The sequence below is a fragment of the Primulina tabacum genome, chromosome 7 (assembly GCF_025594145.1).
Source record: "Primulina tabacum isolate GXHZ01 chromosome 7, ASM2559414v2, whole genome shotgun sequence".
NCBI classification, from domain to species: domain Eukaryota; kingdom Viridiplantae; phylum Streptophyta; class Magnoliopsida; order Lamiales; family Gesneriaceae; genus Primulina; species Primulina tabacum.
This window is the reverse complement of record NC_134556.1, coordinates 3,460,889-3,532,977: the sequence shown is the minus strand read 5'-3', so window position 1 is coordinate 3,532,977 and position 72,089 is coordinate 3,460,889. Positions and strand designations below refer to the sequence as shown.

Below are 72,089 nucleotides of genomic sequence, written 5' to 3'. Positions count from 1 at the left end.
TTCTTTATCCCTACCGACGATTGGTGTCTCGAATTTGATTGAATATTGTTGTCTTTCTGGATTAGTATTTGAAACAGATTGTAAACCTCTGAGACTATGTACCATTCAAGTTGAACCAGAGCTGATTTTAAGAATCAAAGAAACACAAAAAGTCGACCAGAATATTCAGAATTCGATTGCGATTGTAAGATCCGGGCATCAATCAGAATATCAGGTTCGTCTTGTTGTGCCAGATGTTTCAGACTTGAAACAACAGATTTTGACAAAAGCACACTGTAGTCGTTTTAGTATTCATCCTAGTAGCAGAAAGATGTACAATGATCTGAAGCAACAGTTTTGGTGGAAACAGATGAAATCAGATATTGCAGATTTTGTGTCCAGATGTTTGAATTGCCAACAGGTTAAAGCAGAAAGGAAAAAACCAGGAGGTCTATTACATATCTTATCTATTTCAGAATGGAAATGAGATCACATTTCCATGGATTTTGTTACAAAACTACCACGAATCTCTCGAGGTTGTGATGCAATTTGGGTCATTATTGATAGATTGACCAAATCAGCGTGTTTCATTCTTTACCGAATGACATACAGACACGATCAGATAGGAGAAATTTATGTCAGAGAAGTGGTTAGATTGCATGGAGTGCCAAAGTCCATTGTATCAGATCGTGATCCTCGATTTACTTCGCACTTTTGGCGCAGTTTACAACAAGCTCTAGGTACGAAATTACATTTGAGTACTGCATATTATCCTCAGATAGACGGACATATCATGCCTAGAGCTGTAGTGCTAGACTTTGGCACTAGTAGGCAAGATTCCTTACCACTTTGTGAATTCTCATACAACAACATCTATCAGACGAGTATAGAGATAGCACCGTTTGAAGCTTTGTACGGCAAGAAGTGCAGATCCCCTCTCTACTGGGATGATATCTCTAAAGTACCTGAAATTGGGCCTGACATGATTCGAGATATGACTTAAAAAGTAAAGCTGATTCAGCGGAGAATGAAGACAGCTCAAAATAGATAGGCCAAATATGCAGCTATTCGACGTTGACCTTTAGAATTTGAGCAAGGAGACACGGTATTTATGAAGATTTTTCCTTTCAGAGGCGTTGTCAGATTTGGCAAACGAGGGAAGTTATCTCCACGTTATATTGGTCCATATGAGATTCTTGAGAAGATAGGTAATCGTGCCTATCGACTCGCTCTTCCTCCATCTCTATCTGGAATACATGACATCTTTCATGTATCTATGCTACGGAAATATCTTCCTAATGCTTCTCATGTTCTTCAGCCTGATGAGACAGAACTCGATGAAACTCTGAGTTATTTTGAAAAACCACTTCAGATTGTAGATCGTAAAGAAAAGCAGTTCAGAACGAAGATTATTCCGCTTGTAAAAGTTCAGTAGAGTCTTCATGGCATTGAAGAAGCTACCTAGGAGACTGACTCATACATGAGACAGAAATTTCCAGAGTTGCTCCACTGATGTGAGTTTCTTATTTAAATTCAGTTATATCTTCTTATCTTTTATGATTGGATTGCTTGCGATTTCGAGGAAGAAATCATTTCTTAGAGGGGGAGAATTGTAAGGCCCGAGATTATAATATTGTAATCCAAGATTATTTAATTGACGAATTGATGTGGTTATGGAAGGACAAGCTCCAAGGAAGGTGTGGGAAAGCTTAGGAGTGTGGAGGCAGAAGACCTCGCGCATATGCGCGAGACGAGGCGCGCATATGCGCGAGCAGGTGATAGTTGGTCCAGAAGACCTCGCGCACATGGGCGGAGATGAGGCACGCATATGCGCGAGCAGCAAATGCCGAGATAGTAAGTCTCGCGCATATGCGCGAGACGAGGTGCGCATATGCGCGAGCTGGTGAATTTCAAAGTGCCGAGACAGAGAGTCTCGCGCATATGCGCGAGCACCGGGCACATATATGCGCGAGAAGTGTTGTATGAAAAGTTTACACTTGTCTTGTCATGCATTTGGACATGTAAACAAACTTCAATCTTCATTTTCAATTCAAACTTTCAGCCAAGAACGAGATCCTCCATGGCATAGAATCCTCAAGTTTTTTCATCCTTTAGAAATTGTGATTGTGTAAGATCCGGCCGTTCGATTTTCAATCCGAGTTTAGTTCCGTGCTTCTCTCGTCAAGAGCTTCAAAAGGATGTAAATTTTATTACTTTCCTGCATGGTTCAAAAATTTGGTGTTGGAGAAATCATAATTTGATTGATATTATGTGTTTTTGAGATTATGGTAAGCTTATAATCGAAACCGGATCGAAGAAAGGACAAAGTATGCAATTGTTATCATTTTTCAGCCTATGTTTGAATGAGATTGTACAGATTTTGGAATTGTGGTTTGCAATTGCTATTGGTTATGAGTTGTGGTTTGTATCTATTGTTGTTGAGTTGCCGGGTATCTCGAGATTGCGCCGTTATGCCGTCGAAATGTAACTAGATTGACTATTGATCAAATCAAGTATTGCTTTGAGTTGTATATTGATATTATGCCTCTCGAATATGTCATTCCAGATTTGGTATTAAAGGCTTCGAACTCGAGAATTTAACTTCGAAACCGGTAGAAGAACGAACAAACAAGATTGAGATTGGTTGCGTTAAACCGAAGAAAGAAAGGTATAAATCAATGTGAAACCGGGATGTGTAACTCGAGTAAGATATAACTTGAGTTTCTCAAAACCACATACTTAATTGTTATTGTTTTGATATATTTGAACTCCTTGATTTTATGTGCTTGTTCTGTTGAGTTATAGAAAAGCATGGAATAGAAGATTGATATTGTGAAAGAGTCTTTGGTAGAAGTGCCAAGTCACTGGACGTTTGGTTTATATCGATGTGCTTAGGAGAAGATCGACTCCTATTGTAGATACTCGATATAGTGTATCGAAGTCCGGGAATAAGGACGTACCACCATCTCGAATGGGAGAGTAGATCGGAGACTTGTTACGTTCTTATTCAAACCGGGATCCCTAGATAAGAGTCAAGTCAAAGATTAAGAGTTAAAGAGTTTGATTCAAAGCTTTATATTCATTTATGTTTTCTTAGATTATGATACATGTTGTTGACAAATGTTTTATACTTTTGTATATGCTTATATGACATGCATGTATACGTTGTTTATACTAGGAAATATGTTTCTCACCGGAGTTATCCGGCTGTTGTTGTGTTTGTATGTGTGCATGACAACAGGTGGGACAGGATCGGGGTCGAGAAGAGCATGAAAGATCGAGGGCTTAGATGTAAACTAGTTTTTATACACTTGACATGTGGTTGATAAACACTAGTTTGTTATGACTTTATTTTGTACAAGTTTTGTACCTTGGATCATGTTGTAGATATTGAACTTGATTTTGTAATTAAATAACATGGAGCATAACTTGTTGCAGAAATTTGTACACTTATTTATGAGGTGCTCGACTTTTAAAAAAAAAATTCGACCTAGCATATTAAATTGATCCATTTAATCCCCAATGATGATTGAAGAAAATAAGTTAGCGTCCGGATCCCCACAACCATGGATCTTTTTGTGGCGGAGGGCTGGATTCGATCCGTGGAGCTACACTTTTAGTGCTTGGATATAAGGAATGGAGACCGAGTCAGGTGCACCACATATATGCTGAGGGATGACGCATCCTTATGGTGGGAGGGAGCCGCGCACGGGTTGGATTTGACTACCCTCACTTGGTGCCAGTTCACGGACATCTTCTTCAACAAGTATTTCCCAGTATATGTCAGGGATCGCCTGACGAGGGAGTTTATGAGTCTCCGATAGGGGGACTCGTCGGTGGCAGAATTAATCCGGAAGTTCAAAAGAGGCTATTACTTTGTGCCCCTTATTGCGAGAGACAATGCACAGAAGCTGAGGCTGTAGAGCCAAAAAACCAGTACACGTAAACTCATGCATTTATTAAGTTGTTAAATTATTTATTTAATTTTAAAATGATCTTTAACGATGCATGATTTTGCATTATTTTAAATTATTACATGTTATTTGATACATGTTAAAACGTTTTCTTGAGTTTTATGTTTCAGGCGAATATTCGATACCGGATCCGGATAGGAGATCGGAGACTATTTAAGCGATGTATGAAATATGTGGAATTTTATTTTAAGTGAAGAAAATTTTTATTTTAAATGATTTATGAAATTTTAGAATTTTAAAACCTAACTTAATTTATTATGTGATGTTAATATTTTAAGCTTTTAAAAAAAATACTAATTTGAATTTGGAAATTTTAATCTTGAAAATTTAGTATTTAATTTTTATTAATAATTAGATTAATATTATTTTATATCTAATTATTTAACTAAGGATGTCTTTAGCCCCTAATTAGTTAATTAAGCAATTTTTTTACGTAACCTATTACACACTCACGCACACACACAACACACACACGTTGAAGTTGAAGGGGCAAGACTAGGGTTCTTGAGCCTTCTTTTCGCAGCCACCATTCCTTGCAATTCCTGAAGATTCACGTCCTGTTTTGAGAAAGAAAACTTGCTGCAAGCGTCTCCCGGTCATCCCCCGTAATCCACCGCATCGGTATTCGTTATCTTCGTGCGTTTCAACGCAAAGTCATGTATATTCATTTATTTTCTACATAGATCCTGTCATAGTAAATATTGAATGCATATTGTGTGTAAAAATCCGTTTATGATATGCTAAGTTCGAGCTATGATGTTTGAAACGATTTTGGAACAACTTATAGATCTCAAAAACAAAATCTGCTGTCATTTCGAATCCTGCAAATATTCAGTCGGTTTTCTGGAAAAACGTTCAAAATATAAAACGTAGTACTTTTTGATATCTTCGATTTGACAGTAAATTCGTAATTTTAGGACAAGAGAGGAGTGAGTTATGATTTTTATCATGTGACTGCTGAAACTATTATAAAATGTATTCTTTTGTTTCTTGAAGATTTCGAGTTGCAGGCTTCGTTGGAACTGGGCCGCGCCCGAACGGCAAGATTTTACCGCCCGAGCGCCAGGCCTTCTAGACAGACGCGCTCGAACGGTAAATTGTTACGGCCCGAGCGCTAGATTTTCTAGAAAAAAATTTGTTAGTTTGTGTTACAGTCACCTAAGCGGGATCCAACGAAGCCTTCAACGCTATATAAGTATGTTCGACGTGCAAAAAGAAAATGTTTTATATTTTTTTTAGGTATGAAATTGTCTTATGACCAATTATGAACGGGTTTGGGAGCCGGAGAACGTGTCTGGAGACCTTTCCACCCCGGTAAAGCATGACCGAGTTTTGATCAGGATTCGGAAGCGGTAACGCATGACCAGGGACTAATCCACCTGGTAAAGCATGACCGAGGATCTTATGTATGTGTGAGTGGAAATTCGGTCGAAAGGCAGTGATGATCCCTGCCAGTGCAGTACTGTGGTTTAGTCTGATCAGGGGCATTATGTTATTGATCAATTGCTTTGAAACATATCTCTACGCAAAATGATTATCATTATGCATGTTTAAGTATGTACGATGCAGCACGTTTATAAAAAAGTTTATGAATTGATGGCACGTCTATGTCTGTATAGGTATGTTCAGAGTTTAAGTATATAGGTGCTACATTAAAATGCACGTGGCTTTATTATGTATTACTTGTTAATCTCAGTTTGTACATGCTGGGTTTTTATACTCACTAGACTTGATCGATGCAGATGAAGGCGAGTATGAAGAGGCGAGAGGAGAGGACCAATGAGTTGGCTCGGACGGTGCAGAGGCCTAACCCGAGGACCACTTAAGTTTTGAAGAATTTTTTTTATGCACGTTAAATTAATTTACTCTGACTTTCATGAAATTACTTCACATTGTTTAAACAAGTACTCGTTGCAAGCTCTTTTACATTTCAAAGATTTAGACAAGCATTTTATTTGTATTTCATTTTGAGAGATTATTACTTATTTTAGAAATATTTTATTTTCCGCAAATTTTAAGTAGTTTTTAAGTACGGTACGTCACAGAGGCATTTAATGGGTGGCCTCCGACCCATTTTACGCCAGAATGTGATGCTGTTGAGGACGGCGAGCTATGATGAGGCCACCGCTTGTGCATTTCAGGCGGAGCAGGCTCTGAGAGACATCGATTTGGAGATGCAGAGAAAGAGGCATCAGAATCAGGCTAGCACAGAGCCGCAGAAGAACCACTATTTAGGGCCACCGAGGCAGCAGGGGTAGCAGAAGCCCCAGGTTCAGTTCAAGAGGCCGGGGCAGCAGCGGCCACCTCAAGCACCAAGGGCTCCTAAGCCGGAGAGAGGACCGCCGTGCAAGCAATGCAACAAACTTCACTATGGCAAGTGTATGTGGGGGAATTTCAGGTGCTTCATATGCAAAGAAGAGGGCCATAAAACAGCTGACCGCCCGAGGAATCAGGGCCCCACTACTGGCAGGGCCTATGTGATGTATGCCGAGAAGGCAGAGGCAGAGCCAGACTCTACGTTGATCATCGGTAACCTTTACGTTTAAAAGTTCATTTATTTACTGCCTCGAATGCATGGATTATTATGTTGGTTGTTGAGTTAATTTTGAATTGAGAACCTAAAATAAATTAGATTGCATGCTCTAACCAGTTAGATTTAAGAATTGAATTAAATGAGTTAGGAATTTTAAGCACTTAATTGCGAAAATCGAAATTTTAAGGGTTGTTTCGAATTTTTCGAATTTTTGTGGGATCAAATTGTTAAATTTCGAAAATTTTAAGGAATTATTTCGTGCTAAATTTGAAAATTTCATGGGGTCAAAAATCCGAATTTCGGAAAATTGTAGGACCAAAATGTAATTTTCGAAAACTTTAAGGGCCAAATTGTAATTTCCAAAAATTTTGGCAATGTAATTTGAAAATTTAGTGGAACACTTGGTTTAAATTAGTAATTTGAGGATTTTTGGCTAATTTTTCTGGTAGGAAATTTCTTAAGTTTCAACGCGAACAGATTTGATGGTATGTTTTGTCGCATAAATGATATATATTTCAGGTGTAGCCACATATGCATTACTAGATTCCGTAGCTACACATTTGTTTATATCTTGATCTTTTGTCGAGTGACTAGAAATCATACCAAAGGCGATGGATTTGGGTTTAAGAGTATCGATTCCATCCGGGGATCAAATTTTTACCTCCCAGATAGTGAAGAAATTAGAGCTTCGGCTATAGAAAAATGCGGTGCAGGCAGACTTTATTGTGTTACCATTGCCAGAGTTTGATATCATTTTGGGTAAGGAGTGGCTTTCTTCAAACAGAGTTGTCATAGATTTTCGATGGAGGTCGGTATCTGTCCGACCACCCAGCGGTAAGCCATTTGTATTTAAGGCAACCAGACACCAGCAGATACCTCATATCATTTCTTGCATCTGTGCAAGAAAGCTCATGAGGAGAGGCTTCTAGGCATTCTTGGATAATATAGTGACAGTGACCGAGCCAGTCAGTCAGAGGCTAGAGGAGGTTGAAGTGGTCTGAGATTTCCCCATTGTTCTCCTTGACTATGCTTCGGGCATTCCACCAAACAGAGAGATAGACTTTTCTATCGAGCTCATGCCAGATATAGTGCTGATTTCTAAGGCACCCTACTTTCTAGCACCTGCAGAGATGAAGGAACTGAAATATCAGATACAAGATTTGCTAGATAAGGGTTTCATTCACCCCAACTTTTCTCCTTGGGGCGCACCGGTACTATTTGTTATGAAGAAGGATGGCAGCATGTGGATTTGCATTGACTACAGGGAGTTGAACCGTGTCAAGGTCAAGAACAAGTATCCATTGCCCAGGATCGAGGATTTATTTGATCAACTTTAGGGAGCATTGGTATTTTCTAAGATAGATCTCTGATCTGGATATCATCAGCTCAAAGCAAGAGAGTCTGACGTTCATAAGACGGCCTTCAGGACAGACGGTTGTATGCCAAGTTCAGTAAGTGCGAGTTCTGGCTAGACAGGGTAGCTTTCTTGGGCTACATTGAATCCCGAGACATAGTAAGGTCGATCTCAATAAAGTTAAGGCAGTCAAATATTGTCCAGTACCTGAGAGCATGACAAAAATTCGTAGCTTCTTGGGATTGATTGGATATTACAGGAAGTTTATTCAGGGCTTCTCTTTTATTGTGGTACCTATGACCGCCTTGACGAAGAGTAATGCCAAGTTTATTTTGGGACCAGAGTGCCAGAGGAGACAACGACACCAGTTCTAGCTATGCCATCATGGCAAGGAAAGTTTGTGGTATATACAGATGCTTCGAAGCTCGGTTTGGGCGCATTGTTAATGCATCATGACAAAGTTATAGCTTATGCATCCCGACAGTTGAAGGTCCATGAGCAGAGTTATCCGACTCACGACCTCGAGCTAGCGGCAGTGGTATTCTCCTTGAAGATTTGGAGACATTATATGTATGGGGAGAAATGCAGGATTTTCACTGATCACAAGAGCCTGAAGTACTTCTTCACACAGAAAGAGCTGAACATGAGACAGCGGAGGTGGCTTGAGTTAGTGAAAGATTATGACTGCGACATTAGCTACCATCCGGGTAATGCTAATGTAGTTGCAGATGCCCTGAGCAGGAAGACATGAGTGATCAATCAGTTGTCAGTACAAAGATAGATGCATGCAGAGATTCAGCGGTTTGAGCCTGCAGTATATTCCAGGGACAGTGCCTCTAGTCTTTCTACCCTGATAAAATAGTCGACACTTACGGACAACATTCGAGTAGAGCAGACCACTGACGAGCAGCTGCAGAAGTGGAGACAGAGGGATGAGGCTAAGGGCTGGAGGTTGTATACAGTGGTTGATGGCATAGTAAAATATAGGGACCAACTATGGGTTCCTAGCAGTGATTTTCTAAGAGCAGATATCTTGAGCGAGGCCCACAGCACCCCATACTCCATCCATCCAGGGAGTACGTAGATATATAAGGATCTTCAGTCTCTTTATTGGTAGCTGAGCATGAAGAGATATATTTTGCGTTTCATCTCCGAGTGTTTGACGTGTCAGCAGGTCAAGGCAGGGCATCAGAGACCTGCACGGAAGGTGAGATTACTGACTATTCCCGAGTAAAAATGGGAGAATATACCATGGACTTTGTGACAGGACTTCCTATGACGATTGGAGGATATAATGTCATTTGGCTGATTGTCGATCGACTCAATAAATCAGCACACATTTTACCGATCAAGTAGACTTTCACCATGACTCAGTACGCAGAGGTATAAATCAGATAGATAGTCAGACTGCATGAGATTCCAGTGTCCATCGTGTCCGACATGGATCCGAGATTCACATATGCTTTATATAGGAGTCTGTATCGGGAATTGGGTACCAAGCTGCTATTTAGTACTGTCTTCCATCCTTAGAGTGACGGACAGTCAGAGATGGTGATTCAGATTTTGGAGGACCTACGCAGAGCTTGCCTAATCGACTTCCAGGGAAGTTGGGAGCCAAAATTACCACTTGTGGAGTTAACGTACAACAATAGCTATCAGACATCTACCGGTATGGATCGATATGAGTCATTGGACGGGAGGAAGTGTAGGTCACTAGTGTATTTGGACGAGGTGGGATAGAGGACAGAGATAGGGCCGGATATTGTCAGTCAGACGGTAGAATTAGTGGTCAAGATTCGAGACAGAATGAATACCGCACAGAATCTGCAAAGAGTTACGCAGATCAGCGGCGCAGAGATCTTGAGTTTGTCGTAGGGGATCATGTGTTCGTGAAGGTCGCACCGATGAAGGTGTTATGAAATTTGAGAAGAAGGGCAAGCTCAGTCCTAGATACATAGAAGCGTTTGAGATCTTAGAGAGAGTCAGGACACTCGCTTACAGAGTTGCATTACCGTCGAATCTGACGGGAGTTCATAATGTGTTCCATGTCTCCATGTTGCGGAAGTACATGTCGAATACTTCGCATGTGTGGAACTATGAGCCACTTCCGCTGACACCGAACCTGTCCTACAAGGAGAGAACCACTCACACAATGGATAGGGAGGAGAGGAGGCTCCGGAACAAGGTGATCTACATGGTCAAAGTCAAGTGGATGAATCATTCCGAGGAGGAGGCTACCTGGGAGACGGAGACCGAGATGAAAAGTCGCTACCCAGAGTTATTCGATACGTTTTAAATTTCGAGGACAAATTTCAATTTAATGGTGGAGAATTGTAGGGTCTAGAAAATTCGAACTACGTAACCTGACTACATGCAATCTAGGGTTTTATTTAAAATATGTGTTTAATGATTTTTATGCATTTAATGCATGAATATTGCATGGTTAGGTGTTGTTGCATGGGTATTTTAAAGTTTCATGCATTAGGGTTTTATATTGCATTTTGCACTCGAACGGTAACAACCAAGAAAAATATTTTTATTGAATAATTAATTTGAGGTGTTTTAAATATGATTTATGAAAATGGGCCTTGGCTGTGTATTTTTACTCGTCGGGCTTTATTTTTAACTGGTACGCAAATTTTAGCGAATCGGGAGACTTTTTGAGGGTTCAGGAAATATTTTAAAAAACGTACGAAAAAAATATTTTTTGGGAGTGTTATTAGGCTTGTTGGGTTTTTTTTAATGCTTAATATGCTCAAAACCTTTTTAACCCTTTTAAAATTCAATTTAAGACCCATTAGCGATTATCGCTATGTATTTTATTTTAACACTACCCTAAACTAACCCTAAACCTAATAATACCCTAGTAGCCGTCCCTCCCCCTCCATCAGCAGCTTCCCTTTGAGTTTTCAGCAGTTAAACCGCAGCAAACCCTCGGCCCCTTCAGTTTTCAAAGAAAGCTTCCTCCTTGCCTCTCCGATTTACGTATCGCGCGTAGTTCTTCGAGCTTTCAAGCATATAATCAATAAGTGATGCCATGTATCTTTATTTTTGCATCATTCATACTATATTTAGGCTGATATATGTGCTTTATACGTATAATGCTGGACCCTTGCATGGTTTTATGTTTATGCTTTCAATTTTTTCATGAAATCCACATGTTTATGCATTCAACTCTCGTTTTATGATTATGGTGAAAGGGCTGCAAGTATTAGGACCTAAAGGAGCAGCTCATGTCGAGGATCAAGATATGTTAGGTGTTGGAGTCTCGAGTTGTCGATCTTACGAGGGAATCATCCGGATCGAGAGCTTTGTTCAAGGTGTCGGGTAGATCGCATGATCGGGAGGAAGCTGAAGGTATGAGGGTGACTCCGGGCCTTGGACCAGACCCTGGTGAGTCTGATTCATGGCCTGGAAGAGCTCTAACATCACTGGTCTTGACCTGAGGGCCGCATGAGGGAGACGAGAGAAGAGGGTGTCACGGTTATGTGTGTTTGAGAGCTAGCAAGTGGTTGCAACCTGCAGCAATGTATGGGGCCATGAGATGAGGTTAGGTCGGTCTAGCTAAGGTGGGCTAGGAAGGGCTGGTTCAAGGCTGGTCCTCGAGGGTTAGCTCTAGGGTTGATAAAACATGAGCGTAGAGCGACTAGGGTTTGAGGTGTAGCCAGGACCGAAATTCCATAAACTTTTGGTTACTGTTTGAAGGTCATAATGGGCCTGAAATAAGTGGTTTTTAGGCTGTATATGTAGGTTTAAGTCATATTTCAAGTTGGGAAATGTTTGGTTGTAATTCGGGTTGATTCGGATTAAACCGAGACCCCATCCAAATTTTAAAACGAATCGTGAAAGTTTTGAAACAGGCTCAATTTTACGTATAAGAAATGCTTATTATTGTGCTTTTAGGTGTTTTTAGGAGTTTGGTTGGATTCGGATCGAAATTTTGAGGTTCAGGGGTAAAGTGATAAATTAGGGTTTCTAGGGGCAAATTGGTCATATTGCACCCGAGTCGAGTTTTTAGTCCTGGCAGCACCCTACAAACGTTTTGACATTTTTTAAATGTTTATGTTATCTTAAATAAGAATTTTTATGTAAATATGAAAAATATGCTGCATGCTTGGTTTTAAGAAACTTTACATATATGCATGGTTTTATTAAGTGATGAATTTGATGTCATGTTTTGAAATATTGGAGTTGGTTGTGACTAATACGATGCCACGATGACATTTAAGGCCACGGCTTAGTTGACGGGTAATACTGTCGCCCTGGGTACCACGGTTACACGTAGATGGATCCATCGATTGACACGATGATACGAAAGTCTCAACTAATGAACGGAATTCAAATTAGGAAAATGGACATGTATATGCTATTATGAAGTGATATGTTATGAAAATATTTATGCTTTCATAGGTTATGATTATGCATATGATTTTTTACGATCATGAAATGTATTTTCATTACAATATTTTTCACTGTTGCTTGTTATGTAAATGTACTTGCTATAACATTACAGGTGTGTTGAGTCTTTAGACTCACTAGGTGTGAATGATGCAGGTGAGCATATCGATGAGGATATTGGAGGCACCAAAGACTGAGTTGGTGGGGCTTTATGTGCGCACGCTAACCCCAGGACCTTATTTCTTCCGCACATCATGGTTATAAGATAGGAGTGTTTTGGACATTTCCATACTTTCTTTTATATGTTGATTGTCCGACAGGAGTTTTGGAAATATTCTAACTGCAGTAATTTTTCAGTATGGAATTCCTCTTATTTTAAAATGTATGAATTTCTACAGTTATTGCATGCATGCTTGTAAATGTTCATTTTCGAAAATTAATTTAAAAAAAATTCTAATAGTATTTTAACTGTAGACGTTCCACAACTGCTCTGGACTCAGCAACAATTGAGAGATTATGGTGTCATTACAGAGGATTCACCAATCTTTTGTGACAACACTAGCACAATTGCGATTACATATAATCTAGTCCTTCATTCCAAGACGGAGCATATTGATGTCAGACATCACTTCATCAGAGATCATGATATCGAGAAGGAGATCAGACTGGAATACATTTCAATTGAACAATAAGCAGCGGATATCTACACAAATCCACTACTCAAGACTTAGTTTTCTCACTTTAGAAACATTAGGGCTTATTGATTTATCTTAATGCTTAAGATAGGGGGAACGTCCAATTTTAATTAGTTAACTAATAAGACAATTATCAGTTAGTCTAGAACAGAACTGAATTTTGTTTCCAACTGATCATTTAGTTCTCGACCCAACTGATCTTATATTATATGTTAACAGATTATCAATTCACTAGAGATTCCACAATAATTTTTTTGACTTTCAAGATTACTTCATTAATTATATTATTCATTGAATATCATTGTAAATTCGGTTACAAGTAGTTCAATCGACTTACTTTCCATATTTACATATGAAGTAAATGCTATTTACTCAAATTAAGCTCGGATTGCCATGTGTCCGAATTTGAACAGTCACAGACATATATATTCGTGCCACCTATATTAAGTTCACTACATTCTGTTTTAAACTCTCAAGCGTTCAAACACTCGGAGAATTTTTTTGTTGCAGAAAATCTGAGGAAATGGCAAGCCAATCCCAGCATTCATTCTCAATGCAATCGCCATCAACTTCAACTCTGTTCTATCTGTTTTAGATGAAGCTGTTAGGAGCGTATTTCTTAAGCTCGACTCTGCTTGTCTGAAGAAATTTTTTGGATTGGCAACCCAAGTTATCTACCCAACGGAGATTCAAGCAGCCTACACTAACAGCACTGTTTCTGATTATCACAAAATCGTCATGACCGTCAACAACCAGATGCTGACTATGGATGAAAAATCATTCAGCACTCTTTTCCAACTTCCAATTGAAGGTTTGTCTCATTTCATAAGGTCACAAAGCTTACACTGAAGAGATGCAGAATCTGCTATCTGCTGATGGGAAAAAGATTAAAGTGTCTGACCCCAAGAAATAACTGAAGCTAGAATACCAGCTACTGACTGTCAATGTTGCAAAGGTCATTCTCATCAAAGCAGGTTCTTTCGATGCCGACAAATTGGAGAAGTTTCAAATCTGTACTGCCATATTGAAGGGCACAAGATTGAACAGGTCAACAATCATTTTTAATATCCTGAAAAACATGGTTCAATCATCCAAGCAGTCGAATGGTTTTGCACTGCAGCTCAGTTATTTGCTGAAAAGCTCTAGTCTTATTAGCAACTCAGCAGAGAAGATGTCAAAGCTCAAGGTGTTCAACGCCAAAAATGTTCAGCCACCCAGAACCAAGCTTGACGTCTCCCCAGCGAAATTTGTGAAAATCAAGCATGAGATTGGGACGATGGCTGCTCCAAAATCTGTTAAGGTAGCCAAAGCCGAGGAGATGGATAAGAAAGTGACAATCAAGAGGAAACTGATTGTCAGTTAAATTGATTCGGAGAAAACGCCCTCTCCGAAGATTTTGAAGAAACCAAGGTACCAGAAAACTATACCAGTTCTTTCTGGAGCCATACCAGCTGATCGACTAATGACAACTGGAGCTGAAATACCCATAGCTACCAAACCAATTCAGTCAGTTCCAGGTGTACCATCAGCTGAAGAGACTCAACTGAAGAAGCCAGTTGATCACCCATTGAAGATTGTGGCCGAATCTGTTGAAAAATTGAAGCTTGTTGGTCTGCGTGCACGACAAATCACGGTGATCCGACCTACTGTTCTTCCGATCGCACGACCCAAGGCCATGGTTATTCGTGAAAGAGTTGATTTAACTGAGTCATGGTTGGACCTTTCTCATGCTCTGACTGACCCAAAAGTCAAGGGCAAGATGATTGAAGAGGTCAGGCCAACCAATTCTTTTCAAACTCACATCGATCTTCTCTGGACTGACATCAATGTGTTTGCTAAATCAGAATTGGAGAACTTTGATGAATGGGTCAAATTCAAAACTGTAGACTTTACGAGACGGTTGAAGAAAAAGTTAGTGTTGCAGGAATATATTGCTCTGGAAACTACCGTGCTGAAGAGAGTCAAGGCTGTAACTATCATGCAAGCCTTGGAAAGAAGAGTTTACTTCTTTGACTTGATGCAGATGAAGAGATTAACAGAAGTAACAGCAGAACTGAAGCAGAACTATAATCAAACTTGTCCAACTGCGTATCCTGACAGGGCTGTATTTCAACAACTGGAATCAGACCTAATGTCTCTTCAAATGAATATCAAAATATGAGAGATGGATCAGCAGTTGTACATACCAGTTGAGTCACAAAGTCCACAATTAGCAGCGCTGGCCCAAACAACTAAAGCAGTCAAGGCACCTGCTGAACAATTCTCTAGGCAAGAAACTAAATATGTTCCTGAGCCGATTCATCCATCCATTTCTTTTGCACCTTCATCATCTCCACTAGATGTACAACCTCTATACACAAATGATGAGTTGTCATTGGCCAACGTTGACGAAGTAGTCCGATCAGTTGCCACTAACATCAAGCTAAACTTTGAATCTGCTCAACCAGCTGAGAAAGATGTAGGCCAAAGCTCAACAGAACAACTAGCCTTGGAGTCTATGTTAAAAAAAATTGATGATGAGATCCAGTCAGTTGTTATGACTAAAATACAAACTGATATGGCCCATTTGCATTATGAACAAATAGCTGATATGCAAAAGCCAATTGAAGTTATGTCCAGTTCAACTGCTCTTCAGCTCGACACTTCAGTTCCAGACGTTCAACAGGAAGCAGTTGAAGACTTCATTACTGAATTGGAACAACATGCTACGACAGAATCCCAATCCCATGAAATGGTGACTTTTAGTGAGAAGAGCAAAGGCAAAGCACCCGAAATATCTGAAGCCTTATCTCCTGAAGTACCCATTGATACTGATATCATGATTTAATGTATTCAGTCCAGTCAACATAATTTGATAGCAACAGTATCTGAAATCAAATCGACTCAGCTGATTCTCACGCTCAGATTTGATTCCCTCAAGGGGGATACTGTGAAGAGCCTCAAGCAGGTTACAAATGATATCACTGCTTTATTTCTCCTTATTGATCAGCTGAAGAGAGACAGAGTGAAAGTTCCGGCTCTTTTCCAGACTCAGGACCTGCTTGTCAACTTAATTTACTTCGTGAACACAAGGTTGTCAAAGCAGATGGATTTGATGCAAGAACAAATGATGAATACTATATCCCAACTCATTTCTGAATTCCGCCTTCTTTCTAACCTAGCTGGTGTTGACAAAAAATGGGAAGAGGAGCAGCAGGTTCAGTCCAAGAAAAGCACTAGTCAACCAACTGATCAAGGACCTGTTGACAAAAGAGATAAGAAGTGAAGAGCAGTCAGTTCAGTTAGATCATATGTATTTGTACGAATATGTACACTTGAAGATTATTTTATCTACAAAGAGTTCTTTTATTTTATCTACAATAAGGTTTATCAGTTCTAAAATTCTATGTTTTGTCAAATACAAAAAAAGGAAAAATTGTTAGAATCAAAGTTTCGGATTTTGACAAACTGATCAGCTCAACTAAATTAATCCGAACTGAAACTACCTAAACTGAAGTTGCCCGAACTGATAATTAATGAGTAAAAAATCCGAGGCAATCGAACTGATCAAAGGTAACTAAATCTATAAAGATAACTGAACTATCAGTTAGAACTTATTTGTCATACAGTCAATTCAACTGATCAATTATATAGTCAACTGATAATCAGTTTGACAAGTCATAAGTTAAAGCTTGGCCACCAACCAACTAATCGTATGCAGCATACTACGACTAACAAAAGGAGCGCCGCATAGAAAACTGCCACAGTGTACTATTTTCAGAAGAATGTTGACATATTCAGAAAATACAAATCAACGGATAAGTGTTAATTAATTCATTCAGTGTTTTCGTTGGAGGCAAAGCTTATAAATAGCTGAGGAGTTCAGCTGAGACAAAAACTTTTGATAATCACTATGATTAACTTTTGAATTCAGTTATACGTTCAGTTAAGATATTCATACAAAAAATCTCACACTTCACAAAAACATTCATAGTTATCAGGCTATCATCTGAGCTACAAGCACCTCACACTGTTGTATTCGATCTTCTAAGATCATTTGTGCTAAGAAATAAAATCATTTGTATACTGATTAAATTGTAAAAGAACTAAGAGTTTAAGTTTTGCAGTTTTTAAGTTCAAACTGAAGTGGGTTATTACAGCTTCTGAAATTAATCAAAGTCTTTTAAGGCTGCGTTTGGTTTGGAGGATAAAATAAACTAATGATTAGTAAGTAAATGATAAAGAAAATGATTGTTGTAGGAATGTAATATATGGTGTTATGTTTGGTATGATTTTTAACTGTAGGATAATTTTGAATTTTTTGATGAAAGGACAAAATTGCCCTTTCTTTTTTTTTTTCTTCTTCCACTCCAGCGGCGACGGTGACGGCGAGGTTCCGCAACATCGATGTAGCCAGCAGTCAGCGGCGTCGACGGCTGCCGGCCGGCCGGCCGGAAGTTATCGGTCAGCGGCGACGGTCGGTGGTCCGGTGTCGGCTGGTTCTCGGCGGTTGCCGGTGGCGATCGGAGGCGGTGGTTGGCCTACGGCGGCGGCGACGGTCGGTGGTCGGTGGCGGCGGTCGTGGCGGGAAGTGGTGGTGAGTTTGGATATAGGAGAAGGGTAAAATGGAAAAATAGGAAGGATTAAGAGTTGGATAAATAATCCTAGGGGTGAGGAGGTATTATTTTAACCCACCTAATATAACATAATCATTCATAGGAGGTATTGACTTGGTTAAATAATCACGCGTACCAAACAAGAGATAAGGTGAGTTAAAAAAAACAAACCCACCTTATCACCCCAACCAAACACTACCTTAGTGAAAAATATATCTTTGTGATAGAAGGAGTGACATAGAAGCATTTTAAGCCTCCGAACATCTATAAAATCTTTGTGTTCATTATTTCAATTATTCTTGAAGTATTCAATATATCCGTTAGTTTAAATCCGCATTTAAACTAGTTAACTAACTGAAATTGACAACAAGATCATTGGAATCAGTTTGTCACTAAACTGATTCATTATTTCAAAAAAGTGTCAAAATCCCAAAGTGTTTATTCAACCCATTTCCCCTCCTTCTAAACATTTATACACTTCAAATCAATCCTAACAATAGTCCTAAGTGGCATATTCAAGGTTGGGTCCGGGTCGGTTTGGCGTGGGGTAGAGTTTGGCTTCGACATTAGTTTGGGGTTTCTGGTCGCAGGGGGTGGCGCCGCAGTGCTTGAGCTTCGGCTCTTGTAGCGCCGCAGTGCTGGTGCTTGGCGCCTAAGCATTCACCAAGCGCCGCAGCGCTACACTGCCAGCACCTAGGCGATAGTCCTGTTCTTGAGGGTTAGAGATTTTAGTATACATGCTTCGTCTTGGGTGTTGATATGTCAATATTTCCGAGGTTATTGAGGGTTTAAGTAGGTCATACGGGTTTTGGTTAGGAGTCTCTGAACTATGGTTAAGATTCGAGTTGATGCGGGTTAAAAACGGGACTCCAGTCTAAGTTTTAAACGAATTATAGAAGTTAATGCATGGGCTTAAGTTTACGTCTAGAAAATGGTTTTATTTATGTTTTGAGATGTTTTAATAAATTTTGTTGGCTTTGGTTGAAATTTTTAGGTCCAGTGGTAAAATGGTCAATAAGGGTTTTCAGGGGCGAAATGTTCATTTTGCACTTGGTTTGAGTTGGCAGTCCTAGCATTGCCCTCATAACTGAAAGGCGTGTTAAAAATATTTATGTTAACAATGAATATGAATTATTATGAAAATGCTAGAAAATACGTTGCATGGTTGGTTTTAAGAAAATGTAAATTTATGCAAGAATTTTACAAGTGATGAATACAATGACACGTTTCTGAAGGAGGTGGCTTGGTTGTGACTAATACGAACACGAACACGAACATGTAAGGCCAAGGCTCAGTGGATGGGTAAAATTGTCGCTGATGTCCCCGTCGCCGAGTACCGCGGTTATACGTAGATGGATCCTTCGACCTAGAGCTGATACGAAGGTCACAACTAATGATATGAATTCAATAAAGAAAAATGAACACGTATATCCTGATATGATATTGCACGATTTGATATGACTCGACGTGTTTACGTTCATGTTTACGTTTTTAAGGATCATAAAAATTATTTTAATTACAATACTTTTCACTGTTGCATGATATGTGTTTGTACGTGTTATTACGGTTCAGGTGTATTGAATTTTTAGAATCACTAGGTGTGATTAATGTAGGTGAGCAGTTTGTTGATGACGAGACTGGAGGTGCCGAGGACTGAGTGGATTGGGTTTGTTGGTGCACATGAAAACCCGAGGACTTGCATTTCTTCCGCATATTATCATAATGAGCCATGGGTTTAAACATTATTTTTAAATGTTTTTGCATCTTTTGATATATTTTGGATTTTAACAGATTTTTGGGTATTGTATTCAAATTCTTTTTTAAATAATAGAGTAGGGTTTTGATTACATTTAAGATTTATTTAATTGTAATTATTTTTATTTAGTTGTTGGATGACTTTTTAAAATGTATGGTTTGACTTAGATACATGTGTATGTGTATTTTCGGCCTTAGTAAAAAAAAATTCTAGTTGCATTTAGCAGTAGATGTTTCATATTATATGCTAGAAATCAACATCTTTTGTTTGCCATCTAGAAAATAAATCAAATGACTTTCCTATCCCATCCTCATAGTTCAAAATTTATTTTACTTCCTTATGAAAGTGCTGACCAAATTTTAGTTCGATCTAACAATTCAATATGTCACAAACGCTTCTTCAAGTTTATTAAAATCTAGACACATGTGAATACAAAAATTCATGTAACTGTTTTTCTTTTGGGTACTTTTTTTTCTGCTTGTTGTTTATAAAGCTAGGGCAAGAGGCACCCTTTTATTTTTCATATGGTTTCACCCTATTTGTTTTCCAATCCCAAGAAGAAAAGGAAGGCAGCTTTTCAGACGTTTGTTAACGATTTCCAGCAAATTTCTTCGTGTTGGACTATTTTTTTAAAAGATTAAAAAAACATAAGATCCTTTTTGTTCTATGATCGGTTTCGAAAATTTGATCTAGTATGCTTTCTTTGACTCAAAAGTTTGCTTCCTTCGACTCAAGGTTAACCTTCTTTCATTTCAAGAGTATGTTCCCTTAGTTTCAAAATTATGTCTTTTTTTAAGAGTATGTTTCCTCCGTTTCAAGATATGAATACCTTTTTCATGTCTTGTTTAAGGGTTTTTCAAGAACTCTCATGATTCAACTTGATATGAGAAAGGATTTCCGTATTATGATAAGATAGAGCACCCAAACGGTGGGATTATGGTCGTTATATGGAATCGTCCCCTTAGATGAGTAAAAATGAAAGACTGATACCTGTAAGAATTTTCAAATTTTGACAAGACAGGCCATTAAATTGTGGGATTATAACTGTTTCACAGCCTCGTCCCTTAGAAGGTTAAAAATTAGTAACTGATATGAGTAAAGTGTTAGAATAGATGCCCTGCAAGCCAACGGTTGGCTAGGGTATTTATTGACTCAAGTGAAAAAAACAATCTTTATTTTAATATAATTTAATTTTTTATGGTGTTGTTATACTTTATCTGTATACCCATGCAAACAGCATAGATAAAGTCATTGATTATGCTTTAATACAAATGAATCGTAATTCGATGCTAAATTCGTTCCTAGTCGATTCAGCCGTCTAAAACAGGGATAAAGGCCGCTTGAGCTCGAGACTAACATCTGTGATGTTGTGTACTGTGTTTCTTGGTAAGGGCATGGAGATGTCCAAACATGCAGATGGGTAGTCATATGATGATTATACCAAACAACCCTCCCTCGGACTTTCCAAATGGTTTTCATTCATCGAGATGATAAGTCCGTGGTTATGATTGTACACCATTAGTCCTTACGACCCGGGACAACACTGAGGCTCTATATGCTAGAGCTGTGCTTTGACTCGTTTATCGGCTCTAGAAGAGTCATCAGGTGGCGAGGTTGGGTACAGTTGCGACACATATAGGAGCCAGTGCGTTGTAGTCGGGGATTCACCGCTCACCTACGGGTGTGGATATCCTATGTGATCTGATGTAATAATAGTGCATGGAATCTCTTACCAGAGTATGAGATATACGTTGGAGAAAGAGTTCTCCAATAGTACACGCGATGCCACTATTATAGTTATCACATAATAATAGTGCATGGAATCTCTGGCCAGAGTATGAGATGTACGTTAGAGAAAGAGTTCTCAAATAGTACACGCGATGCCACTATTATAGTTATCACACAGATATCGAATTAATATGCAAACCTTGATGAACCAATGGTTGCAGATTCGATCGGGATATTTGAGATGAAGGGACCGTACTGTACGCTAATCATAATCGACTGGTTATTGCAGGCACTATCAGTGATACCTAGGGGATCATGGGGCGATGCTACTTGACGCTCTTACCATTATCCGATGGGTGCAATCAGAAATGAGTTCTGACATTCTTGATCAAGGTGTTGATGAAAAGAATGGGGCTAACTAGGGTAAGCCCGAATAAAGGATTATGTCCTTAATCACAAAGAATTGTGAACTCAGGGCTAGCTGTATCCCTGAACCATTGATGGTCACATAAATACTGGATCATTTGTTCCCGTTGAGAAAATAAATTCAAGGAGTTTTATTTATATTATGATATAGTAAATTCAAGGAGTTGAATTTATGATAATTAAATTTTGAGAAAATAAATTCAAGGAGTTACATTTATGAGATAGTAAATTCAAGAAGTTGAATTTATGAAATTTAGAGAGAATAAATTCAAAGGGTTGAATTTATAAAATTTGAGAATTTAATTTATTAAACTCAAAAGTTGTGTTTATTAAATATTAAATTTTGGAGGTGATAAAATTCAAGGAGTTGAATTTATAATTTTAATAATAAATTCAAATGTTGAATTTATAATGAATTTAATTTATTAAACTCAAAAGTTGAGTTTCATAAATATTAAATTAAATATTATGGGAGATATGTTTAATGGACTTGTAGGAGTACAAGTCCAACATATTAAATGATTAAAGTTCTAAATGAACTTTAATATAATTAATTAAATTAGTTTGACTAGTCCATTTAATTAACAAAGCCCATTGAATTTAATTAAGGAACCTAAATCCATAATTATGGAATTTAGGTTAAAGGCTCTTGTTTTTTAATATATAAATAAAAAAAGGGCTAGCCTCCAACAATTCTAATGGTGATTCACGTGAAAGACATCAAAAAACCTCCAAATTGTTTTGGCTTTTTCAAGAAAATGAATTTTGATTCCTCTCTCAAATATTTGATCTCAACGTAAAAATTTTTCCAAATATTCTAGTGCTATTTGGAAAAGGAACAAATCATCTAGTCGTGGACCTGATTAGAAGAAAGGAGTCTCTTGAAGAAAGTTCGTAGGAATTCATCAAGAGCTAATCCGTTTATACCGGATTAGTTGGAGCCACGTGATCTAATTCACAAAGGTATAATTTTTTAAACATCCTATGAATGTTTTGTTAAAATCTTACGAGCGCCCAAAGCAAAACATATTTTGATTGTCAAAATAAAATAAAAATTTTAAAATTTCCGCTACGTTTGGGCATGTAAAAAACCGATTTGGAGTGAGCGGAAATCATGCACACCAATATAGTTCTCTTTGTTTACAAAGAGTAATTTATACGTGCGATTTACAAAAATATGAGTGTAAGACAACATAAATTATTTTAAAAATAATATACATACACTATTTTGGTAAAATAAAATTTCACAAATTAACCCTGAACTTATAGATAATTTGTATTTCAATAAAATTATCGTTTCCCAGTAAAAACTAGAAGATACCCAGCTATTATATATCATCTATAAATTAATACTCAATTAATCATCTACAAATACTTTAATTGTATTTTTAACTATCGTAATTTGAAAGTGTGAAAAAAGTTGCAGCAGCCTTCAAATCCTGATGATCTTTAACAGATGTATAGCACCCCAAATCCTCTTCTTTGAAGTTGGCTTTCTCTTCTGCCAAGACTCCATTGCTGCTGCTGCTGCATCAAAACTTTTTATTTAGTAAAATATTCAAGAAAATATATATAACCCATGAATAACAACTTTAAAATAGTCTAAATCATGAATGCATGTTTCGCAATTCATTCGAGTATAAGATAATACAAAAAATTATTAAATTTAGAGCTAGCCATGTAATGTTTTTTTTTTAAATATATTTTTCATCCAATCTTTCTTAAAATAAAATCAATTATATCAAGTCCTTGATTCTTTTGAAGAATAGAAAATGGAACAACCAAAATTCGAATTACAAACTTTGAATTTATATGTAAAAAGTATTGTTTTCAAGTAATGTAAAAGATAAGATAATTTAATTAACTTTGTATAATGGTTCCATTGGAATTAAATTTAAACAGCCCTTCTCTGGGATAGATATCATCATCCTCGCCAAAGGACAAAGTATCAAGAATTGGTTTTATATCAACATTGCATGCATCCATGGAAAACTTTCTCACATGATCATGATCTTGATTATAAGAAAATGAAGAAGATGTAGATTCTCCATTGGCATGTGCATGCATGAAACCCCATGAAGAACTAAAATCCTCCATCGCAGTCGGTGCCACCTCCTCCTCCGCAACGTACTGATCATCCCCCCTCCATTTCTCATCATAACCCTCCAAAGGGTCCCCATTGATGATACAATCTCCGGCATCCACTGGTTGCCCTGCCACCTGCACCAGCGGATCCTGTTGCGCTCCAGCTGCGCGGCAAAGGGCGAGGTGGTGGAGGAGAATCTCAAGCTCTGCGTTTGCCATGTTTATCCGATGCTCCAGGTCTCGTATTATGCGGTAGCACCCACCAACAGGGTCAGCGCCACGTGCGTCGGATTGGAAGATAATCGTCCGCATGGCCTGGTCTTTCGCCGGCGGTTCGAGGTGGCGGACGATCTTTACAATGTTGCTGACGCCGAAAAGACGGTGTGCGTTCAAGAACTGCCGTTGGCGATCGTGTGGGAAATAAGGTGCCAAAATGCAGGCGGAGGCACACTTCCGACGCTGGTATTTGCAGGCGGCGCAGGCTTGGGTGGTGGAGCCGTGGCTTCTCGAGTGGTGGATATTCGTGTAATTGCTTGTGATCTTCTTGTTGATTTTGTGGGTAGATTCGATTGTTGTGTTGTAGTTTTGATTAATTTTCATGATGTTGTTATGAGATTGCATGACCTAATTATACGGTGGTTTTTGTGAAATGTTTGTGTGAGATATGGGTGGCGGCTCCGGCGGGGTTGGGAATGGGGAAATGTTTGTCTGTTGATTGAATTAAGGCATTCTTTTTGGTGTACTACCTTTGTGAAAATGAAGCCATGGTAAAAGGGGAAGTTTAGAGAAATTGAAGGGGACGTGGACACTTGTATTAGAAAAGTTTTTATTTATTCATTTTTTTGGTCAAATTCTTGGGTGTACAGTTGAGATTAAGTCATGATTTTATGTCAAAAAAATGTTTGTAAAATTTTTTAGTCTAAAAATTATAGATTGTTATTTATATCAAATGATCTTAACTTCTGATTACACGTGTGAATAAATTAATGGGTGAACGAAAATATTCAAATCATGACCTATAAACACCAATGATACAATGAAGACACTTGCACAATTGAAAAGCTGAAGTTGAGCTGCATTTCTGAGAGAAAAAAGTTGTTTTTAATTTTTATGTTTATTTTAATCTTTTTCCTATTTTATAATAATATTTCTAAGATTGTCAGATTATAATTCAATTTGTTGAGTTTAATTATGACCAACTTTGTGCAAGCTACCGTTACAGGTAAATATTTAAATACTTTGTTATTATGTATTGTGATATATAGTGTAAGGCTCGTGACACTATTTTTTTTGGACGTGGAACCATATATTTTATGGTAGGCCATGACATCTTAGTCACGGAACTTTCGACTCCTTACGGTGAAATATATATATTTCAAAGTCTCGTAGCCAAGATATAGTCCAAGCCATAAAAACTTGGATAAACAGAATTCGTACCAATTGTCATACACACTATTAATGAATATGATAAATTATTTTTATCACAATAATACCACTAGTAAAAAATGAAACAACTTATGTTATCATTAGTGTATCATACATCAATTGTCATACTTATATATTTATCATCAATTGTCATACTTGTATATTATCAGTCTTTTTATGAAATTTCATCAGCATTAATTTAAATATTGTTAATCAATTTTATTATGCTAAAAAAAATTAGATTTACTATATATGATTGCAATTTATCAATCTTTTTACGAAATTTCATTAGCATTAATTTAAATATTATTAATCAATTTTATTATGCTACAAAAATTATATTTACTACGATTGCAATAATAATAATAATATTTATTTTTTATTATAACAATAAAATTGATTTTAGGATCAAATATAACAGTTTAGAGAGGGGTGAATAAATGATTATAAAAATACGAATTCTATGGACCTCCCCTAGGCCTCGGTTGGACCCCTCCTGGACCGCACCATCGCCTGATTTAGCCCTCCCTCGGTCGAGCCTACCAACTTCTTTCACAAAACAAACCCATAACCCTAGCCACTGATGAAACTTAAAATTAATAATTCTTTATCTGTTAAAACCTGTATTTTAACATTTAAGTTTCATTAAAATTATAAAATTATGTTATTTTAGTATTGTTTGTTTATATTTAATTGTCTTACTAAATATGTTTTATTTTCAGGTTTTCTACGTGTTGGTAGAATAATGATAACTCAAGCTAGAAAATTCAAATGGAGGTGACTCAAATATGTTTGGAATCCTTGAGAAATTATCTACAACTTTGCAGAAGACATGATTGCCTAAAAAAATCCTTAAGATGATCAAATTGTGCAAATATCAAAAGGAGGACAAATTTACTTTTACTATGACCAGCATATAGTAAAAATATCATAACTATTTCAATATTTAACCAAATGAGGTGAACCAAGTGGCCAAATTCATCTACAGACAATTCCCCACATGTTTGCCATTTTGAGCAGAGTCAAATTCGGTGATTAAAGTCATGGAACAAAGCATTGAAAGAAGGGACATGAAATTGAACTTGGAGAAGACAAAGAATACTATTGCAACTACATGGCATTAATAAAAATTTTGACCCTTTCTCTCATTTGGCCTATAAATAGAGGCCTTGTGCTAGCTTGAGAATCATTCTATCTCATTGTAAAATATAGTGTGAGTGTGTATCAAAGTTCTAAGTTTCAATATATTTTCTTTCATGTTCTCAACTATGAGTGATATTTTAGTGTTGATCAAAAGTAATCTTATGGCAAGCTAAATCTATTATGTCAAGGTGAAGAGGATGCATTCTTGGTGAAGTAAGATTGTTTATATTTTGTATATTCTTTCTTTATTTCTTTTCATTTAGCTAACTTATTTTTATTGTAGGTATAAAAATGAATTATTTGTTGTTATCAATTTACATCAAATGCTTGATACCATTAAAGTGGTTATCTTGATTTGTTGTTTAATTTTGATACAATAAATATTTCATCACTTATTATTATATATATATAGATATATATATATATATATATTTATATAAAAATATCATAATATTTCATTTAGACGATAGCGTGGCTCTGCCGGTTGTTCTAAATGAAATATTATGATTTAATACTAACATCTAACAATCTAACATTTACTTTATCGCAACTAACTTTTATTTTTCGCATCTAACTTTTATTTTCTCGCAACTAACATTTACTTTATCGCAACTAACTTTTACTTACCGCAACTAACTTATTAAATCAATATATTTCATTTAGGCAATAGCGTGGCTCTGCCGGTTGTTCTAAATGAAATATAATGATTTAATTTAACATTTACTTTATGCAATTATTTATTTATATAGTCATAATTATAATCATAGGTACCATATATAAAATATCGGTTAATTCGGTATTTTCTATAGTGAGAACTATATTATATTATGTGTGTGTTTAATTTTTTTGAACCATTATTTATGGTGGTTTCTTTTGTTTTACTTTTAGTTAAACAATATTACATAAACCAAGAATAAATCTTCAAGCCTTGACAAAGTTTATAATTTGTAAACTTAATTCTTGCATTTGGTAATCTATAAATTAATAAATTTAAACTCAAAATAACCTCTCTGTGGATCGATCTCGTACTTACGAATTATATTACTTGCAGACAACCTACACTTAGGTGAATTATTATTTAAGTAGTAGCAAGTTTTTGGCGCCGTTGCCGGGGAGGTATAAATTAAGTTTATATTTGTTAATTATGTTTTATTTATAAGTATTGTGTTGTTTTTTTTTTTTTTTTTGTATGAGTATTTGGAGTAGAAAAAAAAGTGGTAGACTTATTCGAGTATCTGAAAATAATTTAAACATGGATGATAATTCAAATAATCAAGATAATAATAATAATAATCAAGAACATGATCAACTAAGAACACTTAGGCACCATATGAACCCTATTAGAACTAGTGCCCCATCTTGTTTAGTTTTTCCTCCTGATGCATCTAATTTCAACTTCAAACCTCAAATTATTCAACTTTTACCAAATTTTCATGGTTTAGATTCTAAAAATCCATATTTGCATCTAAGAGAATTTGAGGAAGTTTGTAACACTTATAATGATCAAAATTGTAGCATGGATATAGTTCGATTAAAGCTTTTCCCTTTTTCTTTAAAAGATAAAGCTAAAACATGGCTACAAAATTTAAGATCAAGTTCAATAAGATCATGGGAAGAAATGCAACAACAATTTCTCAAAAAGTTTTTCCCTTCCCATATAACAAACTCTTTTAAAAGACAAATTACAACTTTTTCTCAAAAACAAGGAGAAACGTTTTATCAATGTTGGGATAGATATAAAGAATTACTTAATACATGCCCACATCATGGTTTTGAAACATGGAGAATAGTTTCTCACTTTTATGAAGGTCTAATACCTAAAGATAGGCAAATGATAGAATTCATGTGTAATGGAACTTTTGAAGATAAAAACCCATATGAAGCTATGGAATATTCGGATTCATTAGCAGAAAATGCTCAAAATTGGGATAATATAGGCACAATAGAACCACCAACAACTAAAAACAATAATTCAACAAATGGGGGTGGTATCTATAATCTTAAAGATGATATAGATATTCAAGCTAAACTTGCATCTTTAGCAAGAAAAATTGAGTCATTAGAAATGAAAAAGAGTGGTCAATTAAAAAGTATTCAAGAAATTGTTTGCCATATATGTGATACACAAGATCATGCTACAAAAGATTGTCCAACATTACCTTCATTTAAAGAATGCCTCCATGAACAAGCAAATTATGTTAACAATTATAAAAAACTAATACTAGATCCTTTTTCACCATCATATAATCCGGGATGGAAATATCATCCTAATTTTAGTTGGAGGAATGATAATAATGCACAACCGTCACAACAATATTTTCAAAATAACCAAGGTTATATTCCTTATGTTACACCTCCAAGAAAAAACTTTGAAGATGTAGTTCTTGCATTTATCCAAAAGCAAGAGTCTATCAATATTCAAAACAGTCAATCTATGAGTGATTTGAAAGAAACTCTTGCAAAATTTGCATCTGCACTTAATACTCATGAAAAAGGAAAATTTTCATCTCAACCTCAACCTAATCCTAAAAATCAAAATCAAGAATTAAAAAATGAAAAAATTGATCAAATAAAATCTGTTATTACCCTTAGAAGTGGTAAAATAGTTAATGATCCATATAGTAATGAAAACAAGGATCATTTAAAATCAAAGAGTAAGGATGATAATCCTGGTACTTTTGAGAATAATGATACCTTAAATTTTAAGAATAATATGGTGAATGATAAATCATCTGAAATAGTAAATAAATCAAATAAACCTCCACCATTTCCTCATGCATTAACAAATCATAAAAAACAAAAAAGTGATTCTGATATCTATGAAGTTTTTAAACAAGTGAAGATAAATATTCCATTATTAGATGCTATTAAACAAGTACCTTTTTATGCAAAATTTTTAAAAGACTTATGTACTGTAAAGAGAAAATTGCATGTGAAGAAAAAAGCATTCTTGGCTGAACAAGTAAGTTCTATTCTTCAAAATAATTCTAGTTTAAAATATAAAGATCCTGGTTGTCCAAAAATTTCATGTATTATTGGAGAAAATAAAATTAAAAAAGCTTTGTTGGATTTGGGAGCAAGTGTGAATTTACTTCCTTATTCAGTTTATGAAAAACTTAATTTAGGAGAATTAAAACCCACTTCTGTTACTCTCTTACTGGCGGATAGGTCAATCAAAATACCTAGAGGTATTGTAGAAGATGTGTTGGTTCAAGTTGATAAATTCATATATCCTGTAGATTTTATTGTTTTGGATACACAACCAATAGAAGTACATAATGAAATTCCAGTAATATATGGACGACCATTTCTAGCAACTTCAAATGTTTTAATTAATTGTCAAAATAGAATAATGAAATTGTCTTTTGGAAATATGACTCTAGAACTTCATGTGTTCAATTTATGTAAACAACCAAGTATTAATGAAAATGAATATGATAATGAAATTGAACCAATTGTGGAAGAAAATATACAAGAAGAAAACTTAAATCAACAATCTGAAGTTTTTTCAATAGAAAGTTTTGAGTCTAAAAATAATTTTAAAGAAGATGATAATACAAAACTTGAATTAAAAGTTTTACCATTAGAATTGAAATATGTATTTCTTGGTGAAAATAAAACATTTTCTGTTGTAATTTCTTCCACTCTTTTGCCAAATCAAGAAGAAGATTTGATTAAATTACTTAAAAAATATAAAAATGCAATTGGATGGACTTTGAAAGATATAAAAGGTATGAATCCTTTAATTTGTACACATAAAATTCACTTGGAAGAAAATGCTAAAACATATCAACAACCACAAAGAAGGTTAAATCCACATATGAAGGAAGTTGTTAAGAATGAAGTATTAAAACTATTAGACGCTGGAATTATCTATCCAATTTCAGATAGTAAATGGGTAAGTCCAACACAAGTAGTACCAAAAAAGTCCGGCATCACTGTTATAAAAAATGAAAAAGGAGAGTTATTACAAGCTAGGATTCCATCTAGTTGGCGTATGTGTATTGATTATAGAAAATTAAATGATGCAACTAGAAAAGATCATTTTCCCAAGACCATTTTTAGATCAAATTCTAGAAAAAGTAGCAGGAAATTCTTATTACTATTTTCTTGATGGGTATTCGGGGTATTATCAAATATCTATATCATTAGAAGATCAAGAAAAAACTACTTTTACTTGTCCTTTCGGAACTTTTGCATTTAAAAGAATGCCATTTGGTTTATGTAAAGCTCCGGCTACTTTTCAAAGATGCATGTTAAGTATGTTCAGTGATATGATTGAAGAATATGTAGAAGTTTTTATGGATGATATAACTGTTTTTGGAAACTCATTTGAAATTTGTCTTAAAAATCTAGAAGAAGTATTAAAAAGATGTGAAGAAAAAAATCTTGTTTTAAATTGGGAAAAATGTCATTATATGGTTAAATCTGGGATTGTTTTAGGACATGTGATATCTGAAAAAGGAATTGAAGTTGATAAAACCAAAGTTGATGTTATTGCTAATTTAACATCACCAAAAACGGTCAAAGAAGTTCGATCATTCCTGGGTCATGCAGGATTTTATAGAAGGTTTATAAAAAATTTCAGCATAATATCTAAACCAATTTCAAATCTTTTAACAAAAGATACACAATTTGAATGGACTCAGAAATGTGAAAATGCTTTTAAAAAATTATTAATCTTTTAGTTACATCACCTATTTTACAACCTCCAGATTGATCTTTACCATTTGAATTAATGTGTGATGCAAGTGATTATGCTATAGGAGCTGTGTTAGGACAAAGAAAAGAAGGAAAACCTTATGCAATCTATTATGCTAGTAGAACTTTAAATAGTGCCCAAATAAATTATTCAACTACTGAAAAAGAATTACTTTCAGTAGTATTTGCATTAGATAAGTTTCGATCTTATTTAATTGGTTCTACTACTATTGTTTAGACCGATCATTCTGCCATAAAATATTTATCAAATAAACAAAATGCTAAGCCAAGATTAATACTGTGGATTTTATTGTTACAAGAATTTGATACTATAATTAAAGATAAAAAAGGAAAAGAAAATGTTGTAGCCGATCATTTACCTAGAATAATGACTGAATCATCTCATAATGAAATACTAATAAATGAAACTTTTCCAGATGATCAGTTGTTTTATGCTACTATTATGCCCTGGTTTGCTAACATTATAAATTTTCTTGTGACAAATAAAATGCCTTCTCATTGGAATTCACAAGATAAGAATAAATTCTTGATAGAAGTTAAAAAATTTTATTGGGATGATCCTTACTTATTTAAGTATTGTCCTGACCAAATTTTTCGACGATGCATACCCGACAATGAAGTAAGTAATGTTATTAAATTTTGTCATTCTGAAACATGTGGAGGTCATTTTTCATCCAATAAAACAGCTACAAAAATCTTACAATGTGGATTTTATTGGCCGTCTTTATTCAAAGATACGCATTTATTTTGCAAATCTTGTGAAAACTGTCAGAAGATGGGATCAATTTCAAAACGAAACATGATGCCTTTAAATCCAATCATAATTATTGAAATATTTGATAGTTGGGGGATAGATTTTATGGGTCCATTTCCATTATCTTTTGGATATAAGTACATTTTAGTCGCTGTTGATTATGTTTCAAAATGGATTGAAGCAATTGCATGTAGAACTAATGATCATAAAGTTGTTATAAAATTTTTAAAAGAAAATATTTTTAGCCGATTTGGAATACCTAGAGCAATAATTAGTGATGGGGGAAGTCATTTTATAAATAAATCATTTTCCTCTTTGTTAAGAAAATATGGCATTACACATAAAGTTTCTACCCCATATCATCCTCAAAGTAATGCTCAAGTTGAACTTGCAAATAGAGAAATAAAACAAATTTTAGAAAAAACAGTTAATCCAAATCGAAAAGATTGGTCTTTAAGATTAACTGATGCATTATGGGCATATGGAACTGCATTTAAAACATTATTAGGGATGTCACCATATAGGTTAGTTTTTGGTAAGCATTGTCATTTACCGGTTGAACTTAAACATAAAGCTTATTGGGCAATTAAAGCATTTAATATTAATTTAGATGATGCATCTAAATTAAGAAAATTGCAAATAAATGAACTTGAAGAATTAAGAAATGATGCATATGAAAATTCAAAGATTTAAAAAGATAAAACTAAAGCCTTTCATGATAAAAATATAATGAGAAAGTCATTTGAAATTGGACAAAAATTTTTGTTTTATAATTCTCGTTTGCATTTATTTTCAGGTAAACTAAGATCGAGGTGGTCAGGACCATTTATAGTCAAATTTGTTTATCCTCATGGTGCTATTGATATTGAAAATCCTAAAAATAATGACGTGTTTAAAGTTAATGGGCAAAGACTTAAGCCTTTTATAGAAAATAAAATTCTTAATAATGAGTTTATGCCTTTATATGATCCACAATAGTTGTTTGATATTTTCATTTTGTTTTGCAGATTCTAGTTCATTTCCCAGTTAAGTGGCGGATAACAGTACTCCGTGACTGTTTAAGTCGGTTTCTTCAGTTTTCCCAAAATAATTGAAATATATATAATAATAATAATATAGATGCGTGTATTATGAATCTTCGTAAATATTTTGCTTGTTTACCTTATAATGCGTTGAAAAAAATTTATAAAGCTAGATGTGAGCGGCTAAGGTTGATGATGTCATATGGCATACCGAATGATGTCCGTTTGATAATTGAAGCAAAAGTCCGATTGGTTGGGGAAGCAAGTGAATTAATAATAAGACATATGCCAGGATTTGGTAAAAGCACATATGCCAAAAAGCGAAGAGCTAAACGTATAGGCGGATGTCATAAATGTGCAAGGTGGACTTGTAAAGGAAAATGCAAAAATATTGGAATGACATCAATGAATAGAGAAGATAAAATTTTATTCATTAAGAATGGTCTGAGTAAAGAGCCTTTGGATAATTTTCTAGAGGTTCTTGATACGCATTCTAGTGGGTACGTGCAAAATGAACTTCTTAAACTATGGTGGCAATTTCAACAGGAGGAATATCAATATGGACGGTGGAATCAGCCTTACAAAGATCCTACTGTAGTATCGCATATCTATTTAGATAAGTAAATATATATACACAATTTCGTCTTGGGAATCTGACCTTAAAAGACCCTGTTTGCCAATTTATAAGAAAATTGGATGGGAAGCATATCCTCGACTTATAGAAGGCGTTGAAGCCGTTACTGAACGTAAAATCAGAGGAAGATGTGAGCCACAATCACAACTACGCTGTATATATTTGTTTTAATTTTGTCATTTTTATTTTCTTTTAATAATAATAATTTCCTGTTCAAATATTGACTTTTGGCATGTTACGCTTATAAATTCATATGCTGTGATCTAACAATTACAGAAAACATATTTCTCAACATGTCAACGTCCACGGTAAGTAAAATCAAAAATATTTGTGTATTTTGTGGATCTAGTGCAGGAAAAGATTTAATTTATGAAGAAGTAGCAGAAAATCTTGGAATAACACTTGCTAAAAAAAAGATTCATTTGGTATATGGTGGTGGTGAAGTTGGCCTCATGGGAAAAGTTGCAAAAGCTGCGCATGCAGGTGGAAGTGAAGTTTTAGGCATTATTCCGATTACCTTAGCCAATCTTACAGGACCAACAATAGGAGAAGAAATGAAAGTGGACAACATGTATGAACGAATCACTCAAATGATTGAACATTCAGATGCTTTCATTGCTTTGCCAGGAGGTTTCGGTACTTTGGAAGAAATATTTCATACTGTTTGTTGGGCACAATTAAATATCCACAATAGGCCAATTGGTTTGTTAAATGTTAACAATTATTATGATAAACTGTTATCGTTTCTTGATGATGTTGTGGAACAGGGATTTATTTCATTAGCTTCACGAAGGATGTTAGTTTCTGCTACATGTGAAGGTGAACTTATTGATTTACTGCAAGGATTTAGTCATGAACCAGATCCATCCTTATCTCAACTTAATTGGCCAACATCCAAGAGTAAGAAAAGAAAATTCATGTGATGCTAAACTTGTGATTCAACGGTATGTTTTAATGTTTTTCTTTAAGGTATGAATAATTTCTTCTTCTCCTCTTAGTTTTTTTTTATATAAAAAATTAAAATATATACTTATATATAGTAATAATAATAATAATTTTTAGTTCAATGTCGAGTAAGGTGTCAGTAAAATGCACCTGAGACGCATTAGTTAATAATTATTGGAAAATCACAATACACTAGATTTTAATATTCAAAATACAGACTAAAAGAAAAATTAGTTTTTCATATGTACCAATTTATATATATATTTTGATCAATTAATATAAAATATATAATAGATGTGTTCATATATATATATAATTGTATGTGTTTTCAAATATAATAATTTCTAAAATTTTTATTAGAATATAGTTAAAAGATATGGTTTGTATGGCTATTAACATGTATAATTGAAAGAATTCTTTTGTATAAGTATAATATATACTCACATATCTTTTGTGAGTGAGTGGTGAGAAATTAGAAAACAATTAATAAACTTTTATTGATTATTAAAAAATGGTTAATTACAAGAATATGACTCCCCTAAAAAAAAATATTTATTGAAAAAAGAAAAAAAAAGAAGTAAATATATAACGGACTGCAAAATACTTTATTCATTGTAATTTTTTAGATTTGATTGATGTACTATCAATGTGTTCTAAAACATCAATATTGTGTTAAAAAAAAAAAACAAACAAACAAACAAAAAGATTTGTTTGTGCTAGATAAGTTTCAAAGGTAGTCGGATGTATCCGTTATATAAATGTTTATATACATAAATATATATATATATATATATTTATTTATGGTAGAATGTTTGGATAAAAAAATTTTATGTTATTGTAAAATTTTGCAGTCACGTTATTTAAAAAAAAAACAATAAGCTAAAAAAAAAAAGAAGAAAAAAAAAAGGGATTTTATTCTTTGTAAATTTTCCTATTTTGTTTTCAATATTAGTTTAATTAATGGTCTGCTTTAATACTTAGCCTTTTTCAATGAGAGTTAATATTCATTCAACTCCATGAGTGAAAACTAGCTATTCCTTAAACATTTTGACCTAAAAGAATATATGGAGTTGAGGCTTTTACAATAATATTCCTGATATTATACATGTTGTGATGGGTGTTGTGAATTATCTTTTTGACTATATTATTATAAAAAATTTAGAAATTTAAAAAAAATTATATATATATATTGTTACTTTATATATTATGTGAAAATAAAAATAATAATAAAAACACATCTAATTATATATTATTATATTAAACGAAAATATATATATATATAAATCGGTATATGATTTTGTTTTTAACGAATATGTTTGTATTTGAATATATAAAAGGAATAAAGAATCTAGGTTGTGATTTTCCGATAAATTTTATTACTAAGGGACTAGTAATAAGATAGTGTGGGGGTGTGATGAAACTTAAAATTAATAATTTATTATATGTTAAAACCTGTATTTTAAAATTTAAGTTTCATTAAAATTATAAAATTATGTTATATTAGTATTGTTTGTTTATATTTAATTGTCTTACTAAATATGTTTTATTTTCAGGTTTTCTACGTGTTGGTAGAATAATGATAACTCAAGCTAGAAAATTCAAATGGAGGTGACTCAAATATGTTTGGAATCCTTGATAAATTATCTACAACTTTGCAGAAGACATGATTGCCTAAAAAATCCTTAAGATGGTCAAATTGTGCAAATATCAAAAGGAGGACAAATTTACTTTTACTATGACCACCATATAGTAAAAATATCATAACTATTTCAATATTTAACCAAATGAGGTGAACCAAGTGGCCAAATTCATCTACAGACAATTCCCCACATGTTTGCCGTTTTGAGCAGAGTCAAATTCGGTGATTAAAGTTGTTGAACAAAGCATTGAAAGAAGGGACATGGAATTGAACTTGGAGGAGACAAAGAATACTATTGCAACTACATGGCATTAATAAAAATTTTGACCCTTTCTCTCATTTGGCCTATAAATAGAGGCCTTGTGCTAGCTTGAGAATCATTCTATCTCATTGTAAAATATAGTGTGAGTTTGTATCAAAGTTCTAAGTTCCAATATATTTTCTTTCATGTTCTCAACTATGAGTGATATTTTAGTGTTGATCAAAAGTAATCTTATGGCAAGCTAAATCTATTATGTCAAGGTGAAGAGGATGCATTCTTGGTGAAGTAAGATTGTTTATATTTTGTATATTCTTTCTTTATTTCTTTTCATTTAGCTAACTTATTTTTATTGTAGGTATAAAAATGAATTATTTGTTGTTATCAATTTACATCAAATGCTTGATACCATTAAAGTGGTTATCTTGATTTGTTGTTTAATTTTGATACAATAAATATTTCATTACTTATTATTATATATATATAGATATATATATATATATATATATTTATATAAAAATATCATAATATTTCATTTAGACGATAGCGTGGCTCTGCCGGTTGTTCTAAATGAAATATTATGATTTAATACTAACATCTAACAATCTAACATTTACTTTATCGCAACTAACTTTTATTTTTCGCATCTAACTTTTATTTTCTCGAAACTAACATTTACTTTATCGCAACTAACTTTTACTTTACCGCAACTAACTTATTAAATCAATATATTTCATTTAGGCAATAGCGTGGCTCTGCCGGTTGTTCTAAATGAAATATAATGATTTAATTTAACATTTACTTTATGCAATTATTTATTTATATAGTCATAATTATAATCATAAGTACCATATATAAAATATCGGTTAATTCGGTATTTTCTATAGTGAGAATTATATTATATTATGTGTGTGTTTAATTTTTCTGAACCATTATTTATGGTGGTTTCTTTTGTTTTACTTTTAGTTAAAAAATATTACATAAACCAAGAATAAATCTTCAAGCCTTGACAAAGTTTATAATTTGTAAACTTAATTCTTGCATTTGGTAATCTATAAATTAATAAATTTAAACTCAAAATAACCTCTCTGTGGATCGATCTCGTACTGACGAATTATATTACTTGCAGACAACCTACACTTGGGTGAATTATTATTTAAGTAGTAGCAAGTTTTTGGCGCCGTTTCCGGGGAGGTATAAATTAAGTTTATATTTGTTAATTATGTTTTATTTATAAGTATTGTGTTGTTTTTTTTTTTTTGTATGAGTATTTGGAGTCGGAAAAAAAGTGGTAGATTTATTCGAGTATCTGAAAATAATTTAAACATGGATGATAATTCAAATAATCAAGATAATAATAATAATAATAATAATAATAATCAAGAACATGATCAACTAAGAACACTTAGGCACCATATGAACCCTATTAGAACTAGTGCCCCATCTTGTTTCCTGATGCATCTAATTTCAACTTCAAACCTCAAATTATTCAACTTTTACCAAATTTTCATGGTTTAGATTCTGAAAATCCATATTTGCATCTAAGAGAATTTGAGGAAGTTTGTAACACTTATAATGATCAAAATTGTAGCATGGATATAGTTCGATTAAAGCTTTTCCCTTTTTCTTTAAAAGATAAAGTTAAAACATGGCTACAAAATTTAAGATCAAGTTCAATAAGATCATGGGAAGAAATGCAACAACAATTTCTCAAAAAGTTTTTCCCTTCCCATATAACAAACTCTTTTAAAAGACAAATTACAACTTTTTCTCAAAAACAAGGAGAAACGTTTTATCAATGTTGGGATAGATATAAAGAATTACTTAATACATGCCCACATCATGGTTTTGAAACATGGAGAATAGTTTCTCACTTTTATGAAGGTCTAATACCTAAAGATAGGCAAATGATAGAATTCATGTGTAATGGAACTTTTGAAGATAAAAACCCAAATGAAGCTATGGAATATTTGGATTCATTAGCAGAAAATACTCAAAATTGGGTAATATAGGCACAATAGAACCACCAACAACTAAAAACAATAATTCAACAAATGGGGGTGGTATCTATAATCTTAAAGATGGTATAGATATTCAAGCTAAACTTGCATCTTTAACAAGAAAAATTGAGTCATTAGAAATGAAAAAAAGTGGTCAATTAAAAAGTATTCAAGAAATTGTTTGTCATATATGTGATACACAAGATCATGCTACAAAAGATTGTCCAACATTACCTTCATTTAAAGAATGTCTCCATGAACAAGCAAATTATGTTAACAATTATAAAAAACCAATACTAGATCCTTTTTCACCATCATATAATCCTGGATGGAAAAATCGTCCTAATTTTAGTTGGAGGAATGATAATAATGCACAACCGTCACAACAATATTTTCAAAATAACCAAAATCATCAAGGTTATATTCCTTATGTTACACCTCCAAGAAAAAACTTTGAAGATGTAATTCATGCATTTATCTAAAAGCAAGAGTCTATCAATATTCAAAACAGTCAATCTATGAGTGATTTAAAAGAAACTCTTGCAAAATTTGCATCTGCACTTAATACTCATGAAAAAGGAAAATTTTCATCTCAACCTCAACCTAATCCTAAAAATCAAAATCAAGAATTAAAAAATGAAAAAATTGATCAAATAAAATCTGTTATTACCCTTAGAAGTTGTAAAATAGTTAATGATCCATATAGTAATGAAAACAAGGATCATTTAAAATCAAATAGTAAGGATGATAATCCTGATACTTTTGAGAATGATGATACCTTAAATTTTAAGAATAATATGATGAAGGATAAATAATCTGAAATAGTAAATAAGTCAAATAAACCTCCACCATTTCCTCATGCATTAACAAATCATAAAAAACAAAAAAGTGATTCTGATATCTATGACGTTTTTAAATAAGTGAAGATAAATATTCCATTATTAGATGCTATTAAACAAGTACCTTCTTATGAAAATTTTTAAAAGACTTATGTACTGTAAAGATAAAATTGCATGTGAAGAAAAAAGCATTCTTGGCTGAACAAGTAAGTTCTATTCTTCAAAATAATTCTAGTTTAAAATATAAAGATCCTGGTTGTCCAACAATTTCATGTATTATTGGAGAAAATAAAATTAAAAAAGCTTTGTTAGATTTGGTAGCAAGTGTGAATTTACTTCCTTATTCAGTTTATGAAAAACTTAATTTAGGAGAATTAAAACCCACTTCTGTTACTCTCTTACTGGCGGATAGGTCAATCAAAATACCTAGAGGTATTGTAGAAGATGTGTTGGTTCAAGTTGATAAATTCATATATCCTGTAGATTTTATTGTTTTGGATACACAGCCAATAGAAGTACATAATGAAATTCCAGTAATATTGGGACGACCATTTCTAGCAACTTCAAATGCTTTAATTAATTGTCGAAATGGAATAATGAAATTGTCTTTTGGAAATATGACTCTAGAACTTAATGTGTTCAATTTATGTAAAAAACCAAGTATTAATGAAAATGAATATGATAATGAAATTGAACCAATTGTGGAAGAAAATATACAAGAAGAAAACTTAAATCAACAATCTGAAGTTTTTTCAATAGAAAGTTTTGAGTCTAAAAATAATTTTAAAGAAGATGATAATACAAAACTTGAATTAAAAGTTTTACCATTAGAATTGAAATATGTATTTCTTGGTGAAAATAAAACATTTCCAATTGTAATTTCTTCCACTCTTTTGCCAAATCAAGAAGAAGATTTGATTAAATTACTTAAAAAATATAAAAATGCAATTCGATGGACTTTGAAAGATATAAAAGGTTTGAATCCTTTAATTTGTACACATAAAATTCACTTGGAAGAAAATGCTAAAACATATCAACAACCACAAAGAAGGTTAAATCCACATATGAAGGAAGTTGTTAAGAATGAAGTATTAAAACTATTAGACGCTGGAATTATCTATCCAATTTCAGATAGTAAATGGGTAAGTCCAACACAAGTAGTACCTAAAAAGTACGGCATCACTGTTATAAAAAATGAAAAGGGAGAGTTATTACAAGCTAGGATTCCATCTAGTTGGCGTATGTGTATTGATTATAGAAAATTAAATGATGCAACTAGAAAAGATCATTTCCCACTACCATTTTTAGATCAAATTCTAGAAAAAGTAGCAGGAAATTCTTATTACTGTTTTCTTGATGGGTATTCGGGGTATTATCAAATATCTATATCATTAGAAGATCAAGAAAAAACTACTTTTACTTGTCCTTTCGGAACTTTTGCATTTAAAAGAATGCCATTTGGTTTATGTAAAGCTCCGGCTACTTTTCAAAGATGCATGTTAAGTATGTTCAGTGATATGATTGAAGAATATGTAGAAGTTTTTATGGATGATATAACTGTTTTTTGGAACTCATTTGAAATTTGTCTTAAAAATCTAGAAGAAGTATTAAAAAGATGTGAAGAAAAAAATCTTGTTTTAAATTGGGAAAAATGTCATTATATGGTTAAATCTGGGATTGTTTTAGGACATGTGATATCTGAAAAAGGAATTGAAGTTGATAAAACCAAAGTTGATGTTATTGCTAATTTAACATCACCAAAAACGGTCAAAGAAGTTCGATCATTCCTGGGTCATGCAGGATTTTATAGAAGGTTTATAAAAAATTTCAGCATAATATCTAAACCAATTTCAAATCTTTTAACAAAAGATACACAATTTGAATGGACTCAGAAATGTGAAAATGCTTTTAAAAAATTATTAATCTTTTAGTTACATCACCTATTTTACAACCTCCAGATCGGTCTTTACCATTTGAATTAATGTGTGATGCAAGTGATTATGCTATAGGAGCTGTGTTAGGACAAAGAAAAGAAGGAAAACCTTATGCAATCTATTATGCTAGTAGAACTTTAAATAGTGCCCAAATAAATTATTCAACTACTGAAAAAGAATTACTTTCAGTAGTATTTGCATTAGATAAGTTTCGATCTTATTTAATTGGTTCTACTACTATTGTTTAGACCGATCATTCTGCCATAAAATATTTATCAAATAAACAAGATGCTAAGCCAAGATTAATACGGTGGATTTTATTGTTACAAGAATTTGATACTATATTTAAAGATAAAAAAGGAAAAGAAAATGTTGTAGCCGATCATTTATCTAGAATAATGACTGAATCATCTCATAATGAAATACCAATAAATGAAAATTTTCCAGATGATCAGTTGTTTTATGCTACTATTATGCCCTGGTTTGCTAACATTGTAAATTTTCTTGTGACAAATAAAATGCCTTCTCATTGGAATTCACAAGATAAGAATAAATTTTTGATAGAAGTTAAAAAATTTTATTGGGATGATCCTTACTTATTTAAGTATTGTCCTGACCAAATTTTTCGACGATGCATACCCGACAATGAAGTAAGTATGTTATTAAATTTTGTCATTCTGAAGCATGTGGAGGTCATTTTTCATCCAATAAAACAGCTACAAAAATCTTACAATGTGGATTTTATTGGCCGTCTTTATTCAAAAATACGCATTTATTTTGCAAATCTTGTGAAAACTGTCAGAACATGGGATCAATTTCAAAACGAAACATGATGCCTTTAAATCCAATCATAATTATTGAAATATTTGATAGGGATAGATTTTATGGGTCCATTTCCATTATCTTTTGGATATAAGTACATTTTAGTCGCTGTTGATTATGTTTCAAAATGGATTGAAGCAATTGCATGTAAAACTAATTATCATAAAGTTGTTATAAAATTTTTAAAAGAAAATATTTTTAGCCGATTTGGAATACCTACAGCAATAATTAGTGATGTTGGAAGTCATTTTATAAATAAATCATTTTCCTCTTTGTTAAGAAAATATGGCATTACACATAAAGTTTCTACCCCATATCATCTTCAAAGTAATGGTCAAGTTGAACTTGCAAATAGAGAAATAAAATTTTTTTTAGAAAAAACAGTTAATCCAAATCGAAAAGATTGGTCTTTAAGATTAACTGATGCATTATGGGCATATAGAACTGCATTTAAAACATTATTAGGGATGTCACCATATAGGTTAGTTTTTGGTAAGCATTGTCATTTACCGGTTGAACTTGAACATAAAGCTTATTGGGCAATTAAAGCATTTAATATTAATTTAGATGATGCATCTAAATTAAGAAAATTGCAAATAAATGAACTTGAAGAATTAAGAAATGATGCATATGAAAATTCAAAGATTTATAAAGATAAAACTAAAGCCTTTCATGATAAAAATATAATGAGAAAGTCATTTGAAATTGGACAAAAAGTTTTGCTTTATAATTCTCGTTTGCATTTATTTTCAGGTAAACTAAGATCGAGGTGGTCAGGACCATTTATAGTCAAATTTGTTTATCCTCATGGTGCTGTTGATATTGAAAATCCAAAAAATAATGACTTGTTTAAAGTTAATGGGCAAAGACTTAAGCCTTTTATAGAAAATAAAATTCTTATAATGAGTTTATGTCTTTATATGATCCACAATAGTTGTTTGATATTTTCATTTTGTTTTGCAGATTCTAGTTCATTTCCCAGTTAAGTGGCGGATAACGGTACTCCGTGACTGTTTAAGTCGGTTTCTTCAGTTTTCCCAAAATAATAGAAATATATATAATAATAATAATATAGATGCGTGTATTATGAATCTTCGTAAATATTTTGCTTGTTTACCTGATAATGCGTTGAAAAAAATTTATAAAGCTAGATGTGAGCGGCTAAGGTTGATGATGTCATATGGCATACCGAATGATGTCCGTTTGATAATTGAAGCAAAAGTCCGATTGGTTGGGGAAGCAAGTGAATTAATAATAAGACATATGCCAGGATTTGGTAAAAGCACATATGCCAAAAAGCGAAGAGCTAAACGTATAGGCGGATGTCATAAATGTGCAAGGTGGACTTGTAAAGGAAAATGCTAAAATATTGGAATGACATCAATGAATAGAGAAGATAAAATTTTATTCATTAAGAATGGTCTGAGTAAAGAGCCTTTGGATAATTTTCTAGAGGTTCTTGATACGCATTCTAGTGGGTACGTGCAAAATGAACTTCTTAAACTATGGTGGCAATTTCAACAGGAGGAATATCAATATGGACGGTGGAATCAGCCTTACAAAGATCCTACTGTAGTATCGCATATCTAATTAGATAAGTAAATATATATACACAATTTCGTCTTGGGAATCTGACGTTAAAAGACCCTGTTTGCCAATTTATAAGAAAATTGGATGGGAAGCATATCCTCGACTTATAGAAGGCGTTGAAGCCGTTACTGAACGTAAAATCAGAGGAAGATGTGAGCCACAATCACAACTACGCTGTATATATTTGTTTTAATTTTGTCATTTTTATTTTCTTTTAATAATAATAATTTCCTATTCAAATATTGACTTTTGGCATGTTACGCTTATAAATTCATATGCTGTGATCTAACAATTACAGAAAACATATTTCTCAACATGTCAACGTCCACGGTAAGTAAAATCAAAAATATTTGTGTATTTTGTGGATCTAGTGCAGGAAAAGATTTAATTTATGAAGAAGTAGCAGAAAATCTTGGAATAACACTTGCTAAAAAAAAGATTCATTTGGTATATGGTGGTGGTGAAGTTGGCCTCATGGGAAAAGTTGCAAAAGCTGCGCATGCAGGTGGAAGTGAAGTTTTAGGCATTATTCCGATAACCTTAGCCAATCTTACAGGACCAACAATAGGAGAAGAAATGAAAGTGGACAACATGTATGAACGAATCACTCAAATAATTGAACATTCAGATGCTTTCATTGCTTTGCCAGGAGGTTTCGGTACTTTGGAAGAAATATTTCATACTGTTTGTTGGGCACAATTAAATATCCACAATAGGCCAATTGGTTTGTTAAATGTTAACAATTATTATGATAAACTGTTATCGTTTCTTGATGATGTTGTGGAACAGGGATTTATTTCATTAGCTTCACGAAGGATGTTAGTTTCTGCTACATGTGAAGGTGAACTTATTGATTTACTGCAAGGATTTAGTCATGAACCAGATCCATCCTTATCTCAACTTAATTGGCCAACATCCAAGAGTAAGAAAAGAAAATTCATGTGATGCTAAACTTGTGATTCAACGGTATGTTTTAATGTTTTTCTTTAAGGTATGAATAATTTCTTCTTCTCCTCTTAGTTTTTTTTATATAAAAAATTAAAATATATACTTATATATAGTAATAATAATAATAATTTTTAGTTCAATGTCGAGTAAGGTGTCAGTAAAATGCACCTGAGACGCATTAGTTAATAATTATTGGAAAATCACAATACACTAGATTTTAATATTCAAAATACAGACTAAAAGAAAAATTAGTTTTTCATATGTACCAATTTATATATATATTTTGATCAATTAATATAAAATATATAATAGATGTGTTCATATATATATATATATAATTGTATGTGTTTTCAAATATAATAATTTCTAAAATTTTTATTAGAATATAGTTAAAAGATATGGTTTGTATGGCTGTTAACATGTATAATTGAAAGAATTCTTTTGTAAAAGTATAATATATACTCACATATCTTTTGTGAGTGAGTGGTGAGAAATGAGAAAACAATTAATAAACTTTTATTGATTATTAAAAAATGGTTAATTACAAGAATATGACTCCCCTAAAAAAAAATATTTATTGAAAAAAGAAAAAAAAAGAAGTAAATATATAACGGACTGCAAAATACTTTATTCATTGTAATTTTTTAGATTTGATTGATGTACTATCAATGTGTTCTAAAACATCAATATTGTGTTAAAAAAAAAAAAAACAAACAAACAAAAAGATTTGTTTGTGCTAGATAAGTTTCAAAGGTAGTCGGATGTATCCGTTATATAAATGTTTATATACATAAATATATATATATATATATATATATTTATGGTAGACCTAAAGGAAACATTCGGCCATCCCTCAAACCATTCACAACCCAGGACTCCAGCATCATGACACGTTAGTTTGCAGCATACACACCCCTTAAAAGACCAAGCTACGGAAGCCCTTGCATCAAACACAAAGAAAACATGAGTCAAGGAAATGCATATTTCATGTCAAACCTTTGCAAATATGGCACCACATGATAAATCAAAGAATTTATCATGCAAATACATATATATCAACACATAAATGGTGTGAATGATGAGAAAAATAGATACAAGGCGTGCCTTTGCGTATAAACGCTCGAAAACTTGAAGATACGCGCGTAGGGCTTGCACCGAAGAGGCGAAGATGAGTTTTTCTTGAAACCTATGGAGGATTTCGAAGGAGGCTGCTGGTTTTTCTTTTGAAAAGCTGCTGAATGAGAGGGAGGGGGCGTCCACCTTGAGGGATTAGGTTTATGGTTTAGTTGGGTAGTGTTTAAGTTAAATAAATATGCACTAATGAGCCCTAATTAAAAGTTAAGTGGATAAAAAAGGTTTTGAGCCTATTAATCATCAAAATAAACCCATCAAACCAAAAAACACTACCGAAAAATATTCGGTACATCTTTGAAAATATTGCCCGAACCCTAAAAAAGTTCTCCGAATCGTTAAAAATTGCGTACCTCTTAAAAATATAACCCGGCGGGTAAAAATACCCAACCAAATCCCATTTTCAAAAATCATACTTAAAAACACCTCATTTTAAATAATTAAAAATAATTATTCAATAAAAATATTTTTCCTGATTATCCCTGGTCTCCGATCCTCGTTCGAGCGCGAAATGCAACTTAAAATCCTAATGCATGAAATTTTAAATAAATCGTGAATTAAAAACACAAATTCATGAAATAAACATGTATTTAATGCATTAAAAAATTTAATAAAATAATAAAAAAATTTAATAACTTGCATTCATGTAATTTACGTGGACCTTCAAATTTTCGGGACGTTACACTGTGGATCCTATGACATCACTCACTGCCCAAGTTTCAGCATTGACTAGGCAGATTGCACCTAGGAATAGGGTGAGCATAGTAGAGGATGAAGGTGCACCAGTAGTTGTTGAAGAATCACATATTCGTGAAGAAGCTCAATAAATCAACAACAAGAATTCTGGTGGCTGTGGAGGATATCGAGGTAACCTTCCCCATAATACTTATTATCCTGATTTAAGAAACCATGAGAATTTTTCATATGCAAATAATAAGATCGAATGTTGAATCCTGCACTGGGGTTCAATACATTCAAATGGGGAAGGGAAGCCATCATTTTCGGATTTAGTTGGGACATTTGTTGCTAAATATGGTAAGAGGATGGCTAGGACTGAGTCTAGCCTTGACAACCTAGAGATACACATGCCGAATATTGGTGCTTCTTTGAAATTCCTTGAGTCGCAAGTTGGACAGATAACGAGGCAACTCACGTCTCAACCGTCAAGCGCAGTACCAAAGACTTCATGCCCAAATCTGAGAGAAGTGAACTCCATTTTCATACAGCACGAGGAGATTGGAATGGTAGATGGAGAACAAGAAAAGATTTATCCCACACCCATTCGGTAAAAAAAGTCAACTCCAAGCAAAGGCATCCAAGGTAACAGAGGTAAGAGATATGATTTGGATCAGTGCATTAATATCTCTTTACTTCCCTACCCTAGAGATTTATACAATTGAATGCTGAGTGTCAAAAGAAAAAAAGTCTTGAATATCTCAAGAACCTAAACACTAACATTCAGTCTGCAGATCCAAAGGAATGACATTTATCGAAGGAGGCGATGAGGGGATACATATTCCACAAAATCTGCAAGACCCCTGGGGAATGCGTTGTACCATATACAATAGGAGACCAAATAGCGGGAAAAGCTATTTGTGATTCAGGATAAAGCATGAATATAATGCCAAGTTCTCTCTATGAGAAACTTGTACTGAGCATGATGAAGCCTACAAAACTAATCTTGCAATTTGCAGATAAATCTGTCAAGGTACTGTTGAATTTTGTGGAAGATGTTGAAGTTTAGATCAATAAACTGAGGCTTTCATCATATTTCGTTGTGCTTGACATGGAGAACAGTCAGAATGTTTGTGTTATTCTATGAAGACCATTCTTGGCTACCGATGGAGCCATCATTGACGTTAAACAAGGAAGGTCGACCATGGAGGTTGAAGGTCAAATGGTGGAAATCAAGGCATCCAGAGATCACATGACCCACCTTGAACATGAAGGATAGTCAGGCTGACGACGTTAAACCAAGCGCTTGTTGGGAGGCAAACCAATCAATATCTTTTAATGCCTTAGTTATTTTCTTTATTTTCAGTGGTATAATTGATTTTTGCGTTTTTATGTTATTGAATTATGCATGCGAAGATTAGACATTGATTCGTGTTTTATCATGTAGGTAAGGTTGAAAAAAGGTTTGGAAATGAGCTCGAATGACATAACTTCTGAAGGACAACCACCTAGGTTCCCATACAAAAGCGCCACAACCCCGATAAGTGCGAAGGATAAGCTCCACAGCGCTGGTGGTGCAGTGCCACAACGCTAAATTACCTGAGGATAAGCGCATAGGCGCTAACCATTCAGCACCGCAGCGCTAGAACCCCGAAGAGTAAGAGCCGCGGTGCTAGTTTGTGTTATATAAAAAAAATAGGGCATCAATTCACTTCTACCCTAAACTAAAAGAAGCGCCACTGCCTCTCCCACTCCACCACCAAAAAATTGCCCCTCACCCACAAATTTCTTCTCTCAAACACCATATTTCTCCTCACAAATCATTCTCAAGACTATTCCATCATCTCTCACTTGCAAGGCTTCCTCGGGCTTAAGAATTTCAACGAGATTTTACAAAATGAGTCGACCCTAAATGGATTACAAGCAAATTTTGATCCTATCACAAGGTAATATGTTTGGTGTTGTGATTCTCGATTTTCATGCTTTGGATTTGATGGAATTGAGTTCTTGAGTTTATGCATATAAGGTGTTTGATAATTTATCTAATTGAGTTTGTTCTTGAGGACTGTTGGATTGGAATATTGAATGTTATAGATGAACTAGTGCTCAATAGAATATTTTGATATTGTGGTGGCTATATTGTTGGAACATTGTTGTTGTGAGGCATTGTCGTAGGGACAAGTGCTATCGAGTGAATTGTTATTTGAGTTGAATCGTGCCGCCGAAGAAGAAGAGTAAGCATGGTCAATCTGGGGATGGTGAGTCATCTTCGGTTGGTTCTAATAGACGACGGTTCTGGGATGATGTCGCCTCTGAGAATTATACGAAATATCAAGAAAAAAATGTACAGTAGGAGAGGGGGATGGATCAGAGCTACCCAAATTGTGACACATTGGCTCTTGTCCGACAGTTGGATTGGGATGAGTTTGTGAAGCCACCTGCAGATGCTGTGATGTCCCTTGTTAGGGAATTCTACGCAAATTTGAAGGTAAAGCACAAGGACTATCGTGTGAAGATCAGGGAACGGATGGTTACCTTCAACAGTCAGACGATCAACTTGTTGTACTAGATGCCCAACTATGACACCGACAAGTACACGACGTTTATGAGAGAGGCCTACCCCTATGAGATGATCATTACTACCTCTGTGAGCCGGGCACAGTTTGGAAGCTCAATAATCAACGAGCCCCGGTCACATTCCCAACGACATCCATGAAGAGGAAGGTATATAACTGGTATCATTTTGTAGCCTCGTGGTTGATGCCATCTGGGCATGTTTCAGATGTGACGAAGACCAAGGCAGAGCTGCTTTGCTGTATCATCACCAGCAAGACAGTGTGATAGGATCGATTGACGTGTCAAGAGTGTTTAAAAGGGGGATTGAATAATCACTCTCAATTAATATTGGTCTTTTCGAATTTTTGAGTTCAGTTTGGTGACAAACTGATTCTCGGAATCTTGTTGGTCAATATCAATCAGTTAAACTGAGGTAGTTGCTGAAGGTAACTGACTGACAGATAGAATACAGAATTGAAATAAAATGCACAAGGATTGTTTCTGGATGTTCGGAGAATTTAATTACTTCTACGTCACCCCTTCTATCACAAGGATAGGATTTCCACTAAAAGACTTTGATCCAATACAACACTTGTACAGACCCACTTCAGTTAGGACTTACCCACTGCCTAAACTGAAACTCTTAGTATTACAAAATGATCTCTGTGCGTCACTGATCTTAGCACTATTGAATTAACAAATATTACAGAGTGCTAGTCTGCTCAACTTGTAGCCTTGATTGCTACGAATAAATCAAATAAGAGTGAGCTGAGATTTTGACAGAGTAATAGCAAGTTTTGAATGATGTGTGTTTTCTTCTTTTTCTTCTGCCATATTTATACTCTTCTTTTCCAACGGTAATCTTGAGATAAATTTGAATCTTTGTATCCGTTGGTTTCCACTTGATTATTCCTTCGATATTGTTTGCTTCATTCATTGTAATTCGGCGTCTTAATTGCTTTGTCCGGAATGCGTTGTTTTAAGTAGTCTTGGTTGTTGTGCGGTGCTCTTGTAATCTGTTATGTCTTCTTTGTTCTTTCCCGAGACATCTTCAGTTGAGAGACTTTGAGGCATTCAGCTGAATGTTTTAACTGATCAGTTCCAACTGATCAGTTTACTCTGTATCATTGTATCAGCTGATTTCAGTTGATAAGTTCAGTTGCCGAATTTGCTTGCGCGTATCAGTTGATTCATATTTTGTTAATCGATAGATTCATGTTTTGTCAAACTCCAGAATCTAGTTACCATCAATTTCCCCCTTTATGGTGTTTGACAAAACCAAGTGATTTAAGATCGAATAACTGAGCTCTTTGTAGATAATAGATTACGCAACTGAATCATAAAATAACTGGATTCCTTGTAGATAACATAACATCTGAGAATATAATAACTGGATTCCTTGTAGATAACATAAAATCTGAGAATATTTTATCAGTTGATTCTAATAATCTGATTAATTCTTCTTCAGGTGCTGTTCTTCCCCCTTTTTGTCAAACAACTCCATTTTGTCTGATAACTTTCTAACGTCAATGGAAAGAAGTTTTACATCTGATGAGATACTTGAAGCAACAGTTGTGAGGGAGGTCTGTAGCAATTCTATTTTATTTGAAACAGAGGTTTCCAGTCGCTCAACTCTCTGACTGTTTACATCCTGAGTTGTAAAGAGTGAGTTAACTAGCCCCTTCTTTATTTCATGCACAGTTCGGCTAAGAGAGTTCATGTTGGCTTGAAGAGCGTTTAGTTTCGCCGAGTCAAATTCAGTCGAAGAATCTAATTTGACAGTATGAGACAGTTGTTCGAATTGAATTTTCTTTATTTCAGCGAGCATCTGCTGCATATTGTACTGTATGTTCTGGATTTCTTCAAGAACAACATCCATTTCTGTGGATTGAATTGGAGGTCGCTGACTGGGCGTTTCTGAATGCTTCGATGTTTGTCCAAAAAGAACTAATGCTTGATTAGTTTCCATTGTTCCAGCCATAGGATGAGCTGGAATGTTTTCTTGAATTTGAGATGATGAACGTTGGTTTTGATCAAGAAATGGACTGTCTGGCTGAATGATGGAGATGGATGGTTCATACATAGGGGCCTCCTGTGGAGAATTAACTGAAATTTGTTCTTGCTCCTTTGATTCAGTGAACAACTAACCTTCTACATGTTCAGCGGTTTCTTGTTCTGAGGGTTTTGCTTGTTCATCAGTTTGAATATCTTGTTCATTAGAAGTTTCTGGCTGAACTGGTGCTTCAGTTTGAGCTTTTTCCGATTCAGTTGTTTCTTTTTCTGAAGTTTGGTTTGACACTTCAGTTTGATCTTCAGTTTGAGCAGATATAAATTTTTCAGCAATAAGTGACTCAGCTGGTGCTTCAGATGATATCTTAATGTCTTGCTCTGGTTGTTCAGCTGAATGGGTAATTGAGTCATACTGTATTTCCTCTAGCTGAGCTTCCAAGGTAACAGCTTGAATGATTTCATCAATGTTTGCCAAGGATAGTTCTGCTTTCAGAATATAGCTGATGTTCTGTCTGAGAGGATTGAGGTATTCCCTGAGCTGGATTTTCAGTTGCCTGTTGTGGAGATGGTTCTTTTTGTTGAGAGGAGGATAAATATTTTTCAATATTTGAGTTTGGGGTTTGTCATGAAGAACTAGTTCCTGATCTTCTTCCCAAAATCTGATTTCTCTCTGCAGACTACTAAGATCTGTGTCCAGCTGAGTGAACACAGCTCTATCATTGTATGCAGTTGGACTTGTGGGATTGTAGTTGGACTTCAGCTTTGCTACCATTCTTGTTAGCTTTTTGACGCGAATCTGATTAAAGAAATATTTCTGCCTTTCTAATGCCTGTGGAATTGTAGCAGCTTTGACTACTTTCATCACAATTGCTTCTAGCTTGATGAACTTTTTCTGTTGAGATCTATGCTTCAGTTCTTTGGCAAAGATTTCTGTTCTGAAAATTTTCCAACAATCAAACGATTTTAATTGTGATGTGGCAAATTCATTGACCTGTTCCCAAACAAGGTCAATGTGTGTTTGAATGACATTGGATGGCCGGGGTTCTTCAACCAGCTTGCCTTTTCCTTTGTCAGTTGAGAGAATGTGAGAAAGATCCATTCCAGAATGTGTGGAATGCACTGGTTCCCTTAATATTACACCTTTAGATTTGGCTCTAGGCAGGATGGTAGGGCGATTTACAAGAGTCAAGGGAGCTCTTACCTTAGCTGGTGTCTTTGCTTTGGTAACTGAATCATCAGGTGAGACTACTTGCAAAGGGATAGCCTGAATGAGGTGTTGAGCAGCTGATTGAATAATTTTCTCAGGTGGAATGACTTTCACTGTGGTTATTGGTTTGGTTCTTTGAGTCATTGGTCTCTTGACAAGCTTAGGGGAAGGAGTTTTCTCTGAATCTGATTCACTGAGAATCAGTTTCCTTTTTGCTGTTTTGGCCTTCTTGACTGATGATGGCTCAACCTCTATTTTGGTTTTTGATGGCAATGTGTTTTTGGCAGTAAATACCTTGAATTTTGATGATGTTTCAGCATTTTCAGCTACCAAACCATTCAGTTTTAACAGATAACTGATTTGGATGGCGAAGCCACATGACTGTTTGGATGACTTGAGCATATTCTTCAAGATGTTAAAAAGAATATATCTCCAATTTGCTTTCTTTTTACCCATGATTATGGTCATTACCTGGAATTTTTCGAGTGTAAGAGCAACATAAGAACCGGCTTTTGCTAATATTCCCTTTGCCACGATATCAGCTAACAACTGAATTTCTGGTTTCAGTTTCTTCTTTGGATCGGAGACCTTGATTTTCCGTCCATCAGCAGATAGTCGAGACTGCATTTCTTCAATGTCATGAGTTTTTACTTCAGATAGCTGACATAACCATCAGTTGGCAAAGAGAAGACTTCTCTGAAAGCTTCTTCAGAAAGGAGTAGCAACTGATCATTGATAGTCACAGAGATAGTGTCATTAGCAGTGATAAATCCCTTCCGATAGAATTCATTTACCTCCTTGAGGTATATCTTCTGAGAAGATTGTCCCAAGAACATCCTGAGACCTGCCGACTCAAGCTTTAGAAATACATTCTTAACGTCTGCTTCTTGGGTTGATAGAACCGAATTAAAATCGATGACCATCGCATTCAAGATATGGGCTGGGATCTGGTTTGCCATTTCGGAAAGTGTAGTGATCTGCAAATTGAAGAGAATAATTTCTGAAATTTGTATACTCTTAGAAACTGATTGTAATTGTGAGGAATAGAACTGAAGTGAAGCCGGCAAAATGCTTTTGTTCGTGACTGTTCAAATTCTGGACACGTGTAAGCCCGGAAAAATTTTGAATAAAAATGTGTGCACGTGTGATGTAATCGTGTGTATATAATAATGAGCGGTTTTAAAATATGCCACGTCATAAAATTTTAGTCACCTCATTTGTTTTGGAATATAATAAGTTTTTAATTGGTTAACTTATGTGAGAAGATTTGTAAAATTTTCAAGCTGAACGATCAGTTGGGAAACTGATTCAAGTCAGTTGAGAATTCACAAACGATTGTCTTCTCAGTTAACTTCTTAAAAACTGACATTCCCCCTAAATTGGTGCATATTAAAGTAGTGCTACAAAATAATTTTAAGAGTCAGAGAGGTTATTGGTTTTGCTGAAACGTTGACGACTCTTCAGCTTTCTTGATATTCTGCTATAAATAGAGATGACTCAATTAGTTTTAGACATATCATCCAAAATATTCAAGAGAGAAAAAAAAAATTGTCTGATACGAGTGACTCAAGTCTTTCTCCCTTTTCTGTGGAGGCCAGGAAGGCTGAGATAGAAGACAAAGTCTTCTATGAAAGTCTGCATTACTGGGAGCGATTGCAGTAGCTTGAGCTCTTATACAACTCTGGGGAGGCCACCACTCCTGAATTGGTGGCAGAACTGAATCAAGTGCGAAAGCACTTGAATATTGCTGTGTGGGTGGACATCTTCAAGGATGGTCACATGTATCAGCTGATGCTCCGCAAGGAATTGAAGATCCTGAGGTGCATAGCTCATTCTCACAGCTTTCTCATGACTGCTCCTTTTTCTTTATCTGTTTGGCTGAAATTTTGGATAATTGTTGTGGAGGAGAAGTATGATGATGTAATTCAGACCAACATTTATAAGTAATGAAATATTTATTTGGTTTTAACTCTGTTTTTCTGCAAATGATATATTTCATCAGCTGTGATATGTAAACAAATGAACTGATGAAAGACTAACTTTCATAAGTTGATCATGAACTGGGACTATTTAAACAACTATTAATAGAATTCAAACTGGTGTCAGTTGACAATGAACAACTGATAACTTAAAGTCCTTGGTAAATGTGAAAGACGCATTGATTGACTTGAGACTCTTCAGCTTCTCCAACATCATTTTCCTATAAATAAGATAATAGTGATAAAAATGTGATGCAATATCAGTTCAAAAATATTTCAATATGTCTGATTCTGATGCATGCAGCAGCACTCATGTTCATTTTACTGAGCAGTCAACCCCTCGTTTAAAAGATATCAAGAGAAAGATGGAGATATATGTTTTTCAGAAGGTGATGTTAACATGGGAAAAGATTCATGAGTTGAAGAGGGTGAGTGACAGTGGTGCTATTCCTACTCGTGCTCAGGAGGCAAGAGCACTGAAATACCTTGAACGTTTTGAAGTGAGGCATGTTAGGGATTTGGTTGAAGACAAATGTCTTTTGGAGGCGATGCTATGGAAGGAGCAGCATGTTGTTGATAAGATTTCGAAATCTAGGGCTTTTGCTAGAGTTCGAATTTATGAGTTAAATGATTGGGTTAGGGCGTGGCTAGATTCAGTTGATTCTATGATATCTTCTGTAAAATGGGAACGTTGGTATTCTTAATGAAGTGTTATTTTCAATTTGTTGTGTTCTTATTTTCTGCATATAATTTTGTTAGTGAAGCAATATTACTAATAATTTCTAAGATAAATCAATTAAACCAAGAATATTTCGAAAGTGAGAAAACTTAGCCTCGGGTAATGGTTTTGTGAAGATGTCAGCTGCTTGCTGTTCAGTTGAAATATATTCTAGTCGAATATCCTTCTTTAACGCATGATCCCTAATGAAGTGATGCCTGACATCTATATGCTTGGTCCTTGAGTGAAGAACTGGATTATAAGTGATGGCAATTGTGCTGGTATTATCACAAAATATGGGCGATTCAGTTGACGTTACTCCATAATCCTTCAGTTGTTGCTGAATCCACATCAGTTGTGCACAACAGCTACCAGCAGCAAGATATTCTGCTTCTGTTGTTGAGGTAGCTATGGATGTCTGCTTCTTGCTGAACCAAGAGATCAGTCTGTCTCCTAAAAACTAACAAGATCCACTTGTACTTTTGCGATCAAGCTTACATCCTGCATAATCTGCGTCTGAATATCCAACTAAATTGAAGGTGGAATCTTTGGAATACCATAGCCCAACATTTTGCGTGTCCTTAAGATATCTCAGAATTCTTTTAGCAGCTGAGAAATGTGATTGCTTAGGATTTGCTTGAAATCTGGCACACATACAGACAGCAAAAACAATATCAGGTCGACTGGCTGTTAGGTACAACAATGAATCTATTAATCCTCTATATAATGTCGCCTCTACTGATATTCCCCCTTCGTCAGTATCTAGTTTAACTGATGTGCTCATGGGAGTAGTTGCAGCTGAGCATGATTCCATACCAAATTTCTTTAGCAACTCCTTTGTATATTTTGTTTGACTAATGAATATACCAGTTTCCAGTTGCTTCACTTGCAGTCCAAGAAAAAATGCTAGTTCACCCATCATGCTCATTTCAAACTTTTTCCTGCATTAACTTAGCAAACTTTTCGCACAATTTGGGGTTAGTTGACCCAAATATTATATCATCAACATAAATTTGAACTAATAGAATATGATTATTTTTAATAAATTTGAACAAGGTCTTATCAACTGATCCGACTGTAAAGTCATGATCAGTTAGGAATTTTGAAAGAGTTTCGTATCAAGCCCTGGGAGCTTGTTTAAGACCATATAATGCTTTGTTCAAATAATATACATGATCAGGAAATTTGTGATTTACAAAACCTGGAGGTTGTTCAACATACACTTCTTCTTGTAACTGACCGTTTAGGAATGCACTCTTCACATCCATCTGGTAAACTTTGAAGTTTTTGTGAGATGCATAAGCAAGAAATATTCTGATTGCTTCCAATCTTGCAACTGGAGCATACGTCTCATCGTAGTCAATTCCTTCTTCTTGCCTATATCCTTGTGCTACTAGTCTTGCTTTGTTGCGTATAACTGAACCGTCCTTGTTTAGTTTATTCCTGTACACCCATTTTGTACCTATAATGGTTTTTGAAGTTGGTCTTGGAACTAAGTTCCAGACATTATTGTGAGTGAACTGATTCAGCTCTTCTTGGATAGCATTTACCCAGTTAGGATCAGCAAGAGCTTCATCAATTTTCTTTGGTTCCATTTGTGAGACAAAGGCTGAATGAATAAATAAATTTAACATTTGATTGCGAGTTCTTACTGGATCAGATGGATTTCCTATTACCAATTCTGGTGGATGTGATTTTCTCCATCTGTACTCAGCATTTGTTGCATCTGCAACTTCTTCAGTTTGTAACTGAATGCAGTTTTCAGCTTCAGTTGATGCCTCGTTAGCTGATAGTTGAGTATTATCATTTTCCTTTAATAACTGATTGTCAGCATTGACTTCCTGCTCATTTAATTGATCCAATATCTCTTGTTCTGGTGTTTGAAGGATGTTTTGATTATCATGATTTTCATCTTTGTCATCATCTTCCAAACTGATATCTGAAAATCGATCAGCTAGCTCAACTTGATCAGTTGGCTTATCAGCTAGTGCAGTTTCATCAAAATCATCATGCGTAGATTCTTCAACATTTAAAGTTTTCGTATTAAAGACTCTATAAGCTATACTAACTGATGAATATCCAAGGAAAATTCCTTCTGCAGATTTGGCATCGAATGCTTTTAAGTAATTTTAACCATTATCATGAATAAAACATCTACAACCGAATATTTTGAAATAAGTGATTATACTTTTTCTTTCATGCCAGATCTCATATGGTGTTTTCATATGATTCTTATTAATCATTAATCCGTTCTGAGTATAACATGCAGTGTTTACTGCCTCTGCCCAAAATCTTTGAGAAATACCAGAATCAGCAAAATTGTTCTAGCAGCTTCTTTAAGGGTTCGATTTCTTCTCTCAGCTACACCGTTTTGCTGAGGAGTTCTTGCTGCTGAGAGCTCATGCTTGATTTCAGCATTTTCTAGAAAGCTTGAAAGTGTTTGATTGATGAATTCAGTTCCTCGATCAGATCTGATTCGATCAATCCCAACTGATTTTTCATTTAAAAGTCTTTTAAAGAGTTTAAATAGTTGTGCAGCCGTATGGTCTTTGGATTTGAGAAAGATAACCCAAGTAAATCTTGAAAAATCATCTACGACCACCAAGGTGTATTTCATTCCCCCTAAGCTGATGACTGGTATTGGACCGAAGAGATCCATGTGTAATAGTTCTAAGCATCGGGATGAAGACTTACAGCCCTTGTTTTTGAAAGAAGATCGTACTTTTTTTCCATACTGACATGCTGAGCAAAGTTTTTCTTTTAAAAAAATTTAATTTGGTGCAAACCAGTTACAAGTTCATGTTTACTCAGATAGGCAATGGATTTAAAGTTTAAATGATTTAACCTTTTATGCCACAACCAGTTTTGAGATGATTTTGAAGCAATAAAGCAGACTGGTGCATGAGGCTGTTCATTCCAACTGACTTTATATGTGTTTCCACATTGTTTGCCAGTTAGTATGATTTTATCAGTTGATGTTTTAACTGAGCATGAATTTTTATCAAATTGTACCGAGAATCCATTGTCGCATAACTGACTGATGCTAATCAAGTTATACTTCAGATTCTCTACTAATAAAACATCTTTAATAGTAAAGTTACCATGGATAAGCTTACCCTTACCCACGGTTTTACCTTTGGAATTATCTCCGAAACTGATGTTTGGACCACTATATTTGGTCAGTTGAGATAGCATACTTGCATCTCCTGTCATATGTCGTGAGCAACCGCTGTCCAAATACCATATTGAATTTTTATCTGTACCTCCTACCTGCAAGCACACACATAATATGATTTGGTACCCATATCTATTTGGGTCCAGAACTTATTAGTCCCTTTGGAACCCATACTTGGATTAGTCTAACTGACTTTCCAGTATCTGTATTCCAAATGGTTTTTCTCGGCTTTTGTGTGCTTGGTGAGTAGTGTACAGTTGATACAGTATGTGTTTTAGTCTTATTCAACTGATTGTTTAATCTGTATCTCTTCTGAACTGGCTTGCAGTTATAGTAATTGACATAGCTATTCGAATAGTTTTTGTGAAATCTTTTTGATGACCCGCTTTGTGAATCAGTTGAAAGCTTTTGGCTATAGCCAATCTCATATCTTCTAGCCTTGTTCAACTTCTTAGTAGGTTGTTCAATCAGTTTATTGGGCTCAATTTGTTTTTGTACCACTGCTGATTTGACAAAGTGAATGTACTTCCCTTTGTTCATTGTCAGCTTTGGTTGAGTATCATTTGAAAACGTTTCTCCTTGATTATTGAACCCTAAACCAGTTTTATCAGAAACTGATTTTTGTGAATTCTGCATCTCATTCAGTGCGGTAGACGACTTATTCCAAGGTTGAATGAGTTCAGTCTGTTTTGAATTTTAAAGGATCAATTTCTGGATCACTGACTGATCTTTCTTTCTCTCTGCTTTTAACTCAGCAATTTCCCTTTTTAGACTCAACCCATAAATTGATTCATCAGTTTTGGTTTTATTGTCAATGGAATCATTTTGCTTTGACTTTATTTCCTCAAATGATGATGCAAGTTTCTGGTACTTATTTACCATTTCATGCGATGTTAAAATGAGTTCTTCTCGTGTAAAATCAGTTGAACTAAAATCAAATACCTGTTGACTTGTAGATTCTGCTTCAGTATCATTGGCCATTAGACATTTGACTTCCTCTTCTTCACTTGAGCTATATGAGCTTTCTGGTTCTGATTCGTCACTATCAGTTTCTGCCCATTTGGATTTGTTCTCTTCAGCTAATAGAACCTCATGTTTCTTTTTGTAGGTTTTCTTATCATCTCTGGATCTTCTCTTATGCTCATATGATTTCTTTCTTCTGTCAGTTGATCCTTGACTGTCTTTTTTAGGTTTAATACAGTCAGCAATATAATGACCTGTTTTGCCACAATTGTAGCAAGCATTTATTTCTTCTTTGGAATTGTTTCTCTGGTATTGCTTCTGAAGGTTTCCTTGGTTCTTTCTCATGAATCTCCCAAACTTTTTGATGAATAATGACATAGCATCATTGCTTAACTGATCAGCAGATTTCTCGACTGAACTGGTTGATTCAGTTCTTACAGCTGCTAGAGCAGTTGTAGTTGTAGGAGTAAATGGTTCTCCTTCTCTGCTTTGCAATTCAAATTCATAAGCCTTTAAATCAGCAAATAGTTCATGAAGTTCGATCTGGTTCAAGTCTTTAGATTCTCTCATAGCCATAGTTTTGACATCTCATTCCTTTGGAAGACCTCTCATCACTTTTAGTGCAACCTCTTTGTTAGTATACACCTTTCCGAGTGCATTTAATTCATTTACAATACTGCTCACCCTTTCATCATACTCATTCATTGATTCTCCAACCTTCATTTTGATATTGTCAAATTTCTGAACAGCAACAGAGAGTTTATTTTCTTTTGTTTGGTCATTTCCTTCATATAACTGAATCAACTTTTCCCAAATTTCTTTTGCTGTTTTGCACATCTTTATTTTGTTGAATGTTGCTTTGTCCAGTGTTTTGTATAGAGTATCTTTGGCCACATTGTCAAGATTGGCTTTTCTTTTGTCCTCAGTTGTCCACTCTTCTCTGGGCTTTTGAATTCTCTGTGGTGCCCCTTCAGTTATGGCAATTGCTGTATTTGCTTTTAGAATCTTCATGGGTCCGTCTGTTATGACATACCACATGTCATCATCTTGTGCAGCTAAGTGAGCCTGCATTCTGATTTTCAGTCATCGAAATCTTCTCTTGAGAACATAGGAATTTTATTGAATAAAGTCATGCTAACAGATTTATAGATCAGAAGTATTCAAGTACAAGATTCAACCGCTCTAATACCACTTGATAGGATCGATTGACGTGTCAAGAGTGTTTAGAAGGGGGGTTGAATAAACACTCTCAATTAATATTGGTCTTTTCGAATTTTTGAGTTCAGTTTGGTGACAAACTGATTCTCGGAATCTTGTTGGTCAATATCAATCAGTTAAACTGAGGTAGTTGCGGAAGGTAACTGACTGACAGATAGAATACAGAACTGAAATAAAATGCACAAGGATTGTTTCTGGATGTTCGGAGAATTTATTTACTCCTACGTCACCCCTTCTATCACAAGGATAGGATTTCCACTAAAAGACTTTGATCCAATACAACACTTGTACAGACCCACTTCAGTTAGGACTTACCCACTGCCTAAACTGAAACTCTTAGTATTACAAAATGATCTCTGTGCGTAACTGATCTTAGCACTATTGAATTAACAAATATTACAGAGTGCTAGTCTGCTCAACTTGTAGCCTTGATTGCTACGAATAAATCAAATAAGAGTGAGCTGAGATTTTGACAGAGTAATAGCAAGTTTTGAAAGAAGTGTGTTTTCTTCTTTTGCTTCTGCCATATTTATACTCTTCTTTTCCAACGGTAATCTTGAGATAAATTTGAATCTTTGTATCCGTTGGTTTCCACTTGATTATTCCTTCGATATTGTTTGCTTCATTCATTGTAATTCGGCGTCTTAATTGCTTTGTCCGGAATGCGTTGTTTTAAGTAGTCTTGGTTGTTGTGCGGTGCTCTTGTAATCTGTTATGTCTTCTTTGTTCTTTCCCGAGACATCTTCAGTTGAGAGACTTTGAGGCATTCAGCTGAATGTTTTAACTGATCAGTTCCAACTGATCAGTTTACTCTGTATCATTGTATCAGCTGATTTCAGTTGATAAGTTCAGTTGCCGAATTTGCTTGCGCGTATGAGTTGATTCATATTTTGTTAATCGATTTATTCATGTTTTGTCAAACTCCAGAATCTAGTTACCAACGTAGTGGATTCAGGTCGAGTGATTATGAGTTCAATCTTGCAGGCTACCCAGGGCACTTCCACAGTTAGCATGCCCCATTTTCGACCATCACGGATCTCTGTCACCTAGCGGGTGTTACATGGGATGACAGTGATGGATTTTTTTGGTTGAAAGGTAATATCTTATTGGTTGAAGAACTCCCGAGGGATAAGAGATGGAGGCAGATTGCTAGTGGTCTGGGCGAGGCTTCAGGGAGTGGAGCACAGACGCAGCCCGCCCCACAGGTACCACACGCACGACAGAAAGGTACAGAGAGGGGACAAACCGCGCATGAGCGTCTCGATGATCTAGAGCGCATGATGAGGAGAGAGTGGCGGATCACTCGCGAGCACATGGATTTTATGCACGATTACAATCGTGTTCTTGTACAGCGCTTCCCTGCGACCAGCGCCTCCGATGAGCCATTCCCGCCTCCGACAGCATTTTCATACCAACCCATTGAGGATGATGATGAATATGATGAGGATGAGGAGGTCGAGCTGTCAGACGAGGACAACGAGTCTTGATGCTCGGTGTATGAGGTAAGTGATCCCATGTTTTTCTAGGTTTATTACTGTACATTGGGGACAATGCACGTACTTAACTTTGGGGGGTTGTGAATTTTTCTTTGCTTGTTTGAGTTAGAGTTGATTAAGTTGTTTTGAGGACTGAATGATTAGTTATTTTCTGTGCGTTAGTTAAATTTTTTTAATTTTCATAGGAATTCTAGTCGAATCGTGTTGGTAAATTGGGAAAAAAAATTGAAAAAGAGAGTTATTCTAATTATTGCATGCTAGAATCGTTAGAAAAAAGTCATGAATAAGTCATTGTGTGACCGATGATGAGAATGAAATTGTGGTTCTAAAGCATATATGTGTTCATGATAACTTGAGAGTCACATCTTTTACACTGTCATGTTTTTTGATGTTATTGATGATTAAAGACAATTTACATACCTATGATGCTAAATAGACAATGGAGATCTTGATTTTTAGTGTTTCTCGCATGACATTAACTGACACTTTTGCAAACATAAAGATGATCTAGATAATTTTTTTCAATATCTTTGGGCCTGTTTTCATTGTTTATTTTCGATTTTTATCCCATTGAGCCTCGAGTTGATTGAGATGCTTGAATTTTTGCGTGTGCTTTCCTCATACATCATTGTGGTTGAACAGTACATGTGATTGGTTTGTATGAGATAACTAAAAGATTGAGGGAAATCTAGAACTCGATTGAACACTTTTCGAGGCGAAATACGGATAATATGTGACACAGGAATGATTTAGGCAATCTTTGGAAGCGTTTGAGCTTTTCGAGCCTACCAAATGAAAATGAAATATCCCTAGTGTTTCATTTTAGGCTTACTAAAAATCAAGTGGATTGTATAGAAGACATGCAATTAGCCCCCACTTGTATCTATTCGATATCCAACAACAACTACCAAATGAAGCTTATACATTTACTATCCAAACTAACTTTGATAGAAATAAGTTCATTGGTGTTGAAATGACTCAACCGCTTCTTGAAAAGAAAAAGAAAAAAATGTGTATAAAGGAGTTGAAAAAGAAACAAAAAGAAGAAAAACAATGAAAAGAATGAATCAAAAGTACTGAAGAATAAAAAAAGATATATGGGAAATGCAGGATGTGAATGCTGAGAAAACAATAAGTGGATGATGAATGAAATAAGAATGAAAATGATGAAATTCAAATATTTCTATCAAATTTTTATTTTCATACCCTTTATCGTAGCCATGAGCCGTAACCTAACGTTATAAGCCTACAAGACCTATTAATCTTGTCACATTTATCCAATATACTAGTGGAGAAAAGTTGTTCAAATCAAGTTTATGGATACCTGAGAAACATGGTTAGCATTATGGACTTTAATCATTTGCATGTAAGCATCTCAATATTTGACATCAAAATTTTTTGTGTACTTGTGTTGAATATCTTATGTCATTTTCCTTTTTAAAACTAGCATTCAACATATCTTTTAACGTTATCGTTTTATCATAAAAATCAATAATCATTTAAAATAAACATTTTAATATATTAAATCATAACATTTAAAATAATATTTTGACATATTAAATCATATACATTTAAAATGACATTTTGACATATTAAATTATAACAAATCCATAAACATTTAAAATAAACATTTTAACATATAAAAATCCATAAACATTTTAAAATAAACATTTTTGCATATTAAATCATAAACTTCCATAAACTTTTTAAATAATCATATTAGCATATAAAACAGCATTCAGGACACTGCCATTACGTTTACTAATTTTCGGGTGTAAAATTATCGTTTTACCCCTAGACGTAAAATTTCACGTTTTTTACTTTTTCTTAATTTCATTGACTCTAAAATATCCCAAATAATTATTTAAGCTTACATAAATTTTCTCATATTTTTATTTGATTTAAATAGATGACTTTTAGATTAATCTTTAAATGTAACGTACTAATGCGTTTTAATCCCGAATTAAACTAAACTTTAATATAAAATTCCCATATTTAAAACCTAGACTTTTAATAATTATTTGAGTTTAAATATAATTTTTCATAATTTTATTCTGCATAAAACTTTGTGTTTCAATTAATTCTTTAATTAACGTTTAGTGCGGCGATTAAATCTCAGATAAATTCAAAACTCATTATTTTCTTCCCAAATTTTAAACATAACATTTTCATTATTTATTTTACCCTTATGAGCCATGAACCATACCCGTGGACCCATGGTTCCAATTTTTCTTCCTAAATTTTCGCACACCGAGCCATCTCCAAAATTACTCGAGCCACGCCCGAGCCACCTCAAGCCAAACCAAAGTCAACCCATCTAGGAACCCTAATGACAAAGCCCAAGCCCCTGAGCAGCCCTTAAACCCTCGAAAAGCCCATTGCCCGTGACCCCTTCTTGTGCGTGCGTGAGTTTTGGTACAAAAGGACTTTTCTTCTTCTAGGAACCTTACAACCCCCTAACCATCTACCAGCACTGATCCTCACCGAGCCTAGACCACCCTCAGACTCTACCTAGACCAGCCCTGCCAATTGAACTCACACACAACGCATCTGAATTCAGAAGACCCAAGCTACGGGTCTTGTGCTTCTTCACCCCCTCTCGAACCAGCGGCCAGCCCAACCACTCCAGCCTCTGGCCCAGCCCTTGCCCAACACTCTAGGACCCTGATGAACCTCCCTAGCTCGCACAAGTCCCATCAGCAGCGCCCGAGTCCCCCTTCATGTGGACTCTTCCCCAGCCCCAAGATCGAACCCTAGGCTCCCTAAGACCCAACCCAGCCCTATACCAAGACCACCCTGACCCTGACCCAGACCCAGCCCTGGATGAGCCCCCTTGCCCCAATGAAAACCATCGAGTCCGTGCATCACAACAACCAAAAAACTTCAGCCCTACCTCCCTTGCTGCCCACGCTTCCAGATTTGTTTTCTACTTATGCAGCCGGTTGTGGTGTTCTAGGACTCTCATAAACTGTATAAAACATGTCACTAATAAGTCTTAATCATGGCAGCCCCCTTTACAACACTATAAACATGTTTTTGAATCCAATATCAAGAGTTAAACACATGCATATGCATAGTTACGAAAATTGTGAGTTGTGTGACTTGTTTTCATTCAAAACATGTTCAAATAAATACTATGGTGTGATAGATGATTAAAGGAAAGAATATGACGTGTCTTTGCGTTTTAAACGCACGATTTTATATTGACGATTGAAGAACGACGACACAATGACGATGACTTGAAAACCTCATGAATAATCGTAGCTTTACCCTTCAAAATCATTGAAGAATTTTTGAAACTCTTCCTTGATCTTGATGGTGTGTGTGCCGTGTGATTTTAGTGTGAAGGAAAGAGTTTGTATAGAATTGGGGAGTGGGCGTGAGGTTTGAAGGGTTAAGGGGATATATTATATACTTAATTAATCTACTAACAAGGTTTAGGCCCATTAAGTATGTAAATTAGGCTAATTAGTGCTTAATTAAAATATAAAAATAATTTTGTTTAAATAAGTTTGTGAATTTATTAGCCAGGTTGCCCAACACGTTCGTATTTTTGTTAAAAACTAATACCGATAATATTTACGTCCCGGCATACAAAATCACCTCAAAACCTCTTATTTTAAAAAATAAAAAAAAGCAACACTCATATTTTAATTAATTAAAAACAATTATTTAATAAAATAAATTTTTATATTTCAGCCCTCGTTCTCCGTTCCTCGATCGCAAAACGAATAACCTTTAAAAATATATTTTAATGTGACCATGTAGAAAAATATATTTTAAACATGTAAATATGCACATCATAATTAATTAATGCAATTAAAAAAATTAATTGAAATACACAAGGACTTTAATAACTTGTGTGTATGTGGTTCGCGTGGAATTTTAAATTTTCGGGGCGTTACAATCTAAACATAGATTCTTGTTTGAATCGAAGTTTGATTAATACAATTTATTCGTTACTTGCGAAAGAGGGAATACAATAATAAGTGATCTTTGCCATAAAATGATTGGAATTCATGAATATAAATGCAACCGTGAATAGTTATCGTGGAAACTAAGTGAAATAACTCATCTAGATATATTCTCTTCTAGATATTTTCTCTCATTGATATTTTCTCAATTCGGTTATTAGATTAATATTTATTTGCAATTAATTCATTTTCAGTAAAACACACATTTTATTGATTATTCTAGATAAATTAGTGACTATTTTAATTACAAGCACTAATATACTTTTACATATACACTCCTGCATGGAACGATACTTTATTCTCTTATATTAAGACTTGATAACTATTCGCTTGCTAGCTGAAAATACGCAGCAATTGTCAAAAGAGCGAGAATTGGTTCATATACGTCCATTACTCAAGAATGGAATCGGATGCTACGAATATTTTACGATAAAAAATATCCCGCAAAACAATTGAATTGTACTCGATTGGATAGCACCAACAAAATCGAGTGCTAACTCCCGTTAGTCTAAGATAAAGAAAGACAGCGTGGGCGCACTTTCAAAAAATTCTAACGATAGGGATAATTTCTTTTTCTAAATGTGGGAAAAAAGATAAAACGAAATAACTTTAGGTCTTCTTTTAAATTTGATTCAATTGTAAAATAATAGGTATGGGTTCTCTTTGGTTCCTAAATTGGGCACCAAAATCGAACCTGACCAAACCAAATGGGATTTTGTGATCTGTCCTGCCTCAAGATGGCTCTGTTGCTAACTATAACTCGGTTGAATAAGAATCATTGATTCCCCTTCCACCTTTTGATCGAAATGTGGCAAAGAAAGAGCAATCACAGCCGATTCAAACCGAAACATGAAACATAAAATATGGATCAACTAAGCTCTCTCGAGGACTTTTTTAAAGAGCATCCAGATCTTGGTCAATACCAGCAAAACACATTAATTGAGTTAACCCCAATTAACCCAAAAAAATATTTTTTTATATTTTAATTATTAGAGTTGTATAACATATAAATTTCAATTTATTAGTCTCACCTGCCCATTTGATAGATGAAAATTTACAAAAACTCATGCGAGATAGATATTTTTATTTAGATCAATTATGAAAAAATAATTTTTTTATACCAAAAATATTATTTTTTATACAAAAAATATTAATTTATATTGTAAAAATGGTAAGAATTAACCTGATTTACGAACAAAGATCTATGAGATTATCTGTCTCGAAAAAAATAAAAGCATACACTTGGTATTTATTACTTTTGTAACGCCCGAAAACTCGAACACACTAACCACATGCATGCATGAAAATTATTTAGAATTTATTTAAATAAGTGGTCTAAATGTATGTTTAAATATTTGTATGATTTAATGAATATTTAACCGAATATTATGAATTTGAACTTTCTGGAGTCATATACGCGACGAACGGCCAAGGCGAGAGAATCGAGGACGATTTTGATAAGATGTCTATTTTTAGAAGTTTAAGAATTTGAAACTCGAGATTTAGTGATCTAAAATAGGAAAGTGGCACTTTATAAATAGTAAGTGACGAACCTAATCGGTAACAAACTTTTGCTAGAAAATGAGAAGTTTCGGATTTAAGATACCAGAAACCAGTAACACCAAATATTTTAATTTTCAAATGGATTTCTAGTGAAACATCGACTACTCGTTTTTCTTAAAAAGTACTAGAATTTTTTTCTTTCTAATTCATTCGACCGAAATACTACGGATTTAAAATATGAATATTTTGCACCATTTAAAAATAAATCAACCAACTATTATTTGAAAATCTAAAAGAAAGTAATTCAAATTGTAAAGTCGTAAAACGTCAACCAATCTAAACTAACATTATTTCAAAAATAAATTTAACTCAAACATCCTCTCAAAACCCTCTTAAAAACATCATAAGCATAAAATCTTTAAGTAATCATAGATCATAAAATTATTTTATTTGCGGAAAACTAGCGACAGTCATCGGGTTGTGTGCACCTTCAGTCCAACAAAATCAACCATCAAACCTTCATTAACATCAATCCCATGCTCACATGCATCGATCACAACTATTGAATCTATTGACTCAGCAAACTTTAATCATGATAACAATTGAAACATATATATTCACAAGCAACAATGAAAATACTTTTAAAAAATATCTTTTCATGAACATAAACTTAAACATTTCCCTTTCAGCATATCATATCATATTTCCTTTCATCATATATATATATACGTTCCCTTTTTATTGAATTCAGATCATCACGTATTAATTAGTTGAAGTTCGAAGGATCCATCTACGTATTTCCACGCTACCGGGCAGCGGGGACATCAGCGACACTCTCACCCGTCAACTGAGCCTTTGCCTTACATAACATCGTATCATCGTATTAGTCACAATCATTTTATCTCCCTCAACTTTTCATATTTCCATCACTTATAAAAACTTAATGCACGTAAAAATCATTTTTCTTTTAAACCAAGCATGTAACAAGTCTTTTAACATTAACGTTTCATCATAAAAATCTGTAGACATTTAAAATAAAAAATTTAACATTTATTACAGCATTCAGGGATATTCCAGGACGTCTAACATTTTTCATGTGTAAAATGACCGTTTTGCCCCTAAAACCCTAACTTTCTCTATTTATCCTTAGACTTTGAAACGACGATCCAAATCATTCCAAACTTAACATATTATCTTAAAATACACCCATAAATATTTCATAGATGTAAACTTAAGCTTCTCTACTAATTTCTCAATTCTTTTTAAACTTAGACGTACATCCCGGTTTTGACTTGTATTGACTCGAAACGTAACCAAACTTTACCAAACTTGAACCATAGCTTAATAACACCTAACTATACCATATCCAACCCAATTCAAGAAAATTATTACCATAGAACTAGCCTAGATCAGCTACTAAATTTTTTTGTCCCTATATTGATCGAACCTAACCCATGTCATGGTCTATTTTTTCGCATCTAGACCTTAACCAATAGGACCAGACCCTGACCAACCCTCCTAGGACCTAGACCTAACCTTTTAGGAACTCTATGGGCCATACCCTAAGAACGATGCACGCTAGTCCCCTTCCTATGCTCGCCCCACGATCGCGCGACCATGGAGTGCTGCGCCGGCCTTTTACCCCTGAACCAGGTGTGACTCCTCCCTTTTGGGACCACCTCGCGACCCTCCTACACCTTCTGGACGCAGCCTCGGCCTTGCACGCACCTTGCAACCTCAAATTCCCAATAGTAGAAACCCTATTCTTCTTAAAACCCCAAATTTTCGTTCAAGCCATCAACCCTACATGTGCAGCCCTTATTTATGCATCTATGGACCCTTAAACAATTGAAAAAATATCCCTTCAACTTCCCATACCATGGAATCCACTTTGTGAATCATAAGGAAGAGTTTTAAATAAAGAAAACTCTAATTTTATGCATATAAACCCATAAAAACGAAAATAAGAGTGGTGCATCATATTCTTCATGCAAAAATAATTAAATATACATAATATGATGTGAAAGATGTTTGAAGGAAGATAGAGGCGTGCCTTTGTGTATTTTAAGAATGAAAACAATTTGGCGATACGAGGAACGTTGGCGGAGAGGCGACCATTGCTGAATTTCCTTCAAAAATCATGAATTCCCCTTCAAAGTTTTCGTGTGGTGTGTGCACTTGCTGAAGAAAGAGTCCTGGTATTATTTAGAGGGGTGGGGCGAGAATTGTGGGGTTTTGGGGAAGGTTTTTGGCATTATATTTGATATAAAACTCTTGGTGCAAGCTTAGGCCCATTAACTTAGCATTATAAGCCCATTAGGCCATTTAAATAATATTAAAATATTTTGTTTAATAAAGTTTGTGAAAATATTAGCCGAGTTCTCGAGAAGTTTATATTTTCATCGAAAATAGAATATCATTTAAAAATACAACTCGGCATGTAAAAACACCTCATATTCGAAAAAATTCATTTTAAGTACACCACACATTAAAATATTAAAAATAATATAAAATATTTTCTCTCATATGGTCCTGGTCTCCGTTATTCGATCGCGTCTCAAATTACCTTTAAAACGCATTTTTATACATACTTACAGAAAACCCTATTTTTAAACATGTGATTATTTGCATCATAGTTAATTCATGTCATTATGACCATTTAATTAGTTATTTTTCATTTTCCCTAGATTTGCATGCAGTTGGATTACGTTATCGTATTTTGGACCTTACATCTAATGAATTAATTATTGACTTAATTAATTCCTTAATGGGCCTAGATTAGTAGTAACTAATTAAAAAAATTAGAGGGCCTTAAACTACACCTAAAGCCCACCTAACAACCTAATTAAAAACCCTAGCTCACCTCACCAATCACACGCCTCATTCAACACTTTCAGCATACACAAATCACACTCATTCCGAATACTAGGTGAAACGTCTACAATAATTTTTTTTGCAAGCTAATTTTCAAAAATTGCATTTTTATACATGCATGCATGCAACAACAGCTGAAAATTATACGTTTTAAAATATAAATATTCAACTAACAGTAAAAACATTGCAATTAAAAAAATTGAGACAACCGTCAAACCCTAAACTGTCGTTTAAAATAATTCACAATGAAACCTGCGAAAATCCTGACAACCATCAACATATAAAAGAAAGTGTATGAAGATATCCATGCTCACTCCTAACTCAAAACATAATGTGCGGAAAAAGTATGGTCTTCGGGTTAGCATGCTCACATTCAAATCCGCCTACTCAGTCTTCGGCGCCTCCAATCTCCTCATCAATATGCTCACCTGCATCATTTACACTTAATGAGTCTAAAGACTCATTACACCTGAATCATTATAACAAGTACATATACTTAACATGCAATAGTGAAAAGTGTTGTAATAAAAATACATTTCATGATCTCAAAAAGACGTAATCATAAATATGACGTGTCAAAGTATAAACATGTCTACATAGTATCGTAGCAACATATACATGTTCAATTTTCTTTATTTGAATTCCTTTTATTAGTTGTAACTTTCATATCATCGTATTAATCGATGGATCCATCTACGTATAACCGCGGTACCCGGCGGCAGAGACATCAGCGATAATATTACCCATCCACTGAGCCTTGGCATTACATGTCATCCTATTATCATGTCATCATATTAGTCACAACCAACTCACTTCCTCCAAAAACATGTCATCGTATTAATCACTTATAAAAATCATTCATATACGTAAATTTTCTTAAAACCAAGCATGCAACGTATTTTTCATATTTCCATAAAAGTCATGTTCGTGATTAAAATATGTCAAATTGTGATCAGGGCGCTGCCAGGACTGCTAACTCGACCCGGTGCAAAATGTCCATTTTTCCTTGGAAACCCTAATTGATCGTTTTCCCTTGGACCTCAAGATTTCATCCCAAAGCCAACCAAACATATTAAAACACCTGAAAAAATATTTATAATCGTTTCTTAGATATAAACTCGAGTCTGTTTCATAATTTATATGATTCGTTTTAAAACTTGGACCGGTGTCCCGGTTGTAACCCGAATCTACCCAAAATTCAACCAAACTTCTCCCAACTTAAACCATGACTCAAAACCTACATGACCAGCCCCTTAACAACTTAATCCAAACCCCTTAGGACCTACGAACAACGCCTGAAAGTTGCTGGAATTTCTATACGTGCATACCCCGAAACCCTAGTGCACTAGCGGTCGCATATCCGACCCTAGCCTAAAAACCGACCTGTCTAGCCCTCAACCCGACACTCTAGGACCACGACCACCCTTATGTGAACTTGTTTGCACCATCAACTACCAGCCATGCACACAGGATCATGGTAATTCCCGAACAACTCAAAAGAAGAAAGGATCACCTACACTCAACCCCTTCGATCTTCCCCAAATCGTGATCAACTGCTCAAGGCCCTTTCCCAGCCCTGTCACAGACCCAATAGTGCCAGACCTATGGCTGGAATCAAGCCATGCACGGCTGCATCACCCCTTTCTCCCGATCTATCCGTGGCAACCCTAGGTTCACCAAGACAAACCGATCGGCCCTCACCCAAGCCAACCAAGCCTCAACTCCCGCACTTAATCCACTTCATTCTCGACCTACAAATCCCCCTAGCATCTCAGATCGGCAGCACCTTACACAAGGATAACAAAAAACGTGAGTTACATTAAGGTATGGGGATGTTTCATGTCAAATATTTTTAAAAAGGATACTACATGAAATATCAATTAATTTTTCATGAAAACACGCACACATTAGAAATAAATAGCGTGAAAGATGAAAAAAATAAAATTCATGGCGTGCATTTGTGTTTATATGTTGGAAACTAAATTTCGGATGTTTGACAAACTGAGCGTAGATTGATAGAAACTGATCTAAAATACATAAGCCATCGGTTGCCATAAATTGAAGGATTATGCGAAGATTTTCGAAGGAAACTGAACTAGAAACTGAACTATGAAACTAACTGACTGATCAGTTGGAAAATGATAAGTTACTACAAACAGTTGTGAGCTTATCAACTACATTCGATTAGATGATCCCTCAGCTGTACAAGTCATCAGTTAAGGAAAAAGACACTTAATCGACAAAAGCTAATTAGAACAAGTAGTGATATCGTCGCATTTCAGAAAAGTTACAGTGTACAATTGTCAGAAGAATGTTGATGTGGCAAGCAATGGATATAAAGTTTCAAATTGTATTTAAAATTACCGTTGGAAGGAAGCCTATAAATAGCAGAGGAGAGCAGCTGAGAAACA

The 72,089-nt window shown here is 34.7% G+C and overlaps 1 protein-coding gene and 2 non-coding genes across 3 annotated transcripts; all 3 read right to left on the bottom strand.

The window, feature by feature from the left end:
- Window positions 1-22,743: 22,743 nt before the first annotated feature.
- LOC142550471 (uncharacterized) lies at window positions 22,744-24,242 on the bottom strand. Its single transcript, XM_075659564.1, has 2 exons — window positions 23,440-24,242; window positions 22,744-22,965 (listed from the first exon to the last, which is right to left on the bottom strand). Exons 1-2 carry the CDS (start codon window positions 24,142-24,144, stop codon window positions 22,888-22,890), a joined length of 783 nt encoding a protein of 260 aa, XP_075515679.1. The 5' UTR covers window positions 24,145-24,242; the 3' UTR covers window positions 22,744-22,887.
- Window positions 24,243-27,753: 3,511 nt separating this feature from the next.
- On the bottom strand, window positions 27,754-27,864 carry LOC142552437 (small nucleolar RNA R71). Its single transcript, XR_012821768.1, has one exon. It is a non-coding gene; the product is annotated as a small nucleolar RNA R71 (small nucleolar RNA).
- A 9,940-nt stretch (window positions 27,865-37,804) lies between these two features.
- Window positions 37,805-37,915, bottom strand: LOC142552435 (small nucleolar RNA R71). Its single transcript, XR_012821767.1, has one exon. It is a non-coding gene; the product is annotated as a small nucleolar RNA R71 (small nucleolar RNA).
- Window positions 37,916-72,089: the final 34,174 nt, after the last annotated feature.

Bases quoted from the DNA above. Each gene is read 5' to 3' on its own strand.
- LOC142550471 (XM_075659564.1), bottom strand. From the start codon at position 24,144: ATGCAATCTCATAACAACATCATGAAAATTAATCAAAACTACAACACA. The intron at 22,966-23,439 runs GTGAGAAAGTTT...GTTTTGATGCAG, and splicing joins ATAATCAAGATCATGATCAT to CAGCAGCAGCAATGGAGTCT.